Genomic DNA, 71,239 nt, shown 5'->3' with positions numbered 1-71,239 from the left:
TAATGACAGGTTATGACAGGACAGAGGCTGTTCAACACAGTGGCGTTAACGAGGGGTTATGACAGGACAGAGGCTGTTCAACACAGTGGAGTTAACGAGGGGTTATGACAGGACAGAGGCTGTTCAACACAGTGGAGTTAATGAGGGGTTATGACAGGACAGAGGCTGTTCAACACAGTGGCGTTAACGAGGGGTTATGACAGGACAGAGGCTATTCAACACAGTGGAGTTAATGAGGGGTTATGACAGGACAGAGGCTATTCAACACAGTGGCGTTAACGAGGGGTTATGACAGGACAGAGGCTATTCAACACAGTGGAGTTAATGAGGGGTTATGACAGGACAGAGGCTATTCAACACAGTGGAGTTAATGAGGGGTTATGACAGGGCAGAGGCTGTTCAACACAGTGGAGTTAATGACAGGTTATGACAGGACAGAGGCTGTTCAACACAGTGGAGTTAATGACAGGTTATGACAGGACAGAGGCTGTTCAACACAGTGGAGTTAATGAGGGGTTATGACAGGACAGAGGCTTTTCAACACAGTGGAGTTAATGACAGGATATGACAGGGCAGAGGCTGTTCAACACAGTGGAGTTAATGAGGGGTTATGACAGGGCAGAGGCTGTTCAACACAGTGGAGTTAATGACAGGTTATGACAGGGCGAGTCCTAGAGGACAGTAGCCTACCAAAGAAATGGAATCATTAAAATGGACATAGAACCTCTTTCCTTTCTAGTGATTCTATTTCTATGTAGCCTAGCCAACAAACGGCAGTACCCTCCCTACTATTATCTCTACTACAGGTCCCATACTGTGTGCCACAGCAAACTACTTCTTTTAGAGAAAAAATATCATTACGTGACAAATAATACCTGGTATTCTGTTAATGTAGCACTTTGGGCCATATAGGGAAAGTGGATCTAGATTTAATAAAATATAGCCTATGCATGATATGTCTTGTTACATAATTACATTAGGCCAACGTGTATATGGAATAATGATATATTCTCAGCAAAGAGAACAGCTAAATGTCTACATGTAAAGCTTTAATTTAGCTGTCAGTGAGAAGATAATTGCCTTGACATATCCTGGTAATTGTACTGTAGTCTGAATGTGGTGCCAGTCAAACTACTGCTGCCTCTGAGGAGAGAGCAGTCGAGGATCGATTTGTTCTACCGGGACAAAAGAGTCCGTGAAACGCCTGAGTGACAGATGACATCACAACACAGACCATTCTGAAGGCCATTTTGTCAGAAGACAAATGACTAAGCAAGTGAATAGCAGGGCTGGGATCAATTGAAAATGAAGGCAGTCAATTCAGAAAGTGATTTGAATTAAAAAATTGAGAAAAAAAATGGAAATATTTTCTACTCCTCAGTTTATTGAGAAGTCATTGAAAATAAATGCAGTTTTTTACATATTTAATTGTTATTCAAGTGTACTTCCTGAATCCAAAAAGGTTACATCAAGTGGGAATAGAGAAGACAACAACTTCTAGTCCCAGCCATACCCTGCATACAGCACTGTAGCCTCCACATCAGGACACATGAATGAGGCATGTTTATAGCCTACAGTTAGCAACACGGAATAAAACATTTTAGCAAAGGGGAGCTATTCACATTATGGATGGCGTGTGTCTGTGGGGCGAGGAGCCAACTATGAGCAGACCAAGTGCAGGTGTGGTCACTGAACCTAAGCACAGACGTGGCAGGTCTTCAGAACAAAGGACCAAGCTCATTCTGTGACCTATTATGCTTAGACGTAAACTCAACAAAATTGACCACAATAACCAAAATGGGGGAAAAAGAGATTTTATAAGACAGCCTTAAAAAAACACATACATTGTTTTTATTTTTAAACAGAATGGAGCTTTGCAGTCTGACAGAATCTCTCCATTTAGTTATTGTTTTAGCTCTGGTTTTTCTCTCTGCTTTGAAACTTTCTCTCTGTGAAATCCCGCTGACACATTTGCTTTATTTGTTAGACATTTAAAAGCATCTCTAAAGCATTGGATATAATGCAGAATCTGACTGCCTTTGAGTGTCTATAGGAGGAGAGTTAAGCTCACTCCCATTTAGCATCAACCACTAAAGAGAATACAGAGTTCTTGGTGTGTAGGGTTGAGAGAGAGAGCAGGGCTGCGATCAGAGCAGTGTTCAGCGGGGAGACATTTGTATGGTTCAGGGAGTTACAACCTGAACAGATGTGAGGAACCGGGAGGGGGGGGGTCTGGAAGGGAGAGCCTGGAAGCAGGAAAAAGGAGGGAGAGGCTTTAGTGTAGTCTGTGTGTGGCATTGTAATAGGCATCACGCATCATTACAGCACAGCCACTCCTCTGACCCAGAAACCCTTGCTTCAAAGACTCCAGAGAAAATGGACAACAGATAACTAGCTCAAAAAACAAAAACAACAGCCAGTCTGAGAAAAGTCAAACTGAAGGAACAAAAGTTAAGTTACGTACTTCTATTACTGATAAGACCCAGTAAGGTGAACGTATCTTATGAGTTACAATTTGATTGCTTTAAACTGTCATTGGCCTTTACTTGTCCTTCTGCAAAGTGCTTCTGGCAGAAGGAGATGAATGGCGAGTGTGAGGATTCAGTAGCAATCTCCTCAGGGTATACCTGAGACTTATCTGTGATAGCCTGACACTTGTAGACGAGTCGTGCCTGCAGCTGACTGCCTAGCTCTCCCCTCGAGCCAAGGAAGGTATATCCACAGGGCTTCTGGCTCTGCTCTGGGTTTAGCTAGCTAGAGCTGATAACTCTGCCAGATTAAACAGTGGAGTCGGTAGAGACTGCGGAGGAGGAGAACGTCCTTCTGCCCTCTGTAATTACAGCAGACGAAGGAAGGCGTCCGTCTGTCACATCACACGTCTGTGGGACGTGAGTAGTGGAACAATGAGGGAAGGAACATCCTCAGTCCTCACCATCACTATCAGCACTAGGCCTGGCTGTGTGACACAGTGAAAAGTCAGACTGACAGACTTTAACCTTGTAAAGAACCATGTAGACTAGCTACCTCAGTAACACATTTGACTGCCATGTGGGCTCAAATAAGTCAAGTGGACCAGACAAGTGTGGTTGAAGTGCGTGAGGGTCTGCACATGCATTAGGCATGGGTAAAAGTTATGTTATACAGGCCTCAGATTTTCCTGGAATAAAGTCAAAGCCTACAATTCCCTTACATATGTCTCCATTATAAAGCCCTCCACTGCAATACCATTGGAGCCCAAGCTCTGTACTAGCCCTTCCTGCATATTCTAGGTTATATCCATATAGGGAACTATCAAACAGACTGTTGATGATGGAACAGACCAAATCACAGTCAACAGCAAAGTTCACACAGGTTATGCAACTTACACTACAGGACAGAATGGGAACGTTCTCCCAAACCAAAGCAAATATATTTTGGAGGACAGTGTCTCTCCCTCCCTACCATAGACAGTTTCTATTCCTCTTCATCGGGAGAGGAGACGCTACATAAGACCTGTTGAGGGCTCCACCTCGACAACAATCATCTAAGCTTCCATGTAAACTACATAAGACCTGTTGAGGGCTCCACCTCGACAACAATCATCTAAGCTTCCATGTAAACTACATAAGACCTGTTGAGGGCTCCATCACGACAACACATATCTAAGCTTCCATGTAAACTACATAAGACCTTTTGAGGGCTCCACCTCGACAACACTCATCTAAGCTTCCATGTAAACTACATAAGACCTTTTGAGGGTTCCACCTCGACAACACTCATCTAAGCTTCCATGTAAACTACATAAGATGACTTGAGAAGTCAATGTTAAGACCTCTTTTTACCCAGTCAGTGGTTAGAGTGTCCACCCTGAGATTAGAAGGTTGGGAGTTCCATCCCCCACCGAGTCATATCAAAGACTGGGACCCAATGAATCTCTGCTTGACACTCAGCATTAAGGAGATAGATTGGTGGTCCGGCCCTGACTATTATTAAGGTCTATTATTATATTATTATTATTATTATTATTATATTATAGACTAGTGTCCTGTCCAGGAGGTGTCCTGGTACATCAAGCTGTCTCACTACAGGAACAGGAGATAGACTAGTGTCCTGTCCAGGAGGTGTCCTGGTACATCAAGCTGCCTCACTACAGAAACAGGAGACAGACTAGTGTCCTGTCCAGGAGGTGTCCTGGTACATCAAGCTGCCTCACTACAGAAACAGGAGATAGACTAGTGTCCTGTCCAGGAGGTGTCCTGGTACATCAAGCTGCCTCACTACAGAAACAGGAGACAGACTAGTGTCCTGTCCAGGAGGTGTCCTGGTACATCAAGCTGCCTCACTACAGAAACAGGAGACAGACTAGTGTCCTGTCCAGGAGGTGTCCTGGTACATCAAGCTGCCTCACTACAGAAACAGGAGATAGACTAGTGTCCTGTCCAGGAGGTGTCCTGGTACATCAAGCTGCCTCACTACAGAAACAGGAGATAGGTTCCTGCTCCTATGTGCCGTTACGATTCTCAAAAGCCAAGGCTCATGCGAGGCTACTTACTTATTAGGCAATGTAGGTCAGAACTCTGAATTGTTTTAAGAGAACAGAATGGTCTCTTCTTTAGAATCTTTTTTTGATGACATCAATTACCAAGTAGCACATGATTGGAGTGCTCCTCCCTGCCTCATGACTGGATGACTCGGAGTCAGGACAGGACTCAGCCAGTCACTCACACTGCTGTGATAACGCATCATTGACATCTGACACACAGCAGCTAAAGACAGTAAAAAAACACTCAGTGTACTGCCACTGTGACTCATACTAAGATTAATGTCACAATGTTTCAATCAATTAACGTGGTACTGGAATGCCTGGCATAGGGACTTTCCAGAGACAAATAAAAGCTGTTTTTGCGGTCACTAAATGAGTCACCTTCCATACCGAGGTGATATCTTCTTCAGAACTGAATGACGCATCAGCACAAGCCCTGTAGTAGAGAGGAGAACAGAGACAATACCGTTTCCCCCATGTAGCCAAGTGTTCTATTGGCCAAGTCAATGTTCAGAATAATAGGAAGTGAGGTTTATGACACAGAATGACGTTCCATAGTGTCAGTGTTTGTTTCCTAGGGATCCCAGTTGTGTTTTTCCTCTGTAGAGATGACAACCCAGAAAAGGCAGACTAAAGACAAGTAGGAGTCTCTTACGTCAGCAGAGATAGCTACAGCCACGTTCCTTCCTCCTTACGCAATCTGGGACACAGTTCAAACAGAGGAAAGGGGGAAACCTAGTCAGTTGTACAACAGAATTCCTTCAACTGAAATGTGTCTTCCGCATTACACCCAACCCCTCTAAATCAGAGAGAGCACCGAAGAGAAGCATTACTGACAGGACATGGCACTACCGAAGGTCTCAGAACAGAATAGTCTCCGAGAACTGGATCTGCTATAGAAGTGTTGAGGGATGCTAGTGGCTACAGAATAGTCTCAGAGGACTGGATCTGCTATAGAAGTGTTGAGGGATGCTAGTGGCTACAGAATAGTCTCAGAGGACTGGATCTGCTATAGAAGTGTTGAGGGATGTTAGTGCTAGGGGATTGAATAATGGAAACATGAGATACAATGAGGGATCCCCTGAGGTTTAGTACTCATTTCAGAATAGATTAATGCTGACAAAACTGTCAGAATGTGACAAATCTCCTTGTCAAATCAAACAAAGAAACATCTTACCGGAAGAAATTCATAGCCCTCTTGCGAACAGATCAGAAGCTTAGATAGACAGAAGAGCGTTAGCTATAGCAGAGACAGGATGAAATGGCAAATCTCCGCAAAGAGCCCTCATCCAGGCAGTAGTCTCATCCCAAATGGCAACCCATTCCCTACATAGTGCACCTCTTTTGATCAGAGCCCTAGGGACCCTGGTCAACAGTAGTGTACTATATAGGGAATAAGGTGTCCGGTCAAGACTAATGAGAAACTCCATGGACACGGCTCACAGTGTGCTCGGACAAATGCTGTGGAACTGGACAGAACCTTACAGAATGATCCTCCTCTGACTGACATCCCATTGCCGTCCCTGCCTTCTAATTGGCTCCCAGGGGAGAGGAGATTCAGGACTTCACGCTGCCCTTACAGCACACACAGAGCATGTGTCAAACCTCTGTGAAATGAGTCACCCACTCCCTCCCTACCTCTGACAGAATACCCTAGTCCTGGTCATACCTCAGTGCATCTGTTGGGGGAAAGTGATGCCTAGTCTATGGATGTGTTGGACTGGATGTACAAGGGAAACAGATGTGACAAATGGCAAAATGGAAGAGGATTGGAAAGCTTCACATAGTGCAAAAAGCAGCCCCATGCTGTTAGTACATGTTTTAATAACAATAATATAATACTCCTTTTTTCCATCTTGTCTCATCGCTTCAAATCCCCAACGGGCTCAGGAGAGATGAAGGTCGAGTCATGTGTTCTCTGAAACATGACCCGCCAGACCATGCCTCTTAACCCAGAAGCCAGCTGCACCAATGTGTTGGAGGAAACACCATTCAACTGACAACCGAGGTCAGCCTGCAGGAGCCCAGCCCACCACAAAGAGTTGCTAGAGCACGATGGGCCAAGTCAAGCCCCGTCCGGGCCAAATCCTCCCCCTAATACAGACAGCATTGGACCAATTGTGCGCCGTCCTATGGGCCTCCCGGTCACGGACGGTTGTGACACAGCCTGGGATTGCACCCGGGTCTGTAGTGACGCCTCAAGCACTGCAGCGCCTTAGACCACTCACCATTCAGGAGGCCCTTTTAGTACATTTTTAAATATTCTAAATTAAATAAGATTGCTAATATGGGTGATTCTTAATGGGACAATTGATGGGTACAACCATCAAACTAGTAGTAATGGGACAATTGATGGGTACAACCATCAAACTAGTAGTAATGGGACAATTGATGGATACAACCATCAAACTAGTAGTAATGGGACAATTGATGGGTACAACCATCAAACTAGTAGTAATGGGACAATTGATGGGTACAACCATCAAACTAGTAGTAATGGGACAATTGATGGGTACAACCATCAAACTAGTAGTATTGGGACAATTGATGGGTACAACCATCAAACTAGTAGTAATGGGACAATTGATGGGTACAACCATCAAACTAGTAGTAATGGGACAATTGATGGGTACAACCATCAAACTAGTAGTATTGGGACAATTGATGGATACAACCATCAAACTAGTAGTATTGGGACAATTGATGGATACAACCATCAAACTAGTAGTATTGGGACAATTGATGGATACAACCATCAAACTAGTAGTATTGGGACAATTGATGGATACAACCATCAAACTAGTAGTATTGGGACAATTGATGGATACAACCATCAAACTAGTAGTATTGGGACAATTGATGGATACAACCATCAAACTAGTAGTATTGGGACAATTGATGGATACAACCATCAAACTAGTAGTATTGGGACAATTGATGGATACAACCATCAAACTAGTAGTATTGGGACAATTGATGGATACAACCATCAAACTAGTAGTATTGGGACAATTGATGGATACAACCATCAAACTAGTAGTATTGGGACAATTGATGGATACAACCATCAAACTAGTAGTAATGGGACAATTGATGGGTACAACCATCAAACTAGTAGTAATGGGACAATTGATGGATACAACCATCAAACTAGTAGTATTGGGACAATTGATGGATACAACCATCAAACTAGTAGTATTGGGACAATTGATGGATACAACCATCAAACTAGTAGTATTGGGACAATTGATGGATACAACCATCAAACTAGTAGTATTGGGACAATTGATGGATACAACCATCAAACTAGTAGTATTGGGACAATTGATGGATACAACCATCAAACTAGTAGTATTGGGACAATTGATGGATACAACCATCAAACTAGTAGTATTGGGACAATTGATGGATACAACCATCAAACTAGTAGTATTGGGACAATTGATGGATACAACCATCAAACTAGTAGTATTGGGACAATTGATGGATACAACCATCAAACTAGTAGTATTGGGACAATTGATGGATACAACCATCAAACTAGTAGTATTGGGACAATTGATGGATACAACCATCAAACTAGTAGTATTGGGACAATTGATGGATACAACCATCAAACTAGTAGTATTGGGACAATTGATGGATACAACCATCAAACTAGTAGTATTGGGACAATTGATGGATACAACCATCAAACTAGTAGTATTGGGACAATTGATGGATACAACCATCAAACTAGTAGTATTGGGACAATTGATGGATACAACCATCAAACTAGTAGTATTGGGACAATTGATGGATACAACCATCAAACTAGTAGTATTGGGACAATTGATGGATACAACCATCAAACTAGTAGTATTGGGACAATTGATGGATACAACCATCAATCTAGTAGTATTGGGACAATTGATGGATACAACCATCAAACTAGTAGTATTGGGACAATTGATGGATACAACCATCAAACTAGTAGTATTGGGACAATTGATGGATACAACCATCAAACTAGTAGTATTGGGACAATTGATGGATACAACCATCAAACTAGTAGTATTGGGACAATTGATGGATACAACCATCAAACTAGTAGTATTGGGACAATTGATGGATACAACCATCAAACTAGTAGTATTGGGACAATTGATGGATACAACCATCAAACTAGTAGTAATGGGACAATTGATGGATACAACCATCAAACTAGTAGTAATGGGACAATTGATGGATACAACCATCAAACTAGTAGTAATGGGACAATTGATGGATACAACCATCAAACTAGTAGTAATGGGACAATTGATGGATACAACCATCAAACTAGTAGTATTGGGACAATTGATGGATACAACCATCAAACTAGTAGTATTGGGACAATTGATGGATACAACCATCAAACTAGTAGTATTGGGACAATTGATGGATACAACCATCAAACTAGTAGTATTGGGACAATTGATGGGTACAACCATCAAACTAGTAGTATTGGGACAATTGATGGGTACAACCATCAAACTAGTAGTAATGGGACAATTGATGGGTACAACCATCAAACTAGTAGTAATGGGACAATTGATGGATACACCCATCAAACTAGTAGTAATGGGACAATTGATGGATACAACCATCAAACTAGTAGTATTGGGACAATTGATGGATACAACCATCAAACTAGTAGTAATGGGACAATTGATGGGTACAACCATCAAACTAGTAGTAATGGGACAATTGATGGGTACAACCATCAAACTAGTAGTAATGGGACAATTGATGGGTACAACCATCAAACTAGTAGTAATGGGACAATTGATGGATACAACCATCAAACTAGTAGTAATGGGACAATTGATGGATACAACCATCAAACTAGTAGTAATGGGACAATTGATGGATACAACCATCAAACTAGTAGTATTGGGACAATTGATGGGTACAACCATCAAACTAGTAGTATTGGGACAATTGATGGGTACAACCATCAAACTAGTAGTAATGGGACAATTGATGAGTACAACCATCAAACTAGTAGTAATGGGACAATTGATGGATACAACCATCAAACTAGTAGTAATGGGACAATTGATGGATACAACCATCAAACTAGTAGTAATGGGACAATTGATGGATACAACCATCAAACTAGTAGTATTGGGACAATTGATGGGTACAACCATCAAACTAGTAGTATTGGGACAATTGATGGATACAACCATCAAACTAGTAGTATTGGGACAATTGATGGATACAACCATCAAACTAGTAGTATTGGGACAATTGATGGATACAACCATCAAAATAGTAGCAATGGGACAATTGATGGATACAACCATCAAACTAGTAGTATTGGGACAATTGATGGATACAACCATCAAACTAGTAGTATTGGGACAATTGATGGGTACAACCATCAAACTAGTAGTAATGGGACAATTGATGGATACAACCATCAAACTAGTAGTATTGGGACAATTGATGGATACAACCATCAAACTAGTAGTATTGGGACAATTGATGGATACAACCATCAAACTAGTAGTATTGGGACAATTGATGGATACAACCATCAAACTAGTAGTATTGGGACAATTGATGGATACAACCATCAAACTAGTAGTATTGGGACAATTGATGGGTACAACCATCAAACTAGTAGTATTGGGACAATTGATGGGTACAACCATCAAACTAGTAGTAATGGGACAATTGATGGGTACAACCATCAAACTAGTAGTAATGGGACAATTGATGGATACAACCATCAAACTAGTAGTAATGGGACAATTGATGGATACAACCATCAAACTAGTAGTAATGGGACAATTGATGGATACAACCATCAAACTAGTAGTAATGGGACAATTGATGGGTACAACCATCAAACTAGTAGTAATGGGACAATTGATGGATACAACCATCAAACTAGTAGTAATGGGACAATTGATGGATACAACCATCAAACTAGTAGTAATGGGACAATTGATGGATACAACCATCAAACTAGTAGTAATGGGACAATTGATGGATACAACCATCAAACTAGTAGTAATGGGACAATTGATGGATACAACCATCAAACTAGTAGTAATGGGACAATTGATGGATACAACCATCAAACTAGTAGTAATGGGACAATTGATGGATACAACCATCAAACTAGTAGTAATGGGACAATTGATGGATACAACCATCAAACTAGTAGTAATGGGACAATTGATGGATACAACCATCAAACTAGTAGTAATGGGACAATTGATGGATACAACCATCAAACTAGTAGTAATGGGACAATTGATGGATACAACCATCAAACTAGTAGTGGGACAATTGATGGGACAGTATTGGGACAATTGATGGATACAACCATCAAACTAGTAGTATTGGGACAATTGATGGATACAACCATCAAACTAGTAGTAATGGGACAATTGATGGATACAACCATCAAACTAGTAGTAATGGGACAATTGATGGATACAACCATCAAACTAGTAGTAATGGGACAATTGATGGATACAACCATCAAACTAGTAGTATTGGGACAATTGATGGATACAACCATCAAACTAGTAGTATTGGGACAATTGATGGATACAACCATCAAACTAGTAGTAATGGGACAATTGATGGATACAACCATCAAACTAGTAGTAATGGGACAATTGATGGATACAACCATCAAACTAGTAGTATTGGGACAATTGATGGATACAACCATCAAACTAGTAGTATTGGGACAATTGATGGATACAACCATCAAACTAGTAGTATTGGGACAATTGATGGATACAACCATCAAACTAGTAGTATTGGGACAATTGATGGATACAACCATCAAACTAGTAGTATTGGGACAATTGATGGATACAACCATCAAACTAGTAGTATTGGGACAATTGATGGATACAACCATCAAACTAGTAGTATTGGGACAATTGATGGATACAACCATCAAACTAGTAGTATTGGGACAATTGATGGATACAACCATCAAACTAGTAGTATTGGGACAATTGATGGATACAACCATCAAACTAGTAGTATTGGGACAATTGATGGATACAACCATCAAACTAGTAGTATTGGGACAATTGATGGATACAACCATCAAACTAGTAGTATTGGGACAATTGATGGATACAACCATCAAACTAGTAGTATTGGGACAATTGATGGATACAACCATCAAACTAGTAGTATTGGGACAATTGATGGATACAACCATCAAACTAGTAGTATTGGGACAATTGATGGATACAACCATCAAACTAGTAGTATTGGGACAATTGATGGATACAACCATCAAACTAGTAGTATTGATGGACAATTGATGGATACAACCATCAAACTAGTAGTATTGGGACAATTGATGGATACAACCATCAAACTAGTAGTATTGGGACAATTGATGGATACAACCATCAAACTAGTAGTATTGGGACAATTGATGGATACAACCATCAAACTAGTAGTATTGGGACAATTGATGGATACAACCATCAAACTAGTAGTATTGGGACAATTGATGGATACAACCATCAAACTAGTAGTATTGGGACAATTGATGGATACAACCATCAAACTAGTAGTATTGGGACAATTGATGGATACAACCATCAAACTAGTAGTATTGGGACAATTGATGGATACAACCATCAAACTAGTAGTATTGGGACAATTGATGGATACAACCATCAAACTAGTAGTAATGGGACAATTGATGGATACAACCATCAAACTAGTAGTATTGGGACAATTGATGGATACAACCATCAAACTAGTAGTAATGGGACAATTGATGGATACAACCATCAAACTAGTAGTAATGGGACAATTGATGGATACAACCATCAAACTAGTAGTATTGGGACAATTGATGGATACAACCATCAAACTAGTAGTAATGGGACAATTGATGGATACAACCATCAAACTAGTAGTATTGGGACAATTGATGGATACAACCATCAAACTAGTAGTATTGGGACAATTGATGGATACAACCATCAAACTAGTAGTAATGGGACAATTGATGGATACAACCATCAAACTAGTAGTATTGGGACAATTGATGGATACAACCATCAAACTAGTAGTAATGGGACAATTGATGGATACAACCATCAAACTAGTAGTAATGGGACAATTGATGGATACAACCATCAAACTAGTAGTAATGGGACAATTGATGGATACAACCATCAAACTAGTAGTATTGGGACAATTGATGGATACAACCATCAAACTAGTGGGACAATTGATGGATACAACCATCAAACTAGTAGTATTGGGACAATTGATGGATACAACCATCAAACTAGTAGTATTGGGACAATTGATGGATACAACCATCAAACTAGTAGTATTGGGACAATTGATGGATACAACCATCAAACTAGTAGTAATGGGACAATTGATGGATACAACCACCAGTCAAAAAGAAAAAAATAATAAACCTGTGGTGCACATTAATGTTATCAACTTATATCATTATATTTATCCTTATTGCATCAATTCAGGCAATTGAACACATTATGGAAAGCTTGGTGAGACAACACATCACATTCCCTCTACAAAGTAGTCATCAGCAAATTCAGTGCTAGTAGGAAGTGCATATTATTAGCATTTATTTTTGGGGAGGAGAAAGGAATAGTATCCCTATTCAACAAATAATCTATATGGGATCCCCTTTAACGTTTCAAATAAACATTTGTATAATTTTTATTTATTTTATTTGACTAGGTAAATCAGTTACGGGACGGCCTAGGAACAGTGGGTCAACTGCCTTGTTTAGGGGCAGAACGACAGATTTATTTACCTACCTTTCGGTTTCTAGTCCAACACTCTAACCACTAGGCTACCTGCTGCCCCAGGTAGCCTAGGAAGGGTGTAGCAATTTATACAAATGGTTTAGACCCAATGGGACATTTCTCGTAGCTTACCTGTTCTGGGTGCTCGCTGCCGATGATCTCAGCCACAGTGTTGAAGGAGTCAGCATCAGGGAAGGTCTGGGCGTTCATGGTGAGTCGGACCACAATCCTCTGGCCTCGCTTAGCCATCCTGGCCATCATCATGGCGTCTTCCACTGTGATACAGGCGGTAGGGATCTTCTGCACTCCCTCCTGGTAGTCCTGCCAGCCTGTGTGAGGACTGCAACACAGAGAGACCCATGTTAGAAATTATCAGCAGAAATAGGGCACTGTACTACTTTTGGATTCCCAAAAATGACTTATGATAACACACTTTCAAAAAGTCAATTTAAAACAATATAAAAGGTGTACTAGAGGAATACAAGTATATGGAATAAACAAATAGCTAGAAATGTGGACAGGAAGAGAGATGGCTACATGCAGTCCCAGCCTTAGTCAAGCATTCAACTAATTGGCATTATAAGGGAAGGGATACATTGGATCATTGTGACCCATCCAGTACCTGTTGATGGAGAAGGGTGTGATGGACCGGATGAGAGTAGCCACAGCTCCTACTTCAGCTGCCTTGGATGCCCCAAACTCCCTGTACTGCACAGTCTCCCCATAGCTGACAAAGGGCTGGTTATACACCACGATCTTCCCAATGGCTTCCTTCTGCCTTTTCTTCAGCTCCTCAAAAGACTCCACCACCAGCACCTCTGCTTCAATGCCTGAACCGAGAGGAGACCGAAAGCCACAAAAATGTGACATGCTTGGAGCAACGGTCTACGGTACTGCATATCAGTGCTTGAGACGTCACTACAGACACCCTGGTTCGAATCCAGGCTGTATCACAACCGGCCATGATTGGGAGTCCCATAGGGCAGCGCACAATTGGGCCAGCGTCATTCGGGTTTGGCCAGGGGGAGGCCGTCATTGTAAATAAGAATTTGTTCTTAGCTGACTTGCCTGGTTAAATAATGGTTATATAAAAATACATCAGTGCACCAGTCGAAGACTCATCTAAATATCTACACCTTGGCTTGAGTTGGGGCCTAGCAAATAGTGGCAACACCATCAGCATTGTCTAGGCTTGAGTTGGGGCCTAGCAAATAGTGGCAACACCATCAGCATTGTCTAGGCTTGAGTTGGGGCCTAGCAAATAGTGGCAACACCATCAGCATTGTCTAGGCTTGAGTTGGGGCCTAGCAAATAGTGGCAACACCATCAGCATTGTCTAGGCTTGAGTTGGGGCCTAGCAAAAAGTGGCAACACCATCAGCATTGTCTAGGCTTGAGTTGGGGCCTAGCAAATAGTGGCAACACCATCAGCATTGTCTAGGCTTGAGTTGGGGCCTAGCAAATAGTGGCAACACCATCAGCATTGTCTAGGCTTGAGTTGGGGCCTAGCAAATAGTGGCAACACCATCAGCATTGTCTAGGCTTGAGTTGGGGCCTAGCAAATAGTGGCAACACCATCAGCATTGTCTAGGCTTGAGTTGGGGCCTAGCAAATAGTGGCAACACCATCAGCATTGTCTAGGCTTGAGTTGGGGCCTAGCAAATAGTGGCAACACCATCAGCATTGTCTAGGCTTGAGTGATAGAACTCATCGCTATAGAACACAGGGGCAGTTCCACGATAACGGAATTACGCTGAGACTCCAAAACCATTGATTTAAACATTTAAGAAACCATACAACTCTATGCACATTGACCACCAAGAATAATTCACAGTAAAAATATTTTTTTAAATAACACTTACTAGAAAACAGATGCAAAGTTTGGTAACTGAATTACAGTAAAAATCTCCCTCAGTTTTATTCTGTTTCCAAACTTTGCACCTGCAGTTCTTCCTATAAATGTATTTTTGTAAAATGTTCAGTGGAAATTGTAATCCTTGTGTATAGAGTTTTATGGTTTGTTAAATGTTGAAATCAATGGTTTTTGTTTGGTATACATTTTGAAGTGAAAAATATTGAGCGTAATTTCATTTCCGTGGAATTGCCCATAGACCTACCTCCTTGGGGTGTAGCCACACTGCTGCCCAGTCCAAGGATGGCCATGGTGTGGTTCTGGGGCTGTAGCATCACGGCGCTCTCCTTTCCCCTGACCCAGTGTGGGATCTTCACTGGTTCTAGATGTACGTTCTCCAGCCCATCCTTCCTCAGTGCACTAAACATGTACTTGATAGCCATGTCCAGGTTCTTAGAGCCACTGACACGGTTCCCTATTGTATCTGTGAAGGCTGCCAGTCTCTCATAGGAGCGGTTCTGGGCTTTGCCATACACAGCCAAGTCTATGATGCTCTTGGCTACCTTTGCATAGCTGGCAATTTCTTTAGCGGTCTCTGGAAATGGCTTTCCACCAGTACTGTGTGGCAAACAGTTACAATGGAGAAATGTGGCCAAAAGAGTCAGTGAGGAAAAGCCACATTGTTTTATCTGCCGGCCCTGCATCTGGAGGCAGACAAGAACATATGAAGGTTATTTACAAATACTCGTGACAACAGTCTATTTACGCTAATGCTCAAAATATGACAGCACGCTACACGTGCCAGTGTTTACTTCATTACTGGGAACAGAAACGTATTGAGGTACAGCGGCAACTTGTATGGGCGGACTGGAGCTCCGACGTAACTCATGTTTTAATAACTACAGATTTCAGAGACATTGTTCCGTGTAATTGCAGGCTATTCTTTGGGTCCTCAAATCACTTTTATTTATTTTTTTAAACAAATGTGACGTCGGTCCATACCAGTCATAGAGTTTAGTAGGCTAATTGACGCAGTGAAATGCATAGCAAAACAAGGAATCAAGCCACAAAGATCCGTATAGCTAACGTTGTCAGTCGTTGTGATTCCGAACTAGCGAAACATGAAAGGACTTTTAAATTAGGACACAATAAAAAAAAAGAACAAACCTTCTACAGTTAGTTGGTAAATTGCTGACCGTCTAGACAGATGGAATAATTCACAATCAATGTTATTCCTTCTAGCCAACTAGCTATTTCTTATCAATTTCAAAATAACTTCCGTGATATGACTACGGCAAATCAGTAGGGACAGCCATGCGTTTTCACGTTCGTTGACAATTCCATTTTGCTTTTGTTTCTTTACCAAATTGTGATAAAATGTCAGCTCTAATTACTACCCTTGATGTTTACTACGGACATTTTGCTTTTCTTTCTGCATGACTTGGCATGAGCAAACATTTAGCTCACAGCAGTGTTTTGATCAGAGATCGCAAACTAACAAAAGCTATTTATTTTGTTTACATTTTATTTCAGCTTGCACATGAAATCTGAGATACCACATATGGTATTTGTGCTGTAAGTTCTTACATTTTCTTTGTAACAATGTCAAAATTCCAAAGAACAGACATGTTGGAGCCTTATCAGAAATACAACCAACTCAAAAGAGAAACCACATTTGATGACTATTTAATATTAAGCCACATTGTTTATTCAGTAGTGTCTCCCATCATAACATACAACACTGCTTTTGTAACACTAAGTTGCCATCAGTATCCTGTGCTTATATTCGTGACTACGACTTCATGCCACTGAGAAGACATCTTTTGTCCCAAACAGTAAAAAAAAAAAAAAAAGACTTTCAGAATGGTAGGCACTTCAAAGGCTTAAAACATTTGTGAATATACTTGAACATATTTCAAATATGTAATATAAATTAATATATAAATTATAGTACAGACATTATACAGATGCACCACTGACTTAAAGGTAGTCAGCGAAATTGTGTTGCACAAGCAGCACTGCAGATATTTCAATGAGCAGATTTCACTCTGTCACACATACAGTATTTGCACACGGGTTCCCGTCACAGCCCGCTCTTACAATATGGCAGCCACTGGACCAAAACAGCAGAGAAGTTCAGCCTCGTGCTCTAACGCTCCTAGTTGTGGAAATTGACCCACTATGCAGTTTTACTTTATGCATCTACATCATTTCGCTGAGTCTACCTTTAGAATAGTCAGGACTAAAGGTAACTAAGTACATGGGGACATTGTGTTACATGTGATAAATGGCAAAAACACTGTTCCAAGTCCAAGGAAAGTCTTACTGCAAGTACCTTTATTCAATAATTACGTACCATGAGAAAAACATCAGCCCAGTGATCATAGAAGTTATTTTTTTTAGGGAAGAGGAACCATCTGTTCTATAGTAGACATTCATAATTCTTTACAGATGCTAGAGGGGGAACAGATAAGCAATAAAGGTACACCATGTCCTGTTCACTGGGACTACATCACACATAGCACCCTAGTCCCTATTTAGTGCACTGCTTTTGACCAGTGTTCATATGGCTCTAGGGTGCCATTTGGGAAAGCGCCCTGGACTTTCGAATGACAGATTTTCAGTCAAAGTTGAAACGGATATTACAGAGACGCCCGGTGTCCCATCTGTGGCTTAGAGTAAATCACTGTACTAAAGTCATTACAAAGTCAACTGAAAAGAGTTGAGCACATAGGACTGTTCATTAGCATTAGTTCCCCATAACTAGCAAGTCATCATTTAAAAGCTGCAGATAAATGAAAAATCAGCTTTTATATCATAAATTGGTCAGAAAAGTTTTGCAGGTTTGTTTATAAAAACACCCAAGTCTTAAAATACCATTGTGATCAGAGGAGAAAATTAATGGACCTAATAGTGAAACCTACTGAAAAGGTTCCTCTATATTTTGGGCAACATAAACAGAGTACATATAGCAGTGGAGGCTGCTGAGGGAGAACGGCTCATAAGAAGGGCCAGAACGGAGTAAATGGAATGGCATCAACCACCTGGAAACCATGTGTTTGATACATTACCATGAGCCGGTCTCCTTAATTAAGGTGCATCCAACCTCCTGTGATATAATGCACTCCTCAAAGCACGTGTCAAACTCATTCCACGGAGGGCTGAGTGTCTGCGGGTTCACTCCTTCCTTGTACTTGATTGATTAAGGTCCCTAATTAGTAAACACCTCACCAGGTTGTCTAGAAGAAAAAAACAAAAACCCAGACACTAGGCCCGCCGTGGAATGAGTTTTACACACCTGCCATTAAGACTACCATTTAAATCAGTGTTTCTTAACTCCAGGCCTCAAGTACCTCCAACAGTACACGTTGTTGTAGCCCCAGATTCAACTTGTCAACTAAATCAGGCCCTCAAATTGAATCAGGCAAGTTTGTCAGGGACTTAACAAAAATGTGTACTGTTGGAGACTGGAGTTGGTAAACACTGCTTTATAACAGTAATGTTTTACTAGAAGGGAATGTCCTTTGCTTTGGTGAGATGACACTGGGTAGTTATGGAATCCTGTAATTCATTTCACACAATGACAAGAAAAATACCATAATAACAAAAAACATGTTTTCATCCAAGTTAAATTGGAGACCAGATTGCTTTGAGACTAGAAACATATCACCTCAACATGAAAAACATAAGTTAATGAAAAAAAACAACTTTGGACATGCTATGCAAAAAAATCAAAAATAGAATAGCTATAGGACAATTATATTCTGTCATTTTTATTTCAGTGACCTTTTTAAAAAAAAGTTGTTTTTTCTTCCTTACAAATATGTATCTCTACAGTTAGAAAGTAGTCCATGACCATCTCTGAATATGTTTCACGTTCTCACATGACAAGGAAATTCTCCAAGCGTTCTAATGATCCAAAATATGAAACATTTACAATAGCCCTGTTTGGCCTCATTAAGGAAAAGTATATATTTGCTATATGAAAAAGCTCCTTGAAACACTTCCTCATTCAATACCATTTCAACCAACAGCATGCGAGGAGGACCCTGCTGTATGAGATGTTTTGTATGCATCCCAAATGACACCCTATATGGTGCACAGATACTGGTTAAAGGTAGTAAGTACACTATAGAGGGCATAGGGTGCCATTTGGGACACAGAATTAGTCTTTATGTTGCTCCAGAGGTTTCTCCTCATAGTGGCGGTGGTTGTGTTTCAGGCATAGAACTCCTTGGTGGGGGCTTTCTGATAGGCTGAGCTAGGGGCCTTGCGTTCCCCGAGGACGTAGCTCCCCTCGTCCTTCTTCCTCATCCTGTAGACCAGGAGGAGGATGAGGAAGATGGCGAACAGCAAACCTATAACCCCGCCAGCTATCACCGCTGGGGGGGGGGGGAGAAGAACAATGTCAGAAGATGCTTACGGAGTAAATGGAATAATTCAATACCAGTGATTGGTGTTGACAACACAACAGTGGAACCTTGCTAGAAGATAGTGTTAACAGTCCAATCAGATATGCCAGACCTCTACCAGATTGTGTGTGGGGCAAGGTAATTACCCCAACCCCATTAATTATACCATGTGTTGTCTCACTTAGCTATATTAAGACGAATGCACTAATTGTCACTGGATAAGATCGTCTGCTAAATGACTAAAATGCAAAGTAAATGTAACCCCATTACCTTCTCTTAACGTGGATGAACAATTAAGAGGGAACTATGATTGTTTTGTATCAAATGTTTGGCAACAACTCACATTGAGAAATGAATGGGGAAAAGCCCCCTGATAGCTGCAGTCTAGTGCATCAAAGTTAAGATCAATGGACTAATCAAATACGAGACGGAGCCGACTCAGGAGGAGTCAATTATACGCTTCATTCATAACATGCTTTCATTGTAAAACAATCCCCAAGTGTTGCTTGACTCAGTCTCCTTCCCTCTGCTATCAAACGACAAGACAAAGAGTCTGTTTTTATTGATTCTGAAAGCAAAGTCTAGAGTTACCCAATTTAAGAGAGGCCATGTTTCAGATCCAATCTCTGATAGTGGGCTGTATTGAAAAATGATTTCTTCAATTGGAACTGATAGATTTCAGATGACTGTTTTGATGAATCATTGTAGTATTGTGTATCGCTTTTTTGTGTGATGTTTAACATATGTTGTCTCGTGATATTTTATTGCTTTCATTATGCTCAGGTCTCACTGGAAAAAGAGAGACGTTAATGGCAATACGATCTCCTGAATAAATAAACAAAAACCAGAACATACCCGCTAGCACCTCCGTCCTCTGGAATAGGTTTTCAGAGTGTACATCGTAGGGTACGTCTGCCTCGTACAGCAACCCGGAAGCACCAGTGGTGCTGGGAGGAGCTTCACTACTGATAACAGTCTCCTCTGTCACGTCCAGAGACTGCTCAGGGACCTGGGTCTGACACACACAGACAGAGGGAGAAAGATACATTTAGATTTTCACAGCAACTATAAAACCACAGGGATACTATTAAGTCCTTGCCATGCCAGCAGTGCGAGGCGAAATGAAACCACACTACTGGCTCAAAAGCCGACACTAAAGTCAGTTAAAAAGAGAGGCATACCTCTGTTTCGGTCTCCATTTCTGTCTCAGCTATTTCTGTGCCCAGGTCAGTGAATGTCAACATCCCCATTGTGGTTGAAAGGGCTGGTAGAGAGTCCTGGGTTGGCTCTGCTTCAGGAGCGGCGAACACCCTTTTCACTTTGACTGGCTCAGTGACCTCACCGATAACTGAGGAGGAAAATCATATCAAATGTATTGACCCCAAAGAGAAATGTGGTTTGCAGGCAGGGCTAACATGATAAACAACAAATCACAACAATGCTAATGATTCACTACTAATGATGGAGGCACTTTTCATAATGAGTCGACCAATAACGTCACACAACCCCTGCCATACGGACTCAGAAATAGACTGCAAGCCAGATCTGTTTGGGTCTTCTTGTACAGTACATTATACAGTCTATGGTTCAGTATCACTTCAGGTTAGGGTATATGAAATAATGACTCATTATTGAACGTCTCTCTACATGACATATGCTGGGTAATTAACATAGTCGTGGTTGACTGCATGTGAAACATTGTGCATTCACCACCTCCGTAGGTCCATTGTGATCCTGCAGTACCAGTGTGCCCTAGCAGGTTAACCAAAGTCAAAAGGTTTCTGTGCACCGTCTAGGACCTTCGTAGAGCCAGTACAATTATAGATTTACATACAGCTATAACTCTTAACATGGCATTCAGGTTGCTATGTAAATGACATTAGGATACAAGGGTGAAATATTTTAGAAGGTAACCATTGCTTACTCATATCACCGGACCCGGAGCCAGAGTTGTAACCATCTTCGTCTACGGAGTCTCCTGATTGGTCATCCAGGTACAGGTAATCCGACTGGGCCGAGATCAATATCTGTGAATGGAGAACAAGAGATGAACGAAAAAGTGTCTCCACCATATAAATTGAGTTCTACAGGTACCCACATGCTATTTAGGCAATAAGGCCTGAGGGGTGTGGTATATGTCCAACATAACACGGCTATGAATGTTGCAATGCAGAGTACAGCCTGGATACAGCCCTTAGCATGCTGGCCATATACCAAACCCCCAAGATGCCTTATTGCCATTATAAAATACTTCCACATAAATAGAACAAGAGCATTTGCATCATACCCATGGTATATTGTCTGATATACCACAGCTTACCGCTGATTGAGTGGTTGGGTTAAATGCGGAAGACACATTTCAGTTGTACATCTGACTAGGTATCCCCGTTCCCTTGATCAGCATCCAGGACCCATAATAATACTCAATAACTGATCACATGACAAACTACTCCCAGTGTAGAATTCATGCCCTTAAGATTATATAAACACTTCACTGTGGAGGATATCCATGCTGTTTATTTTATACAGGCATTAGAAGCGCAAGAGCAAAACAAATTTGAAAGAACCATGCTAAGAAAATTAAGACAAATATTTTGGGAGAATTTAAAAAATGTAAATCTCAGTTCCCTGGGAAACAAACAAATGAACAGAAGCAGAAGTCTCATGAGCCTCCCCATTACCTGAAATACCACTTAGAAGCTATGAATGCCTAGATCAAATCTTCCCATTTTCTGAAGCAAACCAAAGAATGTATCAGTCTTCCTGTAATTCCTCTGCATGTGGAGAGCAGGTTAAAACAGGAAGGTGTCATTGTCTGGCTCATCCAATCCCAAGGCAAAGTGTTATTGTGAACAGAAGAATGAATAAACAGACAAACTATTTTTTTAGGGCAGGAGGCTACTCTCAGAGCAGATGGAACCATGTAGTCTGACTCTCTGAACCCTGGATCCTTCTAGGTCATCCCTCCCAACTCCCTGCATTCCTTTAAATCTCTGGCCCACCACAGTAGCCTGGTGGCCACCTCTTCAACTAGCCTGTCAGGGCTCATGGAAATCACCATTCACAGCCACTGATGCTCACCAAGACGTGTGATGTTTCCACACAATTGTGCTTCCCAAAATCCCCACAAAAGCAATACGTCTGACAAAGGTACTAAGGATGCACCCTCTGTGTGCGTGCACACACACACACACACACACACACACACACACACAGGTCTGCCTTTTTGCTCCTCTGATGAATGTTGACACTAAGGAGCCTGGTTCAATTTTCAGGTCTTTGTTCGTGAAGGAGAGGGAGAAAAAGTGACATACAAGGATGATGTAAGAAAAAAGGACTCTTGCTTCAAAGGAAGCAGAGCCTAGTACACAATAAGAGGACAAGTCATTTCAGACTCACTGAAGGAGAGATGCTTCAAAGAGCACAACAATGGCTCTGGCTGAAAAGAGGGAATACCCAGCTAGATAAAGACCTTCCCTTTTGGCCTCTGGGATGACATTTTCTTTTTCAAATAATTGTCATCTGTACAAAAACACATCTTTGGTATGCCATTGTGTTGTGCTCCAGTTGTCTTTCAAACTGTCACACACAGTGAATCATCTTTTGTTTGCTATGCAACATACTATAGAGAACGCAGCAGGCAGAACATGAGGAAGTGATGATCAAAGTAATCCAGGAAAACAATGTATAAAGTGCTCCCATGTCAACTAATGCTAGAAGACCACCGTGCTACTTAACGGTTAGTACACATTATACATAACCGTGGTAATCAAACGAGGCTGCAATGAAAACGAATGGGACTGTAGCGACTGCATTGGCATCAAAATCCAGGGCGTAAGCTACGTTTCTATTCAAGCGTTGATTGACATGGTAATGGACCAATAGTATTTGAGAAAAGATAACGGACCCCTCTGACACTGTACGTTCTATTGTGATGTGTCAACGCGCAAGGCATGTGTGGTCTAGGTACAAAAATGTTGTTCAGAGTCTAATCATATAGCATACTTGTGTGTTCACGTCGGCCTCTGGAAAACCGAGCCCGACACAATCTTAGCCTAGAAGACCACATGTACACTATGAAGAGTAGGACTGGAGTCATGAATGACTGATACCTACTGTACACTACTTCCGTTTGCCAGCCCTGAAAACACTTCCCAGTATTTAAAAGTATTTGACCCAGGTCTACTCAGCTGATTTAGCCTCTGAAGCAGTCAAGTGTTATGACAAATGTCAAGTTGACCCCAAACATCCAATAGAGAACACTGTGAGAACGATGGAGACTCTCAGGGTCAGGCGGTGACCATACAGTAGTAGTCTAGTCAGTGTGAATGCCCAGCCACTGAATCATGAAGTACAACATCAATACAGACTGATGTTAAACAGCCCTAATCATTTCCTCCAATGTCCTTTGTTGATCAGGATTAGTCAAGGACTCAGATCAGGCCCCAGTACAGAGTACAACTGGCTACTGAAAGGCCCTATTTTCATGCTGCCGGTATTCCATTTTCTTATTAGATAGATAAAGCCTAACCTAACACTACTAACAGGCTAAGATTGTGTCAGGCTCGGTTTTCCAGAGGCCGATGTGAACACACAAGTATGCTATATGATTAGACTCTGAACAACATTTTTTGCACCTAGCCCACACGTAGCATACATGCCTTGACAAAATACACTGTTCAAGATGTGAGGATCAATTACTTTCACATCTTATGAATAGAACAGACCATCTAAAGCAGTGGTTTATGGGGGTTTCAACAGCATCATATGGGGCTGCCTCAACTCTTCAGAGAGAGGTAGAGCGAAGAGGCGATGAGAGAACCATGTTTGCAGCAGTACGATGTGGTGGTGAATAATATCTCTCATTCCAAAACAAACTGCTGTCAGACATATGAAGGTGAGCCTCACATTCCTGGGCCAAAGTAGCAGCACAAGTGAGGTATTGTGCAGGGAGCTGAAGAGCTCAGGACTGGGCTTTCAGGCTGTGCCAAGTCTACAACTGAAAAGGAAATACTCTCTCTTCTCACTAGCTAGCTCCTTTCAAACAGCCCAGTCAGCCAGACCCTACTAAATGGTTGAATCATTAAGGTATTGTTGTTAGCGGCTAGCACAGCAACAAATGCTGGGGACATGTCAGCTAATCATGTCACCCTCCGCCTCCACAGGTATAGTTGTCAGCTGTAATGATGGGAAGAGAGAACCTGCCAAGATATGGCTAACACTGGACTTATGGGGCTTTTTAAAATGCATTCCTGGCAGATCTAGGATGACTACCTGATATGAATGTAATCTCAACATGAAAAACATTGGATTTCCTTTGAAAGTCCTCCTCCATGCCCTGAAGGCCTGGCTGTGTTTCTCAGCATACCCCTGTCGGACAGCCAGAGGAAAACAGGACGTTCTGAGCTGCTTACCTTCACACATTAAATAACATCCAACGCTACCGGCAACACTGCCCATAAATATATACTGTCCGTCAGCATCACCCAATGACAGCAACCAAACAGGTCTACCAAGACATTAACCAGCATGTGGACCAACAGTACAGGAGCTCTTTAGTAACCAGCTTCCTTCCACAGTGCTGGGAAGCAGCAGATGTTACAGGTGTGGGTTACGATATTAACCCACATCTGCCGAGGGCGCAGCGTCATACAGGGCACAGCAGCTCCAGGCTACGTCCCAAATGGCTCTCTATTCCCCGTTTAGTGCACTACTTATGATGGGCCCTAGTCAAAAGTAGTGCACTAAATAGGGAACAGGGTGCCATTTGGGATAGAGACCTTGCCGATGTAGTAGCTGTCCAACCAGCTGCTGACATTCGCAGCCCCTCAGGAGTACACAGGAAGAGCATTAACTAACTACTGGACGGTGCCAGCACTCCACCAGAACTGCTGCAGAGACTAACAGGATGAATACAGCCCATTCAGACCAGAGGCATGTCTGGTGTTCTTCATATGATTCAATAAACACAGGTGTTGTCCTAGGGCTATGAGGCTGGGATATTCTACGTCTTCTTGGAGGGGGGCAGAGAGCAGAATACCGGAGTCAGACATTCTGGGGATATCTGTTTCATTGACTGTACCTGAATGGCAGAACTAGATGTAGTGTATGTTGTGCAATTATATCAGAGCGTGACAACCAAATCATGGTGAGATTACATGTGCTAGTTTCAGAGTGCACAAAATATGATTTTGTCAAGCGTGGTCTTTCAGAGAGAGAGACGTTGCCACTACTCGTCAGAGCCTCTTATACTCCAAGCCTCTTATACTCCAAGCCTCTTATACTCCAAGCCTCTTATACTCCAAGCCTCTTATACTCCAAGCCTCTTATACTCCAAGCCTCTTATACTCCAAGCCTCTTATACTCCAAGCCTCTTCTTATACTCCAAGCCTCTTATACAAGCCTCTTATACTCCAAGCCTCTTATACTCCAAGCCTCTTATACTCCAAGCCTCTTATACTCCAAGCCTCTTATACTCCAAGCCTCTTATACTCCAAGCCTCTTATACTCCAAGCCTCTTATACTCCAAGCCTCTTATACTCCAAGCCTCTTATACTCCAAGCCTCTTATACTCCAAGCCTCTTATACTCCAAGCCTCTTATACTCCAAGCCTCTTATACTCCAAGCCTCTTATACTCCAAGCCTCTTATACTCCAAGCCTCTTATACTCCAAGCCTCTTATACTCCAAGCCTCTTATACTCCAAGCCTCTTATACTCCAAGCCTCTTATACTCCAAGCCTCTTATACTCCAAGCCTCTTATACTCCAAGCCTCTTATACTCCAAGCCTCTTATACTCCAAGCCTCTTATACTCCAAGCCTCTTATACTCCAAGCCTCTCTCACTGCTGTCTATGCCTTGGGACAGGTGATCATTGTAAACAGGAAATGTGTTAAGTTATACTTACCTATATAAATGAAGATTAAATAAAAACATTAACTTTGGTCCTTGGACACAACTGAACACTACAGTAGTGTGAGTATGAAGTAGTTTACTGTGATGTGGGACCCTGTGTGAGGGCTGGCTGATCCACACTCCAACTCTTACCTTAATGTTAAGAACTAGATTCAATCAAAGCTGCATTGCAGAATTTCAGCAGTAGCTTTCTGGAATGACCACTTTATGTCCAGCACATATTAAAAAGATATCTTATAATTCTAGGAAGCTTTGAGGTAATGAAAGAGTTGGGAACAGAAAATCTAACAATCATTTAGAACAAAATCCATTATTTTCTAACTCCGTTTTCCATCCAGGTAATCACGGTGTGAGACTGTCATATTCCAGGGATTACCAGAGCCAAGACATGAACAGGGGACATGAGTGGGAGTTTCAGGAGTTGCCAAGGAAAAGCAAAGTTCAGTTGTGTAAAATATAGCTAATGTAAAGCAGATATGCAATGAATTTCTCAATATCTTTCTGTTAATGCCAGAGTAAAACAGCTGACAGCAAATGAGTCTGCACATGAAATCACTTCAAAAGACAGGATTACTAAGCAATTAGTGTCTACATTCAGGCTCAATTATAATTATAGCTTTTCACAAGTTCTTAAACTATACCCCAGGCTTGGTCAGACAGAAGCTATGGATCGGTCTCAGTTTGTGGTATTCGTTGACGTGATGCCACCACACACAGCTTTAAGGCCTCTACACAGTTTACGTGCGTAGATCACGTGCATGTTCATAGTTGGAGTCATGAGGGGCCCAGACACTCACTCTAGCTAGCGACGACATTTAAAAATGTCTGGATCCCATGTATTTGCCCGTTTACAAATACTAGCTAGCTACATGTCTGGTGTTATGCTTGTAACTCTACTTTGAGGATTAAAAATATATATCTTAACACTCCAGATACAAATTTACTTTCAGGATTTAACTAGCTACAAAAGCAAACATGTCTGCCTCCAAATTAGAAGAGATTGTTTTTATTTCTCACGAGGGAGAAAATGGCATGTTGGTCCACTGATCACTACAAGAGGAGACAATTGAGAATATGTCTTTAGTCTGACCTATGCAAAGCATTGACAAGTGAAGGCATGTTCAGTACTTCTGGATGTTTTTGGCAATTACAGGCACACAGCAAAAGCATTGATGCTAGTTAGAAGCTAGGAAAGAACCGTTTTTGCCATCGCCAGCGAAGCTTGGCAGGCTACCTGGCATGTCTCAAAGGCAGATTTAGTTGCTTATCCCTCAGTAGCAAAATGGGCCAAAAATCGCCTGAGAGTTTTGGGATCGTTGGACTTATCAGTTGTGTAGGAGCAGTCGACGGGAAACATTCAGATCCGAGCTCCAGCAAACTCTGGTAACAAGTACTACAACTACACAATAGTCCGGATGACAGGCCGCAATGCAAAGTACCACTTCACCATGGTCGATGTGGGCGTATTTGGTCGGGAGGGAGATGCAGGCCCATGCCGACACCAAGGCCAGAGTCCTTGCCGATGACCCAAACACTGAGCCCATATTCCCGCTGAAGGGCAACATGATGTGACCTTATCCAGGTAAAATTCTGTAAATCTATATGACTTGTAATATTACCATGTGAAACTCATACCAATGTGAATAGAAGTAATGACATGCCTCACATAGAAGTGCTCTGGCATCCCAGTAGGAGGATGGGGCCTATGTCCCAAGTATAAACTACAGTTGTTACAGGACACATCTGATAGCCTTCATGATCCTGTTCAACACTAATGACATGCTTCTTTATGCAAAGGTTGTTCAGGCCTTGATGATGCCAAGAAGATCTACAACTACAGTCACCCAAGAGCCAGAAGAATTAGTCCTGAAGCATGAGACAGACCGCTGGCCCATACGCCACACCTGGGTCAGAACAATCAGCAACTAGACCATGAACAACTGGCATCAGTACCAAATGAGAGCAGACATCACAGATTACTATAAAACAGCAGACACACTGAGTGGACAAAACGGTAAGAACATCTGCTCTTTCCATGACACAGACTGACCAGGTGAAATCTATGATCCCTTATTGATGCCACATGTTAAATCCACTTCAATCAGTGTAGATGAAGGGGAGGATACAGGTTAAAAAAATGATTTTTAAGCCTTGAGAAAAGGATTGTGTATGTGTGCCATTCAGAGGTTGAATGGGCTAGACAAAATATTGAAGTGCCTTTGAACGGGGTATGGTAGTAGTTGCCAGGCATACTGGTTTGATCATGTCAAGAACTGCAACACTGCTGGGTTTTTCCACTCTGAACAGTTTCCCGTGTGTATCAAGAATGGTCCACCACATCCAGTCAACTTGACAAGTGTGGGAAGCATTGGAGTAAACATGGACCAGCATCCCTGTGGACAGCGTTCGACACCTTGTTGAGTCCATGCCCTGACAATTTGAACTGTTCTGGGGGGATACACTCAGCGGTTCAGGACGACAATTAGCCGAAAGGTTGTTGGTTTAAATCCCTGAGCAGACTAAGTGAAAAATGTGTTGGTGTGCCCTTGAGCAAGGCCCTTAACTCTAATTGTTCCTGTAAGTAACTCTGGATAAAAGCGTCTGCTAAATGACTAAAATATCAATCTCGACTTGTGTTTTCTATTCAGTTCTGATAGCTGTGGGCCAAGTCAGGCTCCCTCTGGATCTAGAAAAGGATCCCAAATGTACTGTTGAAATTCTTTGAAAATCTGTGACATGCTTAGCAGTGTTCTACAAAAACACAGAAAATCCTCAGCAGAGAAAGAAAATCCCCAGTGTTGACAGATCAACACAGGCTCTGTGAGAAACTTCCCTCCCTTAAATCATCACTAAATATAAATCATTGATTTAACCCAAGTGACAGAACTCAGATTCTTCAGATGGGAAGTAGTGACTTAAGTGGAGAATCTCAGACCTTTCAAATAAGACAAAGCTGTCAAACCACAACCCTACAAGTTTGACCCAGCAACAAACTCAACCCCACAAGTATTCAAATCAGTTCTGATTTATCACATGAATAACATCTGCTAAAAATGTGTATCGCAGGTGTACTGAAATGCTTGTGTATTTGACCCAGCAACAAGCTCAACCCAGAAAATGTTTAAAATTCCAGACAAGCTTTGTTGGACAGATAAAAGGCAAGCCAGAGCTGTTGAGAGAGAAGGAGACAGAAAGGGAGCTGGGGGAAAAGGAGTAGAAATACCAATGGAGCGCAGCTCCACTTACATGTGAAGCTGCATGACTCCCAGACCAGCCCTATCCAGTCAGCGCTGATAGGTTCGACAGTACATACTCTACCATGTGTACTGCATGCATGACTAACACTGGGGAGGGCCTCCCTCCTGATGACAGGAAACATTTTAAAATAAGTATTTAAAATATTCTCAAATTAAGGTCAGGCAGAAAATACCACCACTTAGGATCTTGTGCGAGATTGTAGTTCCAAAGGAAATAAAACTGATTAGTTCCTGTTTTGCATTGATATCGTTATCACAGCTTGCCAGTCTGTCCTTCTGCGCATCAATTAACCCAAGAGGGTCAGGAGGACAAAGCACATGTGGATTCAGAGTCCAGATCACACAGTCTTTCACATCCAGACCGTCACCTCTGACTCGCATACAGCTTCAGTGGTCTCTAAAAACAACACTAAATGTCTATTGAGAGCACGTCTGCCAGTTACATACAGTACAAAAACATCTGGAGTGGGTGTTTGTTTTCCGGAAACCGGTATGACCATATATGGAAGTAACGCAAGGCAAAGAACATTTAGTACCAGTCACATCCATTAGCAAAGAGCAGACAGGGGTATTCTCTCAGGATGCTTTTCAACCGGGTAAACAAAGTTGGCTGGCATAACACCACAGCAAGCTGTCAGCATACACAGTCATGGAACATCTTGCATTTGACCACGGTCCACACTATTCTAGAAAATTGTTACATTAAGGTTAACTTTCACTCTAGGATGTATGATCAGAGTAGCAATGATCACAATTCCATGTACAATCAAATCAAATCCACACAAACAAAGAGAAGTCCAAACATTTACTAAATCTTCAGGCATAAGCTACATTTGTCAAGAAAGGTTCAAAACGAACATCTCATTATTGACCTTCAGATCTGAGCCAAACAACCTACACAGTTTCATTATCCAGTTGACAAGTTCATGGCTTCATAGATACAGAACAGACGGTGTGTACATCACAAGGTTTTCCCATCTCACAACCCAGCAGTCTAGTGCCTTGCTGCCTAGCCACCCCCAGGTTTTCACTGAGAACTTTACATTTGCTAAGCTAATTGAGGCAGAGGAGGAATGAGAGTAGCAGTCAGTACTGAAGTATGTGACCATTTTCCATCCTCTCAAGAAATCCTATTTGTCAGGCTAGTTTTTCATTACTTTTCTCATTCAGGATTTCCATGCATATTTCTAGAGCCTTGATCTCAGACTTAAGTACATCCAACTCTAGATGTTTCTATACTGTTGAAGTTATTCCCAACCGTGCCTTAGTATATGATGTGGGACATCTGTACGAAGCACTTTCAATTACACAACGTTGGTGATGATATGACAAGTCATTACAGTTCCATCTAAACAGCAGATGTTTCTTCACTGTTGACTTTAATACCCATCAAGTCAGATGTCATGTGACAGTGGTATAGTACATGAAGTACTTTCAGTGACAAATCAGTGATGACGTGTTACATCTGTTTAATATGGAGATAAAACTAGAGCAATAGTTTCTCTGTTTCCACATGAACAAAAAGATGGATAGTGATGGAGGGAAGAGTCCTGTCCAATATGTGATGAATTAGAGAAAATGGCTGCCTCTCAGAGCTGGTGTTTATGTTTTCTGCTGAAAAATGGAAGGGGGATGAGCGATGGTGGTGTCTGATATCCTGAATGGACCGAATACAGTCCAATGCTCCAAATGAGGAATCTGACCTAATGTTAGAGGGGAACGTGAGGCATGCAGCCTTCACCACAGTTAAACACACTTCAGCCTAAAATAACTTCATTCACCCACCTTCACTTTAGTAGAATGCCCATAGGTTGATACCATCACAACTATAGAACCCTGCACCCCCATTCACTTTAAATCAGAGATGAGGGCCCTTGCCTTTATTTTTTGTTTCTAAAATAATCCAGGTTGGAAGGCTGGGCCAATTAACACATATGCTCCTTGCAGCCAATTACAAAACTGCTGTTTAATAGCAATGGCCATGTTAGTTAGGGAACGGCATCACCGTGCCAATGATAGAGCCATGTCTACTGTAGTGGCAGACGGAGAGGAAAAGTATACAAACCTATAAAATGTGTCATTAACTCCACTGATGGACAATTCAGTAGTTGTTTAACGTGTCTTTCAATAGGAGGTTATTAGACACGTTAAAAGGCAACACTGAGATGCCCTGTGTTCTCAGCCTGGTTAAATGGAAACATTTAATCTGTTTTGACCAAGGAACAGAGACGACTGTAGTTCCACACCGCCTCTTGAAAATCATATTTGACCACTGTGGAATCAAACGGTAAATAAACTATTTTCAAACGGTAAATAAACTATTTGGTTTTACACAAATATTAAATCAGACACGTGCCTTTCTGGCAACTGTAAAAATGTATCTTGATAATTTGGGCCACAATGTGATAAGACTTCAGTCATATGGGAAGTGCACAAGGGGAATAAGGACATACATAAGGGAATAGTTATTGACTTCTTTACTTGTAAAAGCAGCAAGATATAAATTACTCGCTGAGCTTATGAAGACCTCGAGTGAGACAAGCATGCAAAATAGCGTACATCGAAACCAAAGCCCGTTTAAAAAAAAAAACATTTCAGCAGCTCCTTACCGCGCGAGGTATAACAAAACACATTTTATGACTTTCTTTGTCCTGACAACTTTTACTCACCGTTTCACTCATAAAACAGGTCGCCACCGCGAGAGTCAATAGTATCCAAGTGTTCGTCATTATTCCTTTGGAAAGAACAAACCGTGGCGAAAAATAGATCTATTGGCTAGCGCTCATACAAAACAGATGTAATTATCTTCACAGTTGTAGACACCACTCTCTCTCCCAGATTATACTCTCCCAATCGAATTATTCCAAAACGAGCAAAACTAGATCCTCCCCACTCGATGTTTCTCTCCGAATAAAATAGTTTATTTCCCGTTTTCCTAGTACTTTTCTACTGAAAGGGAAAAGCGGAAGCACGCGCTATTACATGTACGGATGCGCCAGCTTGGAACGCAAGATTCATTGCGGAAACAAGGTAGTTAGGAAAGAGTCTTCTATAATTGGTTGATAGATACTTGAACATAAAGAAGTGTCATTCACTTGAGTGTGCAGTGATAATTTAAATTGACAATTTGACATAGCCACAAGTGATTGAGTTATGATAGGCTAGTAGAGTATGCCGACACAGGTTATGAACCATCCGGATATGATAGCCCCATCTCATTTCTGACACCAAGGCAGGAATCCGGGGTAGCATAACACCTCACAATACATTGAAAGGTCTAAGCCAGGACTCTCCAACACTGTTCCTGGAGAGCTATCGTCCTGTAGGTTTTCGCTCCAACCCTAATCTAGCTCAACTGATTCTAATAACGAGCTGGTTGGTAAAATAATTAATTAATTCATCAATCAATCAAGTACATTGGAGGAGCGAAAACCCGCAGATACTCGGCCCTTCATGGAATGAGTTAGACAAGTGGTTTAGATGTGCTGTTGTCTATAGACTTGGATATTGACTTTACTTAAATAAAACATCAATATATGAATACAAATGTAATAATGTGACGGGATCATAGAACAAAATAAAGCTTATCATGTAAATAATACTTTGATTATACCTTGCTCACAGTGTGGCAAATTTGATCTAATATTTGGTCTGATTAGTTCAGTTTTGCTTCCCCCTGTTGGGGAAAGTTGATTCGTACATACACTCAAGTTTGTGCCTGAATGACAATGTTATTATCAAAGTCCTTGCAATTGAGATTTTATTAAATAATACAAAACAGCTCAAAGGCATGTTTTATGAAAAAGGTTCATGTTGTTTGAAGACACAGAATAACATGACTGCTGTCCTAACATTATCTGTTTAGACCAAGGTTTCCCAAACTGGGTCCTGAGGTCCCCATTGGGTACACATTTTGTTTTTGCCCTAGCACTACATAGCTGATTAGACTGGCAAATGAAGGTCCAATTGTGTACTATGGAAGGTAAATTGTATAATGTATGCAAAGCTATAATGATGAGTAGTAAATCATAGAATGAAGGAATCTGCATGATTAGGGCTCTTTCTGGATTAATCTCAAAATGCATTGGAGAGGGTCTGGGGGGGATCTTGGACATTATCTTTCAATATGGTTGAAGGAGAATGTCTGGACATTATCTTTTAATATGGTTGAAGGAGAAGGTCTGGGGGGGAACTTGGACATTATCTTTCAATATGGTTGAAGGAGAAGGTCTGGGAGGGGGAACTTGGACATTATCTTTCAATATGGTTGAAGGAGAAGGTCTGGGAGGGGGAACTTGGACATTATCTTTCAATATGGTTGAAGGAGAAGGTCTGGGAGGGGGAACTTGGACATTATCTTTCAATATGGTTGAAGGAGTAGGTCTGGGAGGGGGAACTTGGACATTATCTTTCAATATGGTTGAAGGAGTAGGTCTGGGAGGGGGAACTTGGACTTTCTCCTTCAATATGGTTGAGAAGGAAGCGAGGCTAGGAGAGAGGATGAGTGGAATTGCATAATGACAATTTAAGATACAGCCAAGCTAATACTTTCAGTAGGTAATCTGAAGGAGATATTTTCTTGATTCTTCTGAGGGCTGATGTTGTTGAGTCAAAGTAGTCATCCCCACCGGTTCATTGTCAATTATGTGGACATTACTATGTTAAGTGCTGTAGTTGATAAGTATACCGCGTTATGATAAGGCAAACATTTCACGATTTATACACATCTACATAACACATTATCAACATTCATAAAACCACTAGCGGGTTGACTCATAACCGGCAGTCCCGCGGTTTTATCTGCGGGGCGGACGGGTTTAGGGTCATTACATTATTGTGATATTTTTATAGGCTATATTGAGGTTCTGGTATTTTTTTTACATTTCTTCACGCCTAGAAAAAAACCTCCACGATTCCGTCATAACGGTCATTTTATAGATAAAAAGAGAGATTTACAGGGGGCAGTTTGGGAAAAAAACTATCCTGTCCTAATTGTTATGTGGAATAACGGACATTCTGGGATAATACATTCTTAACCAACGTTCTCTAGTAATACTAGTCCCGTGCGAATACGGCTATATCCTTAATAATAGCCTAACTCGTGCAGAAGTAAGCATTTCTTGCTGTAAAATGATATACCAAATGTAGGTCAAATGTGGATTTGGGTACAGGAGTGGGGAAAAATGTATTTCGTTCTGCATTTTGAGAGAATGCCATGCTCAGTTACTGTAGATAACATCTGGGTGCTGTCTTCATAATAAAATCTGATAGTATTTCAATTTAAACCACATAAAATATGCTTCGAAGCCGAACTCAAATATTATCAGAAACATGTTGGGTCGTTTTCACAGTTTACTTTTGGCTTACAACCGGTCAAACTAATATCATTTGGACATTTTGCACAGAAAAACTTTTCCGTTTTTTTTGTTGCTTTCTTGTATTTTCTCCCCAGTCCCTAAACTTCTTTGCTCCGCGAAAGATGAGAGAACTTTACCGATGTCAACTATATTAAAGCATTCATTCTATCGATCTATTACATTCTGTTGAGCACGGGTTTATTTAGTCTTCTAAAGCAACATATTATGACAGAAGCCAACCAAAATGTCCAAAATTATAAGCATAAATACCGAAATCAGGCAAAAACAAATCCTGCACCCCCTCTCAAAATATCGCTCTGCATTCTCCGACTGTAGCCTAGCGCATTCTCTATATATGCGGGTTGGGTGTGGACCCCAGATTCTCACTTTATAACATATAATCCGGCGGTTGCAGATGGGTTATTTGCAATTGCTTGCGGGTGAACAAACAGCTGACCCGCGCACCACTAGTGTAGACACAAAAGGCCTACCAATACCCCACATGTAATACTTTATTTGATGAATTATTAAATATTTCACATATGGACATATTGGCTATTTTACCCTCCATTCGACTGTTAATGATGAAGGGGTATGATATCACATTAGAGAGATGTTCCTTATTTATATGTGTTGCTGCAATGCTATGTTGTTGTCTTAGGTCTCTCTTGTAGTGAATGGTTTTGTCCTATATTTGTATTTAATTTGTAATGACAAACAGCATGGCAGTGACCATTTTGTGAATGATACAACTAATAAATACATACTATATTACTGTATGTGAATGGCACAATAGTTATGTTGGACCTGAGGATGAAAACGTGAGTTACACTACATGACACTACAGTAAAGCTCTTCAAAATCATGGATATTAATATGGAGTTGGTCCCTCCTTTGCTTCTATAACAACCTCCACTCTTCTGAGAAGGCTTTCTACTAAACTGAAGAAAAAAAACATCTCTTTGTCAGGACCCCGTCTTTCAAAGATAATTCGTAAAAATCCAAATAACTTCACAGATCTTCATTGTAAAGGGTTTAAACACTGTTTCCCATGCTTGTTCAATGAACAATTAAGGAACATGCACCTGTGGAACAGTTTACAGACGTTAGGCAATTAAGGTCACAGTTAAGAAAACTTAGGACACTAAAGAAGCCTTTCTACTGACTCTGAAAAACACCAAAAGAAAGATGCTCAGGGTCCCTGCTCATGCTGCAAGGAGGCATGAGGACTGCAGATGTGGCCAGGACAATAAATGTCTGTACTGAGACGCCTAAGACAGAGCTACAGGGAGACAGGACGGACAGCTGATCGTCCTTGCAGTGGCAGACCACGTGTAACAACACCTGCGGGGTACATCCGAACATCACACCTGCGGGGCAGGTACAGGATGGCAACAACAACTGCACGAGTTACACCAGGAACGCAAAATTCCTCCATCAGTGCTCAGTCTGTCCGCAATAGGCTGAACTGATGGCTTGTAGGCCTGTTGTAAGGGAGGTCCTCACCATTACATTTACATTTACATCACCGGCAACGTCGCCTATGGGCACAAACCCACCGTCGCTGGACCAGACAGGACTGTGAAAAAGTGCTCTTCACCGACGAGTCGCTGTTTTGTCTCACCAGGGATGATGGTCAGATTTGCATTTATCATCAAAGGAATGAGCGTTACACAGAGGCCTGTACTCTGGAGCTGGATCGATTTGGAGGTGGAGGGTCCGTCGTGGTCTGGGGCGGTGTGTCACAGCATCATCGGACTGAGCTTGTTGTCATTGCAGGCAATCTCAACGTTGTGAGTTACAGGGAAGACATCCTCCTCCCTCATGTGGTACCCTTCCTGCGGGCTCATCCTGACATGACCCTCTAGCATGACAATGCCACCAGCCATACTGCTCATTCTGTGCGTGATTTCCTGCAAGACAGGACTGTCAGTGTTCTAGAGCCCGGATCTCAATCCCATTGAGCACATCTGGGACCTGTTGGATCGGGAGGGTGAGGGCTAGGGCCATTCCCCCCAGAAATGCCCAGGAACTTGTAGGTGCCTTGGTGAAAGAGAGGGGTAACATCTCACAGCAAGAACTGGCAAATCTGGTGCAGTCCATGAGGGGATGCCCTGCAGTACTTAATGCAGCTGGTGGCCACACCAGATATTGACTTACTTTTGATTTTGACCCCCCCACTTTATTCAGGGACACATTCCATTTGTTAGTCACATGTCTGTGGAACTTGGAATTTGATGTTTATACAAATATTTACACGTTAAGTTTGCTGAAAAGAAACTGCTGAGTTTAGATGTTAGAACATTGCTGCGGGGACATGCTTCGGGGACGTGCTTCCATTATGAGGCCGGGCACTGATGTTGGGCAATTAGTCCTGGCTTGCAGTCGGCGTTCCAATTAATATCAAAGATGTTCGATGGGAGTTGAGGTTAGGGCTCTGTGGAGGCCAGTCAAGTTCTTCCACACCGATCTCGACAAACCATTTATATATGGACCTCGCTTTGTGAATAGCTGCATTGTCATGCTGAAACAGGAAAGGTCCTTGGGTTTTAGTTCTTTCAAAGTTGGAGACTGCTCAGTACTCAATGTCTTTATTTATTAGCTGTATAGCCAGTCAAAACTATTTGAACAGTGGTTTTGGTGAACAGTGGGACCATGTTTTTGGACAGTAAGAATTGGTGCAGTATCCTTGAATACAGATGGAGGTATACAGTGTTCTTCATTATAACAATATATCCAGGATGTTAATAAATACATGAATACTACTTACAACAGTCTTAAACCAATTGCAAAAAAACTGATATTGAGATTATGAAGAGAAAAAAAACATTCCTCTGCAATAAACGAGTGGAAAATCTCACTGTATTATGAAAACAGTCAAACAGTTCAGATTCCTCAGCAGAGAGGTGGTGCAACAAGGAACTATCCTCTTAGTCCACTCTTCACCTCTCCTCCTTTTGAGTTGATTTGATTTCTCTTCCAAACTGTTGGGATCTAGGGAGGACAAAGAGGGTTTTTATAACAACACAAGTCATGGAAATGATCTCAAGACAAAACCCTGAGCTTAAGCATGGTCAAGATGTCAGACAGGGGCTGGTATTGACCATTAGTGAGTTATACACGTTACATATTAGATGATACACATTTCTATCCAAATAAATAATAATTAACTATTAAATTACCTGTGGGGGGACGGTAGGCTCAAGGTGTCGACCCAGGAACGAGAGCAGTCTCCTCCAGATTAGTCCACTACCCAGGAACATGAAGCCTGTCACCAGCCAGAACACCTTGGGGTCCTGGGGGAACAAACACGACACCATAGATAAAACTCTGTTCGATCTAGCGTTATATCTCTATGGACCACACACTGAGCCAGTCATCCTTCACCTCAGGGTCATCTGCCATTTAGCAATATTACATTGCTGCAGCTGGCTAGTTTACAATGAGCATGTGTTGCCAGGTTAACAAACTCATTGTTAAAGTGTCTCACGTGTCATTTATAAGGTTAAAGCTTTATCATCAACACATATCATTAACCTCCTCAAACGTGGATTCCAAGTTCATCCCGAAGGCGACGCCCATCAGGCCAAATAGGGAGAGTGAGAAGGTCCCCATGGTGAGCTGCAGGTTCAGACGCATCATCACGTTCCGGTGACTGGGTGGGCCATGGCCCATGGGGACAGATGGAAATGGGATGGTGACAAACTAGGCCTGACTAACAGAGAGCTGGTTAAGCCAATTAACAACAGGAGAAAAGGAAAATGCCATGTTCAGCAGTTGGAAAAACAGGCTAGTTCCCCTGATAGCATTAAATGCAGCTTAGAACAGAAAACAACATCAGGACAAATGAAGTCTACCAAAAGCCAGTTAAATCAGCAATACACTTAAACTGGTTTATTTTTGTCTAGCTAGATAATTCTGCCAGCATATTTTGTATGGACGCAGCATGACTATTACACTATACCAGAGATGCATAACTGGCAGCCCCCCTTAAATATTACTAACAACAGGTTAAACACATTTTGGCCAAGGGATCTGTGAAATAAGTTTAGTGTGTAATACAATCAAATATAATATTATTCATCTACAATGTATGTTTTTAACCCTAGGCAACATGGGCCTGGGAGGCTCGCAGGGATATTGATATACACAGTACTCCACCAACTATACATTTGGAACTCATTGAAGCTTTAAAACTACAACGTTTTGTCTCTTAAAGCTGCAACAACAAAATAATCTCTGCCACGTGACAAAATGTGCAGAATTACAGGATATTAGCTTGAAAACTGCAAAATGTTCTCTCTAATGTCAAGAGATGGGCCTTTAAAAATGTTCCTTCCCAGGGCCCCAGACTTGGTTCGTCTGGCCATGCACTGCTGAAGTTATAGAAAAACTTTTTGTATGCTATTTGTTTTTATCTCATTCGAGTTGTGTTCTGATGAGGGGGTCCCTGATGAATTTTCAATCACAAAAGGGGTCCCCGGGCCCAAAAGGTTGGAGAACCCCTGCCCTATTCCCTACATAGTGGACTACTTTTGAGGCCTATGGGCCCTGGTCAAACGTACTGCACTATATTAGGAAACAAGGACGCAGACAGGGTTTAGTTGTCTGTACCTGTCCAGGTTGATGAAGATAACACTCTCGGAGTCGTCTATCAGGCCCTTGAGCTCCCTGGTCGTGTTGCCCAGCTCCTCAGCCTGCATGAAGTAGTTCTCCAGGAGAAGCTCCATCTCCTCAGCATGATCAATGCCCAGACTGCTCTCCTCACTGCCTCCAGAGACACACACAACAACAAGAGAGACCAATAAAGCCTTCATCCAACAAGCCTTAAGAAGAAAAAAAAAGACATTCATCCATACGAGAGAAATGTGTCTTCTGCTGTACCAACCCCTCAGACACACTCACAGACTAGGCTTAAAAGGCTGGACCACAGAGCAGCCACAGTGCTGTGCCCAATGAGCAGTTCAGGAGGTTTATATCAAGGGTGACCCCTGACGTATTGACGCCAGCAACCCTCCCGTTGTCAGCTCACTCCCACCATAATGAAAAACGTGTACAATGAACACAAATAATCTCATGAAGTACCATGCGCCTACAAAATCTGCATGTTGAAATTTCACTTACAACACACGTGGATCCGTCCACTTGGTGACACAAAGCTCCTCGATCATCTCCTCTTCGTCTAGGATCTTCAGCAGACTGTCCTTGAAGACCTTGATGTCTGTCTCCAGCTCTGACAGGCTGGGCAGAAAACAGTTAGGATTGAAAAATTCTGGTAACTTTCCCCAAAATCCCAGTTGGAAGTCTGAGATTGAATGAGATTGACCTCACAGAGCTAAACCAGCCACGCCTTCTAGATCCATACAATAGCCCTGGCCCAACTATAACCATAGGTGTTAAATGTATTGCAGGTGTAGTACAGATTAAGTCATTTAGCTGATGCTTATATCCAGAGTGACTTACAGGAGCAATTAGGGTTAAGTGCCTCGCTCAAGGGCACATTGACAGATATTTCACACAGTCGGCTTGGAATCGAACCAGAAACCTTTCAGTTACTGGCCCAATGCCCATAATAGAGGATCTGCCTTGATAAGATGAACCAAATGTTACATGCAAAAGCAGCAACGCTCCGTATCATGATGTGACTGGCATTGCTTTTCCACTCACTTCTTGCTGTTCTGAAGAAGTATATGCAGTTTGCTGCGATCTGCAGAGAGTAGTTTAGGATCCACAAGAGACTCTAGAATGTCCAGGATGACAGGGTGAACCTCATTCAGTCGAGCCTGAAGGGTATTTACCTATACACAAAACAAACAGACACATACATGCATAAACAAATACCAGGTGACACTTTATTTGGATAGTCCCAAGTAGATGGTTTGTAGATGTTCAATAACTGTCAACAACATATCAACTAACTATCCACTAACCCTTATCCTGAGGTACTGACCTGTTGCACCCTCTTCAACCACTGATCATTATTTGACCCTGCTGGTCATCTATGAACATTTGAACATCTTGAAGAACAATCTGCCCTTAATGGTCACGTACTCTTTTAATCTCCACCCGGCACAGCTAGAAGAGGACTGGCCACCCCTCAGAGGCTGGTTCCTCTCTAGGTTTCTTCCTAGGTTCCTGCCTTTCTAGGGAGTTTTTCCAAGCCATCGTGCTTCTACATCTGCATTGCTTGCTGTTTGTGGTTTTAGGCTGGGTTTCTATATAGCACTTTGTGACATCTGCTGATGTAAAAAGAGCTTAATTAATAAATGTAATTGATTGATCCGAACCCTGAACTCAACCCTTACCGTAGCAACAGTTGCTTATCAACAGATATTGATGATCTACTCATGGTCATACTATGGGACTATCCAAATAAAGTGTGAATAATTGTTGTGATAAATGAATACTAAATGAGTGATTGCGTAGCGTGTGTCTTACCCTGTGCTGCAGAATAGCTTCAAGGGCTCTGAACTCAAATGGCAGTGAATGAGTGGCCAGAGCTCCATGATCCCCATTCAACTGTGGAGCCAACTCCAGGACCAGCCACCTCTCCAATCCCAGACCTCGGAAATCCAACACCAACAGGCTATTGGGGGTCACGACTGCCTTCAAGGCCTGAAGACACAAGAACAGACTCGGTTCAGGTGCAAAAACGAGTCAAGTTCGGTCACCTGTCTTTTCTAGTGTGCGATTTTCTTTGTTTTTTTAATCATAGGATTCTCTAAAAGTTAGAGGATAACTTGAGGCTAGCTGTCACGACAGGTGACAAACGCAGCAGTTTAGCTAACAGTACCTTCAGCATAACGCTGTAACACGAAACAAAAACAATATGTAGCTACCTCCATGCGGATGATGATGTTGTTGTTCCTAGCGGTGATGCTGGTGAGGTGTTGGAACCTGAGGTCTCTGGCCTGCAGACTCAGCTCATGATACAGCTCCATCTTCTTCTTCTCTGAGATAGGAATCAGACCAGGGGTCAGAAGTCACACTCAAAACTTATAGGAAGGGCAAATACCTTGTCAGTAACAAAGTACAATAAACTATTTCATTTCGATGCAGTCCTTGTGAGAACAGAAAACGAAACAAAAGCAAATAATGTGCAAGCTAATGGGGACAATAGATGTTCCAATACTTACCAAATGTGGTTACATTTCCATCTTTGTCAAATTTCATCTATGACAGAAGAGCACAGTTGTAGCTACTGCCAGTATATTGCTGTAGAACTTCTAGATACATTCCACACACTCCCTCAGGTGAACTATATAGGTAGAACAAAGAACTGACACATTGGTTCTCTCTCTTCTTGCATTTTCAGAAGCAACCTTTTTTATTTTTATAGAATGTTGGCATTGTCAATCTTGATAAACATTTGATCATGTCCGATATACTGCTGACAGACATAACATTTAGGAGAGACTAGAATAACAATTTCAAACTGCATATGATTGACACAACTAAAACTTGCCACTTACCACAACAAAAGCAGGAGCCACACTGGAGAGGGATGCCTCAGTTCCTCTATGGCGAATTAAATATGCTGCCAATTAAACAACATTAATAATCCATTAGCCAACAACAACATTTGTGTTGCAGCTAGGTCTTCCTTTTCAGGGGGGGTTTATCAGCAGTTGGCATCCAATGTTATGGTGCATGACCTACTGTACTGGAGTGTGGGCCAGAGACGGGAGAAACTAAATCCTACCTGCCAGCCCCGTTGCTCTTCAAAAATATTAAATATTTGACACTATATCTAATTCTTCTTCTCCCTCATCTCAGCCTCTCTCTTTCCCTCTGATACTGCCCACAGTGTAGCAATACCTGCTCCACAGTCTCTGTTTCCTGGCAATAACCACACTTTCCTGTTGGATGCTTTCCCGTCACATTTAAGGACATATTCAACTGGTTGTGTCCCGCCCTTAATCTTGTAAAAATAGCCTCCTCTCTTCTGTTCTTTCCTGGCGTCCTCCCCAACTTTCCTCTGTACTTGAAATAAATGCCTGCCCATAGTATCTCTATTCCACTGCTCCTGCCATCTCTGCACCTTCACTGTCCACATCAGGCTTTTTGCCACTGCATGGCTCATTGAAAAGACGACATCAACACTACTAAGTGCTGGTTTCACCAGTACATCAACTGCCTCGTTCCCCTCCACCCCTACATGGGCTGGGACCCAAGTCAATCTTTTCTGTATACTAATCTGTCTATTCCTGCCATGGGTTTGTAGCACTTTGTAAAGCAGGTATTGTCTGCTACGTGAGCTAAAGGACTGGAGACTCATTCACACTGCACATGAATCAGAGCAAATAACTACTCTGTCTGGCTTGACTTCCTCCAGCCACTGGAAGGCCAACAGTATGGCCATCAGCTCCACAGCCAGATAATCTGTAATACGTTTCCTGACTTCCACCCCACATCCCTGCACTACAAATGCTGACCCAGTACATCCTGTCCTTGGATCTTTTGAACCACCTGTGTAAACGGCCACACAATCCTGATACACAGTATCCAGATGTCTCTTAAACAAATACATGTATGTAGTCTTCCCAACACCTCTAAATCAACTACTGGAGGCGGGAGTAGCCTTGTGCAGCTAGGTCTAGCCATAACAGTAAAAATGTTACATCGCCTACCAGACGGACATGATCGCAACAGTGTTGCTTTCCCCCTCGTCACCGGCTGATGCTTGGAGAGTTGGCATTTTATAGGTGATCTGGAACAACTCACTGTTCTGCAGGTCAAACAGCCGGTGAGGACTCTGAATTTAATGTCCAGAGATCTCCGAAGACCACCAATGGTGAACGACTTGAAACAAGCTTCCATTGCTTTGTTCACCACCACTGCATTTTAGCAAAGTGTCCTTGGTTATTTAGCTACTTTGTTGGTCTAGCCAGCTGATCAGTTGCATTACTGGTTATTCCACTTGCATCCGGAACAGAATCACTAACGTAGGCTAGGTAGCTAGTAAACTTATCAGCTGGCTACGTAGCACTGGGCAAAGACAGTGGTTTGTTCTGCAAAATCATACAACCGTTTCAGTCCAAAGTCGGGTAAAATGATGGATCAAATCCCCGAGCTGACAGAGCAAGGCAGTTAATCCACTGTTTCCCGGGCACCGAAGACGTAGATGTCGATTAGGGCAGCCCTCCACACCTCTTTGATTCAGAGGTGTTGGGTTAAATTCAGAAGACACATTTCAGTTGAATGCATGCACTTGTAAAACTAACTAGGTATCCACTTTATTTAGCTAGTTAGCACGCAAACAAGGCGCTAGTTAGTAAGTTAGCTAACTGCTAACGTTAGCGAACAAATGTATATGCTGCTAGCAGGAGACTAGCTCGTGTTTCCCGAACGAACTTCTCAACCTGTCGCAAAAAAGTGCCATATGTGAATCAAATAACAATAGGCTTGCAGCTGGTATAGCTAAATCCAAGATACGTTATTCCTCCTAAACACAGGGACAGCTGGATCTGAGCAACTACAACCAGCAGACATCGGGGTGTTTTGGTGTTACAGTAACACGTGCTCGTGTATGACCCTGAACTCGAAAGGATGAATCCATTTCAACCAATGAATTTGCTTAACGAAAGAAAACCTTACTTGAAATTTCCGTAAATGTTCGGGAAGAAACAAAACACCTTACACATTTTCCAACTTCCACGAAATGTAATTTCCCTATGCTGAAAATATACATCACATTGAGGGCTGTGTTTTCACATTGTGGGCACCCATTCGTCACCCAGTATTTGACGTGACGTAGACCGAGGAGACGCAGCGTCACCACCACCGAATAGGCGTCTCCGCGTGCTGCCTGGATACAGTTCTGGGTTAGAAGATGCCGAGCGGCATGATGCGCCTGATTTGACAATTGTATATTTTCTGATATCATTGACGCACTTTTGTGGTCCTATACTCATAGCTTTAGCTGTCAATGTCCACCATTCGTTTTGGTCGTTTTTTATTTTTACATTTCATACCAGTATGTTCCCTTCGTGCTATTCAAAGCCGACGAGTTCAAAGGACCTATTCAAAAGGACTTATCTGACAAAGATATTACTAGGAGTGTTCGTCGTGTATATGTCACACACCTGCTGGGTGATTTATGGCTTTGTGTACACCAAGCCTTGTGCGAGAGGTAAAGGAGACTGCATTTCTTCCTACCTTGCAGAAAGACCCCGTCTCCAGGTAAATAGTGGCCTTGATCTTACACATACTGCAGTGAAACCCTAGATTTAGGGTAGGTTTTTAGTGCAATTAATCATTTTTAGCTATTGTATTTGGTCAGAGAATTCATGCATCACAATTTAATTAGTGACCATGGTGCACAAGAAGTGTCTTTCAGAGCCCATAAAGATACATTGAATTGAATCAATGCGAAGTCTCATTTATTTTAACAGCTCAGCATTTTCTCCAGTTTGAGGCCTGACCACAGTGAACTCAACCTCATCATCAAGATAGACGACTTTGACATACATTCTAAATTTGAAAGGTAGGCCGAAGTCCCATTTATATCTGCAGTCATGTGGCGTAAAAATAGCATGTCACTTTTAGTTGAGTATAAAGCATCCCTAATGGCACTGTATTCCCTATGGTCCCTGGTCTAAAGTAGTGCACTATATAGACACTATGGTGTCATTTGGGACAGAAGCCTGTATCTCTCACCTGTCACCACTGCTTTTCTTGATTTAAAGGGTGGTGAATGTATCCCTGCCGTTGGCAACACGTAACAACGGGACTCTGCACACATTGGTTTATGTACACAAGTGTGGAGTGTCTCCCTTGCAGGATAACCGGCAGGTCCATCATGTTGCCCAGCTCAGCACCTACATGATGTCCCGAAAAATCTCAGCTCTGCTAAAGAGGTCCTCAAAGTAAGACAACAAAACGATTCCTCTATGTTTCAGTCTGGACTGGCAAAAGATCAGCTGTAACTGCTCTGTTTGGTTGACCCATTTGATCATCTCCTTCATGGCTTCTCCTGGTCTTGCGTTTTGTCAGAAACATGCTGCCACTGCTCCTCGAGTAGAAGACAGACCCATCTCTCACTGGAGGTCCCGTCTAACCCTAAACATGATGTCAGAGGACTTCACCTTCAACAGAGGGACCTTGCCAAGTGATGTCCGGCGCTACATGAGAGTGTAAGTCTCATATAAAATGTTTGTATTGTGTGAGTGTGTTTATTTGGGGAGTGGGTGTGCACTATAAGACCTACAGTACACTTATATAGCACAGCATCACTCACATTATGCAGAGCCAGCTACATTTACATTTTACATTTACATTTAAGTCATTTAGCAGATGCTCTTATCCAGAGCGACTTACAAAGCTACAGAGGTGGTGAGAAATATTGATGTTTTGTATTTCAGATATTTTGTTTCGTGTTTTAGATTTCAGGATGAGAACAGGATGGTATATCTCCCACTTCTACATATTGATGAACTCAGTGTCAGGGTAAAGGACATGATGGTGAGATGTTACTCTTCTTGTAAATTATATTACAGTTATAAATACTACTTTCAAGAACATTAAAACATGCCTCACAAACAGGGCTTGGAGGATACTTGTTTTTACAACATGTGTTTGTAGGAGATTAACGGCTCCACAACCAAACTACCTCTTACAATATCCTACGAAGGCCTATCGCTGAGGCAATTCCGTCTCTGGATCCACATGCAGGATGTAATGTTTTCACTGAAACGTTTTGGTTAGTTTATTACTTTAGCCCTCCTTTTAAACTACTGAGATAACAACATACCTTTGTCAACCTCTTGTAAAATGACTTTTTTTTGCTTTATTTATTACAGGGTTCACTGAGGTGAATATAGATGAAATCAAAGGTGTTCTTGTGGACAACAACTTGTACCTGTTAGCATTGACTACCTTGGTGACCGCATTCCATGTAAGTGATTTTTCTATGAGAGTTCATTGAATTCTATCACAAAGATCATTTCAAATCATGTCAGCCATCTACAGTTTTCTTTGTCTCATTTTTCAGTTCATATTTGAATTCCTGGCCTTTAAAAATGACATAAGCTTTTGGAGGAAGAAGAAAAGCATGGTGGGCATGTCTCGCAAAACAGGTGAGGGTGAGGGAGGAGTAAAATACATCTTTATTATAATGCATTTCATGTTCTTATTTCTGCATCCAAGTTTTCATGCCAATTTCCTAACTGAGTTAGGGAAGATGAGGTGTCAGGCTTAAAATACGTTCCAAATTGCACCCTATTCCCTCTATAGTGCACTACTTTTGACCATGGTAGTGCACTACATAGGGAATAGGGTACCATTTGGGACAGATATATGGTGTTTGTGTAGATTTGGGTATCAGTACTACAGATAGTTATCCAAGGCAGGCCTCTGGATAAACCCACCATCCGCCCACAAACGCTACCTCCAGCAGCACTCTAATCTACTGATCTACTCCCATCTACCTCAGAACTAACCCAGCTCTATCTGTTTCTCTATGCTGTTCTGTTCCAGTGCTGTGGAGATGCTTTAGCACCATAGTGATTCTCCTGAAAATGCTGGAGGAACGAAGCAGCTTGCTAGGTCTCATTCCTGTTGGAATAGGAACCACAATTGAGGTATGAATCAGCAGTTTGGAAAGGATTTAGAACATCAATAGAAATAATCAATGCTTTTTGCCAACCATAGCTGGGGATGGCAGAAGGTTCCGTGTTACCATACCAGGTCTCATGAATTCCTTCTTCTCCCTCTACCTATAGGTATGGAAGGTCAAACAGGTGTCCAAAATACAGCTACAGTGGAGAACCTCTAGGTCTATCGTTCATGTAAGTATTACAAACAAATGTAGAAATAGTTTATTCACGCTGTGTGCATGGAGGGACAATGACTATATGTTGATTTAATTAAGAATCTGTTATTGAAAAAACAGATTGAAATAAATGTATCTTTTAGTGTTTAAAAACAAATAGTTGTATAAATTCAGGATAATTCCATGAAACTGGTTGTCTTCAGGTTGGTAAATTTGATGAGTCAGAGAGAAAGACTATACAACATGACACACAGGTAAGTGCTGAATTAGTGGTGTGTTTGGTTCCTCTTAACACTAATACCATAAATCAAGCAGACAACTATTTTCTAATGCAGTTCTCCATTTTCTAGGCAATGAAATGCCTGTCTTATTTAGTGTACCCTCTGTCTATTAGTGGAGCCATCTTCTCTCTGGTATACCTGAGGTATAAAAAGTAAGACACGTCTGGAGTTGAATTACATTTCAAATATAACTCAATAGGTTTGATGAGGACATTGATCATCAACGTATCTAATATTCACATTTTATTTTGACAGCTACTATTCATGGTTAATCAACAGCCTTGTCAGTGGTAAGTTTACACATACTCTATCAACCCTCCTTGGGGGTTATATTTTGAATTGAATATCAATTGATCACACAAATACAATATTTAATATAGATCTTTAACAGTAGCCTGGTCAAGCAGACTGAACGATGCACTCACTATTTGTTGTACTGTGAAGTGAAACAGAATGTGACCTACTGAGAGATCAGGCTGGTTCACAAGGCTACTTTTTCATGGACAATACCGTTTTTTTTTTATTAGCGACTACAGATGTAGGATCTGAATTTGATCACTTTTGTTGCATAGACTTTTTCCTGCACTGCCTAAATGCAGATAAGCTTCGTGATTGACATAAATTTGCTGAATACCCACACTAACACACGGTTATATGTGCAACGTTATTGCACGTTACATATAGCCTACTTTTGGCCAGCTAATAGCTTAACCACCAATCAAGCAACATGAACTAAACATTCAAATCATGTTGCTGCAGCATTATTTTGCTTTGACAATAAAGGTCAAATTAAGATCCTATATCTTGTATTAGTGGGTAATATCAATAATTCCAACTGAAACTGGGCTTCCCCCTGCAGGGATTTATGCTTTTGGATTCCTCTCTATGGCTCCTCAGCTGTTCATTAACTTCAAGGTTTGTCTTACTTTGTCCTAATTTAGAGCATAATGAGCCCTGAGTAAGATGTTCTGTTTTGACACAAATCCTCACTTTCTTTTCTTCTTCTTGTTCTTCTTCAGTTGAAGTCTGTGGGCCATTTGCAATGGAACGTATTGATGTATAAAGTGAGTAGTAACTGTTTTATTATATAATTCATTGTTGTTGTTGGAGCAATAAGCAGCTGCTTACCTAAAGTCAATCTAAGGTGTCATCAAGTTGTCTGTTCTTCTTCACATTGACACTGTGTATGCATCCCAAATGGCCCTCTATTCCATAGTGCATCCTATGGGCCCTGGTCAAAAGTAGTGCACTATGTAGGGAATAGGGTTTCATTGGGGGTGCATTCAGAGTGAGAATTAAGCACTCTTGTGCCTTCTCTTTAGGCAGTCAATACATTCGTCAACGATGCCTTTGCCTGTGTCTTCAGCACACACCCATCCCACCAGCTGGGCTGCTTCAGGGATGAGATTCTGTTTCTCCTCTATCTTTACCAGAGGAGGTGGGTGGGACACACTTCAGCTATCGTCAGTGACCCTGAAATACTCTAGACTACGTCCCAAATGGCACCCTATTTCCACATGGCTCTGGTCCAAAGTAGTGCACTTTAGAGAATAGGGCACCATTTGGGATATAGCCCTATAGTCACTCGTTATTAGATTATTTAACTTTTCATCATTCTGAGCACTTCTGTGATCTATTGACCTGGATGAGCAGGGGTTTGGTTTCTGACAGTTAACAAAACATGTGATCTCATTCATTTACTTCTCTATCTGCCCCCCACCCCCTGTAGGCTTTACTCTACAAACAAGACCAGATGTCGTGAGTATGGATCATGCCACCACAACCACAGGAAACTCAAAGCCCAATGATGCCTGAGGTCATCACCAGAAAACATGGTTGAATGGAGGAAACATACCTGCACATGGTGGGGTTGTAAACAGCATGGGAGGCTCTCTGAGGGTGCATCAGGGTTTATTACAAGCCTTTAGTAAAGTTCAGAACTAGTTTTGTAAGTAGAGAATACAGCTTATTTTCAGTCAACCCTGTGTTAACCACTGATATTTCCATGTGTTAGAAGTTTGACCAACCCGTATGTAGCCAACAGAAGCATGAACCGTTTTTTATTGATACATATTGCTTACTGCATTGTTAGGTTTGAGGCTAGCAATAAAGGCATTTCACTGTACTTGTGGACATGCCATTAACACTTGAAAAAGGAGGCTGCCCCTCGCCCTGCCTGTACTGCTCCATGTTACCAGATATAACCAGTATGTAGCCTACCGAAGCATAGAGCATCCCCTTGCCCTGCCTGTACTGCTCCATATAGTCCACAAGGAGGCAGTGTTGTCAGCCCCTTTCTGTACTGTTTTCTGCTTGTTCTTTCAGTCCTCTACTTCCTGTTTGAGAATAGTACATGTATAGATGGATGCTAAAGGGGAGGAATGAGAAACATGTACAAAAGATGGAGTAATGTGAAGTACAGTGAACTCCTGATAAATCCAATGTCTTTGGACAGTCATATGTGAGAGCTAACCGGAACATGCACATAACCTGTATCTATCCAGGCTGTATTTGAAATGGGACGATTGAGCTACAATGCACTAATGAGGTTTTTTGCACTTTGCATACAATGCGCACTTATCAGGAATCAACTGTACTTTTAAATAATGAAGATACTGTAAGGTCTTTAAAAATTAAGTAGGAAGCGTAGCCTGATGTTTTTGAATCACATCCAGGGTTTATGGAATGACTTTCCTCTTTGATTAAATTATTACAATTAAATGATTTACCTGTATCTCTGTTGCATTGTCATGACTAATGAAAAGCATTAGCTGGTGTACATACAAATACAATTATTTAGTGTAGAGGTGCTGACCAACAGCGAATGAACTGTAAGCTATAAAAACAAACAGTTGCACAGTCCATACTAATACAGTCCCAGTAATCTACTCGGTAAAACATTAATACCATGAATGCTTGAACCAGGTTTTGTAGACAAACAGTGCAATTAGTGCAACCAATAACAGTAGTGAGGGGTGTGTCATAATTATTAGGTTGATTAGAATGAAATGAAGTGAAACTGTTAAAAGACAATAGTTTACAGCATATGGAATATATTAGGCTATTGTTATCATATGGAAACATAATTATATATTGTACATAATATTAGCATCAACACACATCAACTCCGGGGAGGGTCCAGCTGAGTGTAAGACTGTGTCATCTGCATATAAATAGATGAGAGAGCTTCCTACTGCCTGAGCTATGTTGTTGATGTAAATTGAGAAGAGTGGGACCTAGGATCGAGCCTTTGGGTACTCCCTTGGTGATGGGCAGTGGCTGAGACAGCAGATTTTCTGACTTTATACACTGCACTCTTTGAGAGGTAGTTAGCAAAGCAGCCCAAAGACCCCTGAGAGACACCGATACTCCTTAGCCGGCCCACAATAATGGAATGGTCTACTGTATCAAAAGCTTTGGCCAAGTCAATAAAAATAACAGCTCAATATTGCTTAGAATCAAGGGCAATGGTGACATCATTCAGGACCTTTACGGTTGCAGTGACACATCCATAACCTGAGCGGAAACCAGATTGCATACCCGAGAGAATACTATAGACATCAAGAAAACCAGTCAATTGAGTTTTTCCAAAACGTTTGATAAACAGGACAAAATAGAAATAGGCCTATAACAGTTAGGATCAGCTTGATCTCCCCCTTTAAATAAAGGATGAACCGTAGCTGCCTTCCAAGCAATGGGAACCTACAAAGGAAAGACAGGTTAAAAGGTTGGAGATAGGCTTGGCGATGGTAGGGGCAGCAACCTTAAAGAAGAAAGGGTCTAAACCATCTGACCCAAGATGTTTTTTGGGGGTCAAGTTTAAGGAGCTCCTTTAGCCCCTTCGACTCAGTGACTGCCTGCAGGGATAAAATTTGTTTCGGGGCAGGGGAAAAAGAGGGAGAAGGATGGGTGGAGGATGAGGAAATGTTGGACGGGCAAGGAGGCATGGCTGAGTTCTATAGAAATCCTGATTTAATAAAGTGGTGATTAAAGAGCTTAGCCATGTGCTTCTTGTCAGTAAAAACCACATCATCAGCATTAAGGGACATGGGCAGCTGTGAGGAGGAGGGTTTATTCTCCAGGTATTTGACCGTTTTCCAGAACTTCTTGGGGTTAGAGAGAGAGAACTGCTCCTTAAAGTAACTAACTTTGGCCTTCTGGTAGCCTGAGTGCACTTATTTCTAATTTGACTGAACCGATAGCCAGTCAGCCTGAGAATAGGTGTGCCGAGCCTTTCGCTAAATGCATTTCTTGAGGTGGAGTAACTTTGCAAGACCACGGTCGAACCAGGGGTTGAACCTGTTTTTAATTCTCATTTTCTTTATGGGGGTGTGTTTGTTAACAAGACCACTGAAGATATAAAAAAAGAAGGTCCAAGCGTCTTCGACAGAGGGGATCAAGCTGATTCTATACCATTGTTACATGTCATCTTTTTGTTCACGCATAATAAGCATCATCAACGGGGGGATCATATTGGGTGTACGCTGATAAGCTGGAGATAGAATAGAGTCATTTATAATACTTCATAAAGAAGAGAGAAGAAGAGAGAAAAAAGAAGAGAAGAATTGTTCAGAAGAACAGACTGAGATCAGAATCAATATTCAGACCACTAGGGGTCAATGTTTTTAGATAGGATATCCAGTAGGCCTCCCTCTGTAGTAGTAGGATCTACATGTTACATTTACATTTAAGTCATTTAGCAGACGCTCTTATCCAGAGCGACTTACTTCTCCTTGGTAGAGCAACATGCTCAATGCCTGTGTATTTGAGGAGTTAGGATGGTTAGGTTCAATAAAGTGAGCTCATACTGGATAGTCGGTGTTCTTGCACCTGATTGAGCTGCGTTGTTCAGCAATGCTTTGTTTTGTCTTTTCGTTTGCCCTACGTACGTTTTCACACATTAACAGCTGATGAGATAGATTACTCACTTGGTCTTGCATGAGATGATGCCCCTAACAGGGGTCTTTTTCGACCTGTATATGGGTGTCTGAAAAGGGATGTTTTTGTTGTGCTATTGCACTGTGCGCATGAGCCACATTTGTGGTTCTCATTTGGAATGGGTGTCAAGAATGTCTGAGTGGGCTCAGGAGGCAGGTCAGATCTCACCAAGCTGTCTCTAATATTGTGACCACGCTTAGACCACCAGTGGGGGCTCCTTGAAGAGGTGTGCACATTTTTGGTCTGATTACAGAATATGCCAGTGCATTTTCAGGATTGCTTTCATTTTCTCCACACCCTTGGTGTACTTAGTGCAAAAGACTCTTCTTTGGTTCAGTTTTTTGCGATGCCTCTCTTGGTTTTTCAGATATTTTCATTATTGCAGCATCAAGAGTTTTGTCTTTATAGCCTCTCATTTGGATTTTATCTGTAATGTTCTTAAAATTGCTGTCAAAATCGGACTGGTGGCCACAGATTGGTTTAACTCTGCATAACTGGCTATATGGTAGACCATCCCATAGGGGGAATGGGGTGCATACTATCTGCATGTAGCAGGGTATTGCGGTCTGTGGGCTTTGTGTTTACCGTGCCCCTTGGCTTCTACAAAATGCTGTTAGGTTACAGCTTCGTTCTAAAAATGATTAAATTGTTATTTTTGCTCATCAATTTACACACAATACCACATAGTGACAAAGCAAAAATAGGTTTTTATACATTTTTGCTGGAATAAAAAAATATATATATATTACATTTACACAAGCATTCAGATCGTTTACTCAGTATTTTGTTGAAGCCCCTTTGGCAGCGATTACAGCCTCAAGTCTTCTTGGGTATGATGCTACAAACTTGGCACACCTGTATTTGGGGAGTTTCTCCCATTCTTCTCTGCATACCCTCAAGCTCTGTCAGGTTGTCCGGGCTCTGGCTGGGCCACTCAAGGACATTCAGAGACTTGTCCCGAAGCCACCCCTGCGTTGTCTTGGCTGTGTGCTTAGAGTCTGAGGTCCTGAGCACTCTGGAGTAGGATTTCATCAAGGATCTCGCTGTAATTTGCTCCGTTAATCTTTGCCTCGATCCTGACTAGTCTCCCAGTCCCTGCTGCTGAAAAATATCCTCACAGCCTGATGCTGCCACCACCATGCTTCACCAAAGGGATGGTGCCAGGTTTCCTCCAGACGTGACGCTTGGCATCAGGCCAAAGAGTTCAATCTTGTATTCATCAGACCAGAGAAACTTGTTTCTCTTGGTCTGAAAGTCCTTTAGGTACCATTTGGCAAACTCCAAGCGGGCTGTCGTGTGCCTTTTCCTGAGGAGTGGCTTCCATCTGGTCACTCTACCATAAAGGCCTGATTGGTGGAGTGCTGCAGAGATGCTTGTCCTTCTGCAAGGTTATCCCATCTCCACAGAGGAACTCTCGAGCTCTGTCAGAGTGACCATTGGGTTCTTGGTCACCTGCCTGACCAAGGCCCTTTTCCCCTGATTGCTCAGTTTGGCTGGGTGGCAAGCTCTAGGAAGAGTCTTGGTGGTTCCAAACTTCTTCTATTTAAGAATTATGTTAGCCACTGTGGGGACCTTCAATGCTGCAGGAATGTTTTGGTACCCATCCCCAGATCTGTGCCTTGATACAATCCTGTCTCGGAGATCTATGGACAATTCCTTCAACCTCATGGCTTGGTTTTTGCTCTGACATGCACTGTCAAATGTGGGACCGTATATAGACAGGTGTGTGCCTTTCCAAATAATGTCCAATCAATTGAATTTACCACAGGTGGACTCCAATCAATGGAAACAGCATGCACCTGAGCTCAATTTCAAGTCTCATAGCAAAGGGTCTGAATACTTATATAAATAAGGTATTACATTTTTTTTATTCAATCCATTGTAGAATAAGGCTGAATGTAACAAAATGTGGAAAAAGTCAAAGGGTCTGAATACTTTCCGAAGGCAGTGCCTTTTGTTACTTTACAGTTTTATTCTAAAATGGATTAAATACATTTTTCTCCTTACGACATTATTTAATAATAATAATACATAAGCCATGAAGTGCTTTGAAAGGCTGGTCATGACTCACATCAACACCATCATCCCGGAAACACTTCCCATTCCCACCTGGACAAAAGGAACACCTATGTGAGAATGCTATTCATTGACTACAGCTCACCATAGTCCCTTCCAAGCTCATCACCAAGCTTGGGACCTTGGGACTGAACACCTCCCTCTGCAAATGGATCCTGGACCTCCTAATGGGCCAAACCCAGATGGTGAGAGTAGACAACAACACCTCCGCCATGCTGACCCTCAACACAGGGGCCCCTCAGCGGTGTGTGATTAGCCCCCTCCTGTACTCTGTTACTCTGAGCTGAGATAAGGCGGGGCTTTACCTTTCAGAGACTTGTAGATGACCTGAAGCCAGTGGGTTTGGCGAAGAGTATGAAGCGAGGGCCAGCAAATGAGAGCATACAGGTCAAAGTGGTGGGTAGTACAGTATATGGTGCTTTGGTGACAAAATGGATGGCACTGTGATAGACTGCATCCAATTTGTTGAGTAGAGTGTTGGAGGCTATTTTGTAAATGACATCGCCGAAGTCGAGGATCGGTAGGATGGTCAGTTTTACGAGGGCATGTTTGGCAGCATGAGTGAAGGATGCTTTGTTGCGAAATGGGAAGCCGATTCTAGATGTAATTTAGGATTGGAGATGTTTAATGGGAGTCTGGAAGGAGAGTTTACAGTCTAACCAGACACCTAGGTATTTGTAGTTGTCCACATAATCTAAGTCAGAACTGTCCAGAGTAGTGATGCTGGACGGGCGGGCAGGTGCGGGCAGCGATCGGCTGAAGAGCATGCATTTAGTTTTACTTGCATTTAAGAGCAGTTGGAGGCCACGGAAGGAGAGTTGTATGGCATTGAAGCTCATCTGGAGGTTTGTTAACACAGTGTCCAACAAAGGGCCAGAGGTATACAAAAGGGTGTCGTCTGCGTAAAGGTGGATCAAAGAATCACCAACAGCGAGAACGACATCATTGATGTATACAGAGAAGAGAGTCGGCCCGAGAATTGAACCCTGTGGCACTCCCATGGAGACTGCCAGAGGTCCGGACAACAGGCCATCCGATTTGACATACTGAACTCTATCGGAGAAGTAGTTGGTGAACCAAGCGAGGAAATCATTCGAGAAACCAAGGCTGTTGAGTCTGCCAATAAGAATGTTGTGATTGACAGAGTCGAAAGCCTTAGCCAGGTCGATGAATACGGTTGCACAGTAATGTCTCTTATCGATGGCGGTTATGAAATTGTTTAGGACCTTGTGCATGGCTGAGATGTACCCATGACCAGCTCTGAAACCAGATTGCATAGCGGAGAAGGTATGGTGGGATTCAAAATGGTCAGTAATCTGTTTGTTAACTTGGCTTTCAAAGACCTTAGAAAGGGTGGGTAGAATAGATATAGGTCTGTAGCAGTTTGGGTCTAGAGTGTGTCTCCCCCTTTGAAGAGGGGGATGACCGCAGCAGTTTTCCAATCTTTGGGAATCTCAGACGATACAAAAGAGGTTGAATAGGCTAGTAATAGGGGTTGCAACAATTTCAGCAGATCATTTTAGGAAGAGAGGGTCCAAATTGTCTAGCCCGGTTGATTTGTAGGGGGCCAGATTTTGCAACTCTTTCAGAACATCAGCTCTCTGGATTTGGGTGAAGGAGAAATGGGGGAGGTTTGGGCTAGTTGCTGTGGAGAGCACAGAGCTGTTGACCAGGGTAAGGGTAGCCAGGTGGAAAGCATGGCCAGCCGTAGAAAAATGCTTATTGAAATACTCAATTGTTGTGGATTTATCGGTGGTGAGTGTTCCCTATCTTCAGTGCAGTGGGCAGCTGGGAGGAGGTGCTCTTATTCTCCATGGACTTTACAGTGTCCCAGAGCTTTTTGAGTTTCTTTACAGGATGCATATTTTTGTTTGAAAAAGCTAGCCTTAGCTTTCCTAACTGCCTGTGTATATTGGTTTCTAACTTCCTTGAAAAGTTGCATATCATGGGGGCTATTCGATGCTAATGCAGAACGCCACAGGATGTTTTTGTGATGGTCAAGGGCAGATAGGTCTGGAGTGAACCAAGGGCTATATCTATTCCAGGTTCTATATTTTTTTGAATGGAGCATGCTTATTTAAGATGGTGAGGAAGACACTTTTAAAGAATAACCAGGGATCCTCTACTGACGGGATGAGGTCAATGTAATTCCAGGATACCCCGGCCAGGTCGATTAGAAAGGCCTGTTCGCTTAAGTGTTTTAGGGAGCGTTTGACAGTGATGAAGGGTGGTCGTTTGACTGCAGACCTATTACGGATGCAGGCAATGAGGCAGTGATCGCTGAGATCTTGGTTGAAAACAGCAGAGGTGTATTTGGAGGGCAAGTTAGTTAGGATGATATCTATGAGGGTGCCAGTGTTTACGGATTTGGGGTTGTACCTGGTAGGTTTATTGATAATTTGTGTGAGATTGAGGGCATCAAGCTTAGATTGTAGGATGGCCGAGGTGTTAAGCATGTCCCCGATTAGGTCACCTAGCAGCATGAGCTCAGATGATAGATGGGGGGCAATCAATTCCCATAGTTTCCAGGGCACAGCTGGGGGCAGAGGGTGGTCTATATCAAGCGGCAACAGTGAGAGACTTGTTTCTCGAAAGGTGAAATTTTAGAAGGAGAAGCTCAAATTGTTTTGGTACAGATGTGGATAGTAAAATAGCCTGCAGAGTTCTATCTCTGCAGTAGATTGCAAAACCGCCCCATTTGGCAGTTCTATCTTGGCAGAAATTGTTATAGTTAGGGGTGGAAATTTCAGGGTTTTTGGTGGTTTGCCAAAGCCAGGATTCAGACACGGCTAAGACATCCGGGTTGGCAGAATGTGTTAAAGTAGTGAATAAAGCAAACTTAGAGAGTAGGCCTTTAATGTTAACATGCATGAAACCAAGGCTTTTACGGTTACAGAAGTCAACAAATGAGAGCAACTGGGGTGTAGGATTGGAGCTAGGCACTGCAGGTCCTGGATTAACCTCTACATCACCGGAGGAACAGAGGAGAAGTAGGATAAGGGTACGGCTAAAGGCTATAAGAACTGGCCGCCTACACGTTCGGAACTGAGAGTAAAGGGAGCAGGTTTCTGGGCACGATAGCATAGATTCATGGCATAATGTACAGACAAAGGTATGGTAGGAAGAGAGTACATTGGAGGTAAACCTAGGCATTGAGTAATGATGAGATAGATATAGTCTCTAGACACGTTTAAACCAGGTGATGTCATCACATATGTGGGAGGTGGAACAACATGGTTGGTTAAGGCATATTGAGCAGGCTTAGAGGCTCTACAGTAAAATAAGACAGTAATCACTAACCATGACAGTAATGGACAAGGCATATTGATATTAGGGAGAGGCATGCGTAGCCAAGTGATCGTATGGGTCCAGTGAGTGGTTGGGCTGGCTGGGGACACGGAGATTCAGACAGTTAGCAGGCCGGGCTACCAAGCTAGCATAAGGGCCTTAGATGGACATCGCGATGGGGGAAAAGTCTGTTTTTGCCTCCTCGTGCCGTGACGTCGATAGACCAGTCGTGGAATTAGTAGGGTTCCAAGCAGCAGAGGGGTCCAAGTCCAATTGGCAAAATGGTTATAGTGGTCCAAGAAACTGGCCAAGGGATCAGCAGGCCACAGTTAGCAGAATGGGCCTTCAGGGGACATCGCGCCTGAGGGGCCTGTTGGGATCCTTGTGCAGATTATGTCTTTATTCCAGTCGTGAAGAATCGGCGGGGTTCCGTGCCCTGTACCGGCAGTAGAAGGGGTCCGGATATTGTAGCCGAGGAGTGAGCTTCAGGAGTAGCCCAGGAGCCCTAGCCGGGAGATGGGTCTAGCATGGGCTAGCTCCAGGCTAGTTGGTGCTAGCTCCGGGAAGGAAACGTTAGCCAGGAATAGTCAACCCGGGTTGCGGTTAGCTAGCTGCGATGATCCAGATGAAAAGGTTCAGAGTTTGCATTAGGATGTAACGACCATTGGTGGAAGAAGGTGAGGACCAAGATGCAGCGTGGTAAGTGTTCATCATTATTTTTAATAAACTGAACACTAAATACAACAAGGACCAAAAGAAACAACCGAAACAGCTCCGTCAGGTGCAAAACACACTAAACAGAAAATAACTACCTACAACCCATAGTGGGAAAACAGGCTGCCTAACTATGGTTCTCAATCAGAGACAACGATTGACAGCTGCCTCTGGTTGGGAACCATACCAGGCCAAAACCAGAAATACAAAACGTAGAACAAAAACATAGAAAGAAGAACATAGAACGCCCACCTAGTCACGCCCTGGCCTAACCAAAATAGAGAATAAAAAGCCTCTCTATGGCCAGGGCGTGACATAGGAATCCGGGGATATGGAGAGAAAAATAGGTCCGGTATGCTCTGGTTTGAAACGCATTGTACAAACTGGCGAGAGCTTTCCGAGCTAAAGGTTAGCTGATGACCACTAGCAGTGGTTAGCTGACTGATAGCTGATAGCTTGTAGCTAGTTAGCTAGCTAGCTTCAATTGAGGTATTCCAGTTCGGAGGTAAATAGAAATCCACACCACATTGGGTGAGGCGGGTTGCAGGAGAGTATTCATACCTTCCTGTGCGGTGTCCCGTATACAACAGGAGTTCCCTGATCCTGGTGCAGAATACCCAGGGATTCTCCTTCCCCATATTGACTGATACCATGCAATTCAATAATAAAAAGACAATACAGGTAAAAGTTGTGTCCAATACATTTTTTATGCAAGTCTATCTTCATTCAGAGACATCAGTATCAAGCCCAGTCTGGACTTCATCACATCATCTTGCAAGTCTCCATGTGCTGGCTCCATACATGTTTCTGTGAACACATACACACAGTCACTGTTCTATTACCGATGGCAGTTAGGATAGGTAATATCTGACACACAAACAGTTCATCAGTGACACATGGAAAGAAAAGGGTATTGCTATTGCTGGACATTTCTGCTGTACGGTATTATCAGTAGTCACCTCATTGTGGATGTGATCTAATGCATCTGTGAACACATACACACAGTCACTGGTCTATTACCAATGGCTGTTAGGGATAGGGGATATCTGACACACATAGTATAGACTGTACTATGTTGAAGTTTGAACAGGTCAGACTAAACCTACCTAATTGTTTTCTCCCCATCGACGAGCAGGCAAGTGGTGAGGCTGGAGGTGAGGTTCTGTGCCAGAACCCCATAGCGGTGTAGATCAGCTTCTGGCCCTTCATCAAAGATACTAGTCACTCACTCACACACACATATTACATGATCAATGGTGGTTGTGATTAGCCTGGTGAACCAACCTGATCGCTGAATTCACCTTCCTATTTCCCTTCAGATATGATCAAATGTGAAGTGAAATAGAATGGTGAACACAGCGATCAGGCTGGTTCCACCAGGCTAGGCTTTTATCCAAAGCGACTTACAGTCTGGACATTATATGTGTCTAAGAAGTAGAAAATAAGCAACAAATAATGTCAGTTTCCATAAATTACATTTCACAAATAGTTGTTCAAATATATACAAATAATGAGGTGGGGTCTCCCGGGTGGCGCAGTGCTAGCTGTGAGACTCTGGGTTCGCGCCCAGGCTCTGTCGCAGCCGGCCGAGACCGTGGGGTCCATGGGCGACGCACAATTGGCCTAGCGTCATCTGGGTTTGGCCGGTAGGGAAATCCTTGTCTTATCACGCACCAGCGACTCCTGTGGCGGGCTGGGTGCAGTGTGCGCTAACCAGGTCACCAGGTGCACAGTGTTTCCTCTGACACATTGGTGCGGCTGGCTTCCGGGTTGGATGTGCGCTGTGTTAAGAAGCAGTTTGGTTCTCCCCACGAAATTGGGGAGAAAAGGGGGTAAAAATAATAATAATGAGGTTACGTTCTGTATTTGTACAAATATGTTGCTGTTGACAAATGAAGGTTGCTGTTGACAAGTGAAGGTTGCTGGAGGAAATTATTTAATGTTGTTATATTGTCATATTGGACATACTACGCGGTAGACTTGGACTTAGTATTTTGCTAATACAGGTTTGTTTTGTGTGACTTAGTCATGGGTCTGGGTATACAGATAACATCCGTTTGGGTGCGACTGCAGTATGTGACATCCTGTTTCAACAATCTTCAGGAACTTAGATGTGTGGAAACATGCAGGAGGAACGGACAATGGTGGCAACGTCAGTTATCTTAATCTGCACAGACAAGCTAAATCAGCTTTTACACACCATGTTGCGCTAATCTGCTAAACTGCCACATTGACAAAATAGGTGATACTTTTTCGACAAGAGGAGAGTAACAACTCTGTTCATGGGCTTTCCTAACGATGCACTTTGTGGTTATTGATCGATTCATTTTTGCACATATTATAAAAAAGTTGTTTTGAAGATACAGTCTCTCTCCATTTGGTTAGAATTACCACGACAATACATGCCAACATGTGGCTGACTGTTCCATTCATAGGAATGCTCACAGCAAGGGCATGTCTGCGTGATGAAGATGAGGGCCCTCTAGTGTGATGAAGATGAGGGCCCTCTAGCTGGTTCTCTACGCTGCACACTGGACATCTCTCCAACAACTCAGGCAGTCTTATGAGGTGCTGTTGATTGGGATGGTCTTTCACAGGGTGATATAGTAGACAGCCAAGTGGTAAATTGCATTTGTTCTAAAGAAAGGACAAAGCTTTTTTTCTAATGCACTTCACAACCAAAAGGACTCCACAAGTTGTATCTGCTTGGCTGGGGAATTAGCTAACTAGTTTATCAAGCTGGGTATTTTTTTATACAACTTTTTACATAACACACATTACCCGTTGTTGTTGATGAAGCCGTCTGTCATCAGCGCAGTAACTCGGTTCACTATCAGAGGCCTCATGATGGCCTGTTCCTTTTCATAAGAGTCGAGGACACTGGCAACAACGGAGGTGGTGTCACAAGGGGACTTGTGGTCTGACTTGACAAGCTGTGAAAATAGCAAGGGAACAGTGAATACAATTCTTTTTGGAGGTCGCTAAATCATTGCAATCACATTGCTGGACATGTCTTTATACCCACCGTCGCTCCTTCTAGTTTTAATTTTTACATTTATTTAACCAGTTGAGAAGTTCTCATTTCCAACTGTGACCTGGCCAAGATAATGCAAAGCAGTGTGACACAAACAACAACACAGAGCTACACATGGAATAAACAAACTTAGTCAATATCACAATAGAAAATGTCTATATACAGTGTGTGCAAATTACGTAAGGAGGTAAGGCAATAAATAGGGCATAGTAGTGAAGTAATTACAGTTTAGAAAATTAAAACTGGAGTGATAGATTTGCAGATGATGATGTGCAAGTAGAAACACTGGTGTGCAAAAGAGCAAAAAAGTAAATAAAACAATATGGGGATGAGGTAGGTGGTTGGATGGGCTATTTACAGATGGGCTGTGTACAGCTGCAGCGATCGGTAAGCTGCACAGATAGCTGATGCTTAAAGTTAGTGAGGGAGATATAAGTGTCCAACTTCAGTGATTTTTGCAATTCGTTCCAGTCATTGGCAGCAGAGAACTGGAAGAAAAGGCGGCCAAAGGAGGTGTTGGCTTTGGGGATGACCAGTGAGATATACCTGCTGGAGTGTGTGCTATGGGTGGGTGTTGTTATCGTAACCAGGTAGCTGAGATAAGGCGGAGCTTTACCTAGCATAGATTTATGTAGGTCTGTGGGTCTGGCGACGAATATGTAGTGAGGGTCAGCCGACAAGAGCATACAGGTCACAGTGGTGGGTGGTGTATGGGGCTTGGTGACAAAACGGAGGGCACTGTGATAGACTGCATCCAGTTTGCCGAGTAGAGTGTTGGAGGCTATTTTGTAAATGACATCGCCAATGTCGAGGATTGGTAGTTTCCGGGGTTGAGGTAGCCAGGAGAAAAATGTTTCTTGAAATTCTCAATTATCGTGGATTTATCAGTGGTGACAGTGTTACCTAGCCTCAGTGCAGTGGGCAGCTGGGAGGAGGTAAGCCCTGGCATCTGTTCCTGACCAGGGGATAAGTCTGGCACCCAACTGGGCACTTTGTCTAAGAGAAAAACAGGGTCAACATTTGTCATCATCCCTCAATTATAAACACAGCTCGAGAAATAACCTAATCCTGTTTGGAAGGTAATTCTATGCTTTACAGATGTAGACTGACTGGCTCCAGATTGGATTAGATTCAGGCTGGTGACACCTTTACACTATGCAACCAACTGTGACATGTATTGCTATGGCCCTGGGTTGGTTTGAGTTTGTTGCTGCTAGTTAGTACACTGTTGTAGTCAGACATGAGTTAGCTAGTACCACCATAGCTGCATTCTGGGGCGGCAGGTAGCCTTAGTGGTTAGAGCAATTGTCCAATAACCGAAAGGTTGCTGGATCGAATCCCCGAGCTGACAAGGTACAAATCTGTCACTCTGGTAGGCCATCATTGGGAATAAGAATTTGTTCTTAACTGACTTGCTTCGTTCAATAAAGGTTAAATTAACAAAACAGTAAAAAATCCAATATTTATTTGTCCCCAAGAAATGGGAGCCTCAGTGACTGTTTTGTCTAAATTGCACTAACTTAAGAGTGGCATGGAAATACATTCAAATAATCAAATACATCAAATCATTGTAGGCAAACAATTAATAGGAAACAACTTTGTCATATTATGTCTTAAAAATTTACTTTAGAGAGATGGCAAAGATTGTCTAAAATAGCTAGCAATGCTAATGTTAGCTTGCTAAAATATGGTGGTCTGGCCCCTCGATCTTAGTTAGCTGGCTAAGGATATACTGCATCTAAAGTCAATCTAGCGACATCACAATCATGACAAAATGTTTTATTTGCCTTTTTATTATTCGTCTTTTTTGAATGTTATCATATTTCCAAGCCAAATCCGAGTTGTATTGAGGTAGGAGAACGTTAGCTAGCTACCTGACGTCAGTTTTGCTAGCAATGATAGTCATAATAATTAACAAAATATACATAACCAGCAGTCTATGGTCTAGCTACCGGTATACTCACCACCACTGGGGACCAACGAACTCCAGCCATCTATTCCGCATGATAGAGTCATTTGGCAGGGCATGCAAACCATAGTTGATCAATCCATATAGAGCTTTTCAGTCTCAAATGGCTGTGACCTTTGAACGCGTTGTGACCCACTGAGCTTCCAAACTCCGTTTTAGATAAGACTGACTTTATGACCAAAATTATGGTATTTACACTTTGTAGTCAATTTTGACACTCATATCGATGCCACATAGACCGTTTTCAAAGTGATTCGTTGGAATTAGGGTCAGTCGCTCTTTAAATGGTAAAGAACTACTGCTCTCCCTCTCCCACAGACTATCCACTCAGACACAAACATCTTCACTGTAGCTCTTCCTCACACCACACACTCATACATACACTCACTCAGACACACCCTCACACAGACCCTCATACTTAAATACATACACTCACTCAGACACACCCTCACTCAGACACACCCTCACTCACACACATACTTACATACATACACTCACTCACATACACTCTCACTCACACACTCATACTTACGTACATACATACACTCAATCAGACACACCCTCACTCACACACTCATACTTACGTACATACATACACTCACTCAGACACACCTTCACTCACACACTCATACTTACATATATACACTCACTCAGACACACCCTCACTCACACACATACTTACATACATACACTCACTCACACACTCATACGTACATACATACACTCACTCAGACACACCCTCACTCACACACTCATACTTACATACTGTTATGGAAATTCAGTACTTAGAGAGACTTGGTCATTTCTTCAAACAATCATCTTTATTTAATATAGATTCATTATTGTAATAATGAAGCCATCAGCCCAGCAGTCTTGAATGTCAGACCGAGTGCTTGAATCATGCAGAGAATACAGTGTCTTTATATACCAAACCTAAAAATGCTTCAACCACGGCTGGCTCCACCCTTCCCATATAGTTTGGGGGGCACCATGAGCCACTTTGGGCTCATCCTGTCTTTATCTGCCCCTGGCGTTATCTTAACCCCCGACCCCGGCCTAATTTCCCAGATGCCAGGATGTCTAAGGATCATTGAGGCCTTTGTTCTACTGCTCTCTATCCCAGCTAAACATACACCATATCTTGTGTATGGAATGTAGGCTCAATCAGACCAAAGACATATGTCTCACATGCACCACTAATCATAGAATGGAATGTGGCTGTTTTGTTTCTTATCACCGAGACATCAATCAATTATCAGCTTCAAACTATCTCTAGTAGAACCCATGTCCTCAACACCCAACTAGCTGCAGGGTGCAGAGTGGAGACCATAAAACTCAGCATTAGCAGGACAGAAATATCTTACTGTTTGTTAAGTAAATAATTGTTACATATCTAACAAATAAGGCGAATATATCATTTTTCTGCCACAATACAGTACAATTGAAGTATAATTACAAGCATGTCATAAGTGTCAAAGGCTTTTATTGACAATTACATGAAGTTGATACAAGAGTCAATATTTGCAGTGTTGACCCTTCGTTTTCAAGACCTCTACAATCCGCCCTGGCATGCTGTCAATGAACTTCTGGGCTACATCCTGAAGTTTGGAAACCCATTCTTGCATAATCAATGCTTGGAGTTTGTCAGAATTTGTGGGTTTTTGTTTGTCCACCCGCCTCTTGAGGACTGACCACAAGTTCTCAATGGGATTAAGGTCTGGGGAGTTTTCTGGCCATGGAAGCAAAATATCAATGTTTTATTCCCCGAGCCACTTAGTTATCACTTTTGCCTTATGGCAAGGTGTTCCATCATGCTGGAAAAGACATTGTTTGTCACCAAACTGTTCCTGGATGGTTGGGAGAAGTGTTGGCACCATTCTTTATTCATGGATGTGTTCTTGGGCAACATTGTGAGTGAGCCCACTCCCTTGGCTGACAAGCAACCCCACACATGAATGGTCTCAGGATGCTTTACTGTTGGCATGACACAGGACTGATGGTAGTGCTCACCTTGTCTTCTCCGGACAAGCTTTTTTCCGGATGCCCCAAACAATCGGAAAGGGGATTCATCAGAGAAAATGACTTTACCCCAGTCCTCAGCAGTCCAATCCCTGTACCTTTTGCAGAATATCAGTCTGTCCCTGATGTTTTTCCTGGAGAAAAGTGGCTTCTTTGCTGCCCTTCTTGACACCAGGCCATCCTCCAAAGTCTTCACCTCACTGTTTGTGCAGATGCACTCACACCTGCCTGCTGCCATTCCTGAGAAAGCTCTGTACTAGTGATGCCCCGATCCCGCAGCTGAATCAACTTTAGGAGAGGTCCTGGCCCTTGCTGGACTTTCTTTGGCGCCCTGAAGCCTTCTTCACAACAATTGAACCTCTCTCCTTGAAGTTCTTGATGATCCGATAAATGTTTGCTTTAGGTGCAATCTTACTGGCTGCAATATCCTTGCCTGTGAAGCCCTATTTGTGCAAAGCAATGATGACGGCACGTGTTTTCTTGCAGGTAACCATGGATGACAGAGGAAGAACAATGATTCCAAGCACCACCCTCCTTTTGAAGCTTCCAGTCTGTTATTCGAACTCAATCAGCATGACAGAGTGATCTCCAGCCTTGTCCTCGTCAACATTCACACTTGTGTTAACGAGAGAATCACTGACATGACGTCAGCTGGTCCTTTTGTGGCAGGGCTGAAATGCAGTGGAAATGTTTTGGGGGGGATTCAGTTAATTTGCATGGCAAAAAGAGGGGCTGTTTACATGGACATATTAATTGCAATTAGCCCACTTAACTCACCCACACACTCCCATACACACACTCACACTAACACTCCCCCACTCACACTAACACCCCATACACACACTCACACTAACACCCACACACTCACACTAACACCCACACTACTACACACACCACTACACTCCCATACACACTCACACTAACACCCACACACTACTCACATACACACACTCACACTAACACCCACATACTCCCATACACACACTCACACTCACCCATCACTTATGCTGCAATGCTAACCCTGCCTACAGGTACTGTACACCCTGCTCATTGTACATGTGGTGCTGACACTGACCCTGACCATGATACTGACACTGACACTGACCCTAACTCTGACCCTGACACTGACCCTGTATAGAGCTTACATTCTCCTGTTTTCTTTCTCTCTCTCTTATATTCTCCTGTTTTGTTTCTCTCTTACATTCTCCTGTTTTCTTTCTCTCTCTCTTACATTCTCCTGTTTTCTTTCTCTCTCTCTTTCATTCTCCTGTTTTCTTTCTCTCTCTCTTACATTCTCCTGTTTTCTTTCTCTCTCTCTTTCATTCTCCTGTTTTCTTTCTCTCTCTCTTACATTCTCCTGTTTTCTTTCCCTCCCTCTTACATTCTCCTGTTTTCTTTCTCTCTCTCTCTTACATTCTCCTGTTTTCTTTCTCTCTCTCTTACATTCTCCTGTTTTCTTTCACTCTCTCTTACATTCTCCTGTTTTCTTTCTCTCTCTCTTACATTCTCCTGTTTTCTTTCTCTCTCTCTTACATTCTCCTGTTTTCTTTCTCTCTCTCTTACATTCTCCTGTTTTCTTTCTCTCTCTCTTACATTCTCCTGTTTTCTTTCTCTCTCTCTTACATTCTCCTGTTTTCTTTCTCTCTCTCTTACATTCTCCTGTTTTCTTTCTCTCTCTTACATTCTCCTGTTTTCTGTTTTCTTTTTCTCTCTCTTTTCTCTCTCTTACATTCTCCTGTTTTCTTTCTCTCTCTCTTACATTTTTCCTGTTTTCTTTCCCTCCCTCTTACATTCTCCTGTTTTCTTACTCTCTCTCTTACATTCTCCTGTTTTCTTTCTCTCTCTCTTACATTCTCCTGTTTTTCTTTCTCTCTCTCTTACATTCTCCTGTTTTCTTTCTCTCTCTCTTACATTCTCCTGTTTTCTTTCTCTCTCTCTTACATTCTCCTGTTTTCTTTCTCTCTCTCTTACATTCTCCTGTTTTCTTTCTATCTCTCTTACATTCTCCTGTTTTCTTTCTCTCTCTCTTACATTCTCTGTTTTTCTCTCCTCTTTTTCTTTCTCTTACATTCTCTGTTTTCTCTTACATTCTCCTGCTCTCTCTTACATTTCTCCTGTTTTCTTTCCCTTTTACTTTCTGTTTTCTTTTTCTCTCTTACATTCTCCTGTTTTCTTACATTCCCTCTCTCTTACATTCTCCTGTTTTCTTTCTCTCTCTCTTACATTCTCCTGTTTTCTTACATTCTCCTGTTTTTCTTTCTCTCTCTCTTCATTCTCCTGTTTTGTTTCTCTCTCTTACATTCTCCTGTTTTCTTTCCTCTCTCTTACATTCTCCTGTTTTCTTTCATTCTCCTCCTCTCTTACATTCTTCTTTTCTCTCTCTCCTGTTTTCCTGTTTTTCTTTTCTCTCTCTTACATTCTCCTGTTTTCTTTCTCTCTCTCTTACATTCTCCTGTTTTCTTTCTCTCTCTCTTACATTCTCCTGTTTTCTTTTTCTCTCCCTCTTACATTCTCCTGTTTTCTTTTTCTCTCTCTTACATTCTCCTGTTTCTCTCTCTTACATTCTCCTGTTTTCATTTTCTGTTTTCTCTCTCTTACATTCTCCTGTTTTCTTTCTCTTTCATTCTCCTTTCATTCTCCTCTTTTTCTGTTTTCTCTCTCTCTTACATTCTCCTGTTTTCTTTCATTCTCCCTCTTACATTCTCCTGTTTTCTTTCATTCTCTCTCTCTCTTACATTCTCCTGTTTTCTTTCTCTGTTTTCTCTCTTACATTCTCCTGTTTTCTTTCTCTCTCTTACATTCTCCTGTTTTCTTTTCTCTCTCTTTCTTACATTCTCCCGTTTTCTTTCTCTCTCTCTTACATTCTCCCCGTTTTTCTTTCACTCTCTCTTTCATTCTCCTGTTTTCTCTCTTACATTCTTTCTGTTTTCTTTCTCTCATTCTCTTTACATTCTCCTGTTTTCTTTCTCTCTCTCTTACATTCTCCTGTTTTCTTTCTCTCTCTTTCATTCTCCTGTTTTCTTTTTCTATTCTCCTGTTTTCTCTCTTACATTCTCCTGTTTTCTTTTTCTTTCATTCTCCTCTCTCTTTCATTCTCCTGTTTTCTTTCTCTCTCTCTTACATTCTCCTGTTTTCTTTCTCTCTCTCTTTCATTCTCCTGTTTTCTTTCTCTCTCTCTTACATTCTCCTGTTTTCTTTCTCTCTCTTTCATTCTCCTGTTTTCTTTCTCTCTCTCTTACATTCTCCTGTTTTCTTTCTCTTTTTTTTGTTATACTATTCTGATTGAATACTGCACTGTTGGGAATTCTCCTGTTTTTCTTTCTCTCTCTCTTTAACTTGGTAGTTAACCATTCCATTGTACTTGTTCATGTGACAAATAAAACTTGAAACTGGGCCCTACAATGAGTGGAATGTTGTGGTACCCAGGCTAGTGTTGAGACACGGCTCTGAAGTGGTATCCAGGCTAGTGTTGAGACACAGCTCTGAAGTGGTACCCAGGCTAGTGTTGAGACACAGCTCTGAAGTGGTACCCAGGCTAGTGTTGAGACACAGCTCTGTGGTATCCAGGCTAGTGTTGAGACACAGCTCTGAAGTGGTATCCAGGCTAGTGTTGAGACACAGCTCTGAAGTGGTACCCAGGCTAGTGTTGAGACACAGCTCTGAAGTGGTATCCAGGCTAGTGTTGAGACACAGCTCTGAAGTGGTATCCAGGCTAGTGTTGAGACACAGCTCTGAAGTGGTACCCAGGCTAGTGTTGAGACACAGCTCTGAAGTGGTACCCAGGCTAGTGTTGAGACACAGCTCTGAAGTGGTACCCAGGCTAGTGTTGAGACACAGCTCTGAAGTGGTACCCAGGCTAGTGTTGAGACACAGCTCTGAAGTGGTACCCAGGCTAGTGTTGAGACACAGCTCTGAAGTGGTACCCAGGCTAGTGTTGAGACACAGCTATGAAGTGGTACCCAGGCTAGTGTTGAGACACAGCTCTGAAGTGGTATCCAGGCTAGTGTTGAGACACAGCTCTGAAGTGGTACCCAGGCTAGTGTTGAGACACAGCTCTGAAGTGGTACCCAGGCTAGAACTGAATCATCCCACATTTCATCAGAATCTTAGTGCCAAAGGGCATGTTTGATGAGTCAACACAGCTCCACTCTGTGTTGTTCATTTATATTGACTCTTTTATTTACAATTAATCATCCAACTCATGAAATAAACAGATTTATCTTGAGAAAATGTAGGCTTTTGGCTTCCAGAACATTCCGCATAACCCTGGACAATACGCATGTCTTATGGGTGGACAGTACGCATGTCTTATGGGTGGACAGTAAACATGTCGTGTGGTCCTTCTGTAGCTCAGTTGGTAGAGCATGGCGCTTGTAACGCCAGGGTAGTGGGTTCGATCCCCGGGACTACCCATACGTAGAATGTATGCACACATGACTGTAAGTCGCTTTGGATAAAAGCGTCTGCTAAATGGCATATATTATTATTATTATTATATTATTATGGGTGGACAGTACGCATGTCTTATGGGTGGACAGTAAACATGTCTTATGGGTGGACAGTAAACATGTCTTATGGGTGGACAGTAAACATGTCTTATGGGTGGACAGTAAACATGTGTTATGGGTGGACAGTAAACATGTCTTATGGGTTGACAGTACACATGTCTTATGGGTGGACAGTAAACATGTCTTATGGGTGGACAGTACGCATGTCTTATGGGTGGACAGTACGCATGTCTTATGGGTAGACAGTACGCATGTCTTATGGGTGGACAGTAAACATGTCTTATGGGTGGACAGTAAATATGTCTTATGGGTGGACAGTAAACATGTCTTATGGGTGGACAGGAAACATGTCTTATGGGTGGACAGTAAACATGTCTTATGGGTGGACAGTACACATGTCTTATGGGTGGACAGTAAACATGTCTTATGGGTGGACAGTAAACATGTCTTATGGGTGGACAGTAAACATGTCTTATGGGTGGACAGTAAACATGTCTTATGGGTGGACAGTACGCATGTC

General features: G+C 42.2%; 5 protein-coding genes and 1 long non-coding RNA gene across 8 annotated transcripts in view; 2 read left to right on the top strand and 4 right to left on the bottom strand.

Annotated features, from left to right (window-relative positions):
• The window catches only part of LOC124006283 (carboxypeptidase Q-like), a 54,362-nt gene extending 37,859 nt beyond the window's left edge, over positions 1–16,503 (bottom strand). The window contains exons 1-4 of one of the 2 annotated variants that reach the window (XM_046316204.1): positions 16,348–16,503; positions 15,446–15,884; positions 13,952–14,159; positions 13,462–13,669 (exon numbers count right to left, since the gene is read on the bottom strand). In XM_046316204.1, the coding sequence (XP_046172160.1) occupies positions 13,462–13,669; positions 13,952–14,159; positions 15,446–15,884 (855 nt within the window). In that variant the 5' untranslated portion in view covers positions 16,348–16,503. Of the gene's footprint in view, positions 1–13,461; positions 13,670–13,951; positions 14,160–15,445; positions 15,888–16,347 lie in introns of both variants that reach the window. The other variant, XM_046316205.1, reaches the window with a different exon arrangement.
• Positions 16,504–17,495: 992 nt separating this feature from the next.
• On the bottom strand, positions 17,496–32,785 carry LOC124006488 (syndecan-2-like). Its single transcript, XM_046316537.1, has 5 exons — positions 32,433–32,785; positions 21,517–21,619; positions 20,774–20,940; positions 20,448–20,607; positions 17,496–19,562 (listed from the first exon to the last, which is right to left on the bottom strand). The coding sequence occupies exons 1-5, from the start codon at positions 32,490–32,492 to the stop codon at positions 19,399–19,401; spliced, it is 654 nt and encodes a 217-aa protein (XP_046172493.1). The 5' UTR covers positions 32,493–32,785; the 3' UTR covers positions 17,496–19,398.
• Positions 32,786–37,695: 4,910 nt separating this feature from the next.
• LOC124006486 (magnesium transporter MRS2 homolog, mitochondrial-like) lies at positions 37,696–44,477 on the bottom strand. 2 transcript variants are annotated; one of them, XM_046316536.1, is made up of 11 exons: positions 43,751–44,477; positions 42,593–42,657; positions 42,257–42,293; positions 41,960–42,072; positions 41,559–41,735; positions 40,788–40,918; positions 40,245–40,361; positions 39,735–39,887; positions 38,658–38,775; positions 38,303–38,416; positions 37,696–38,114 (listed from the first exon to the last, which is right to left on the bottom strand). In XM_046316536.1, exons 1-11 carry the CDS (start codon positions 43,938–43,940, stop codon positions 38,043–38,045), a joined length of 1,287 nt encoding a protein of 428 aa, XP_046172492.1. In that variant the 5' UTR covers positions 43,941–44,477; the 3' UTR covers positions 37,696–38,042. The 2 variants fall into 2 exon arrangements, 1 of the variants encoding a protein (XP_046172492.1); XR_006833788.1 differs by lacking the exon at positions 38,658–38,775.
• Positions 44,478–44,773: 296 nt separating this feature from the next.
• Positions 44,774–45,956, top strand: LOC124006489 (cleft lip and palate transmembrane protein 1-like protein). The gene is made up of 3 exons (XM_046316538.1): positions 44,774–45,302; positions 45,515–45,606; positions 45,903–45,956. Exons 1-3 carry the CDS (start codon positions 45,099–45,101, stop codon positions 45,946–45,948), a joined length of 342 nt encoding a protein of 113 aa, XP_046172494.1. The 5' UTR covers positions 44,774–45,098; the 3' UTR covers positions 45,949–45,956.
• Positions 45,957–45,962: 6 nt separating this feature from the next.
• LOC124005908 (cleft lip and palate transmembrane protein 1-like protein) lies at positions 45,963–49,981 on the top strand. The gene is made up of 15 exons (XM_046315551.1): positions 45,963–45,988; positions 46,116–46,255; positions 46,505–46,583; positions 46,704–46,821; positions 46,922–47,016; positions 47,113–47,197; positions 47,598–47,701; positions 47,843–47,908; positions 48,096–48,146; positions 48,243–48,325; positions 48,429–48,463; positions 49,033–49,088; positions 49,193–49,237; positions 49,496–49,611; positions 49,903–49,981. Exons 2-15 carry the CDS (start codon positions 46,188–46,190, stop codon positions 49,979–49,981), a joined length of 1,080 nt encoding a protein of 359 aa, XP_046171507.1. The 5' UTR covers positions 45,963–45,988; positions 46,116–46,187.
• Positions 49,982–61,874: 11,893 nt separating this feature from the next.
• Positions 61,875–64,525, bottom strand: LOC124005026. Its single transcript, XR_006833551.1, has 3 exons — positions 64,188–64,525; positions 63,127–63,219; positions 61,875–62,122 (listed from the first exon to the last, which is right to left on the bottom strand). It is a non-coding gene; the product is annotated as an uncharacterized LOC124005026 (long non-coding RNA).
• Between the last annotated feature and the right edge of the window lie 6,714 nt (positions 64,526–71,239).

The sequence above is a fragment of the Oncorhynchus gorbuscha genome, linkage group LG19, assembly GCF_021184085.1.
Source record: "Oncorhynchus gorbuscha isolate QuinsamMale2020 ecotype Even-year linkage group LG19, OgorEven_v1.0, whole genome shotgun sequence".
NCBI classification, from domain to species: domain Eukaryota; kingdom Metazoa; phylum Chordata; class Actinopteri; order Salmoniformes; family Salmonidae; genus Oncorhynchus; species Oncorhynchus gorbuscha.
Note: the sequence above shows the minus strand (reverse complement) of the source record. Positions and strands in the feature narration are given on the sequence as shown.

What these genes read in the sequence shown, in the direction of transcription:
- LOC124006486 (XM_046316536.1), bottom strand. Translation starts at nt 43,940, where the DNA reads ATGGAAGCTTGTTTCAAGTCGTTCACCATTGGTGGTCTTCGGAGATCT. An exon ending in AAGCTATTCTGCAGCACAGG is followed by an intron (nt 40,919 to 41,558) that starts GTAAGACACACG and finishes TTTTGTGTATAG; the next exon opens with GTAAATACCCTTCAGGCTCG. An exon ending in TGGAATCCACGTTTGAGGAG is followed by an intron (nt 38,417 to 38,657) that starts GTTAATGATATG and finishes TTGTTCCCCCAG; the next exon opens with GACCCCAAGGTGTTCTGGCT.
- LOC124006488 (XM_046316537.1), bottom strand. Translation starts at nt 32,492, where the DNA reads ATGACGAACACTTGGATACTATTGACTCTCGCGGTGGCGACCTGTTTT. An exon ending in CTCCGGGTCCGGTGATATGA is followed by an intron (nt 20,941 to 21,516) that starts GTAAGCAATGGT and finishes TTTCCTCCTCAG; the next exon opens with TTATCGGTGAGGTCACTGAG. An exon ending in AAATGGAGACCGAAACAGAG is followed by an intron (nt 20,608 to 20,773) that starts GTATGCCTCTCT and finishes TGTGTGTGTCAG; the next exon opens with ACCCAGGTCCCTGAGCAGTC.
- LOC124005908 (XM_046315551.1), top strand. Translation starts at nt 46,188, where the DNA reads ATGATGTCAGAGGACTTCACCTTCAACAGAGGGACCTTGCCAAGTGAT. An exon ending in GTCCGGCGCTACATGAGAGT is followed by an intron (nt 46,256 to 46,504) that starts GTAAGTCTCATA and finishes TTCGTGTTTTAG; the next exon opens with ATTTCAGGATGAGAACAGGA. An exon ending in AATCAACAGCCTTGTCAGTG is followed by an intron (nt 48,464 to 49,032) that starts GTAAGTTTACAC and finishes TTCCCCCTGCAG; the next exon opens with GGATTTATGCTTTTGGATTC.
- LOC124006489 (XM_046316538.1), top strand. Translation starts at nt 45,099, where the DNA reads ATGTTCCCTTCGTGCTATTCAAAGCCGACGAGTTCAAAGGACCTATTC. An exon ending in CAGAAAGACCCCGTCTCCAG is followed by an intron (nt 45,303 to 45,514) that starts GTAAATAGTGGC and finishes TTATTTTAACAG; the next exon opens with CTCAGCATTTTCTCCAGTTT. An exon ending in ATACATTCTAAATTTGAAAG is followed by an intron (nt 45,607 to 45,902) that starts GTAGGCCGAAGT and finishes TCTCCCTTGCAG; the next exon opens with GATAACCGGCAGGTCCATCA.